Genomic DNA, 72,089 nt, shown 5'->3' with positions numbered 1-72,089 from the left:
CTGGGTGAGCTAAACGATCGTTGCAGAATAGAGCTAAACATCATGCAATATTTATTAAATGATCGCATAGTTTGTTAGACGATCTGACCCAAGGTAAACGATCTTGTAGTTTCCTTAGGCGACAGACCGAGCTAAACAATCGCATAGTTTTTTGCTAGACGATTGTATAGCTTTATCTAAACGATTTGGGCATCGACCTATACGACCTATACGTAGGTCTTCGCCATCTCCCACTTGTTCAGTCGTGTACGCGATCATTGTTTCTTCCTTCGTCTGCCTCATACCAAGTTCGAACAGAGCTCACCTTTGGATTCTCACACCGAGAATACAAGGTAGCCTTGTTGGTGGTGTTAGACTCAACTCGACACTGTCGAGGTTTTTGGAGGTTATTCTTGGTGCTGTAGAGGCCGTTCGTGTTGCGGAGAGGTTATGATCGAGGAGATCGTTGAGGACGAGCACGATGTGTCGGTGCTGTGTCTCTCTCTCCTAGCTCCCAGATCAGATAAGTTCCCAAAAAGGTAGGCATGTTGAGTTGGCAATCTGGCCACTTTCACCCATACTAATTAAAGGATCGCCCTCAAAGGTAGGAGTTCCCAAAACACTCAGGATTGAGGTCGTGTCACCTATGGTCGTTTAGATGAGATGTAAGTCTCTAGTATCAACGGCGTTATATACATAGTCTAATCATCTTGTGGTCTAGGTCTTATACAAACTCTTTGTATAGGACACCCCCATTCCACGTCTCCACGTGAATGGTCAGGATCTACCATCTGTGGTAGTTTACAACACTTGCAAACCTCTACAAAGCGGGCCGTATCCGTAGTGTCACCAGGATCAGGTATCCCACCTTAATCCTTATACTACAGACCTACTAAGGTTATCACTTAAGGCATGATCCACTTGTACATCACATATACATGCTTAAGTTTACATAAGATAACCAAGGAGCTTTGTTTATTGGATATGAATAAATGCCAGAATTGAATAACACTTATTTTATTCATTGAACAATGTTTATCTTTACAAAACAACGAGACTCCGGGAGAATTAGGACACCAATCCCAACAATCTCCCACTTGTCCTAATGACTCGGGAGACTAATGTACAATATACAATAAACTAGGGCATACCCCAATATCATCTCCCACTTGCCTTAAACAAGATGTCGCATGTCCCGCAGACCCAGACTTTCCAGGTGACCCTCGAACACTTTAGCCGAGAGGATCTTTGTAAAAGGATGAACAACGTTGTATTCTGTAAGGGTCAGATCCTTAGCTCCATACACAAGCACGTAAACCCTTGTTCTCCAAAGATACTGGAGGATCGTCTTGACCGCCGTCCAGTGATCAAATCCTAGATTGGACTGATACCAATTGACGATCCCTACTGCATAGCAAATGTCGGGTCGAGTACACAACATTGCATACATTAAGCTTCCTATAGCAGAAGCATAGGGAATCCGTCTCATTTTCTCAACTTCTTGAGGTGTCTTAGGATATTGATCCTTAGACAGAACGATTCCATTCCTGAAGGGTAACAAAACCCCTCTTGGAATCCTGCATCCTGTACTTGATCAACATTTGATCAATATATGATGCCTGAGACAGGGTTAACCATTTGTTCTTCCGATCCCAAGTAATCTGGATCCCGAGAACATACTATGCCTCACCCAAATCTTTCATTTGGAACTGGGCAGCTAGCCAACTCTTAATGTCAGTCAGATACCCTACATCATTCCCAATGAGTAGGATATCATCCACATACAGTATCAGGAAAGCTACTAAGCTGTTGATGATCTTCTTATAAACACAAGGCTCATCAACGTTCTGGTCAAAGCCAAACGACTTGACACCAGTGTCAAATATGATGTTCCAAGATCTAGATGCTTGTTTCAGCCCATAAATGGACCTATTAAGCTTGCAAACTTTTTGCTTTTGATCTGGAACTATGAACCCCTCTGGTTGAGTCATATAGATGGTCTCCTCAAGATTACCACTAAGAAAGGCAATTTTGATATCCATTTGTCATATTTCATAATCATAAAATTGGCTATGGACAGGGAGAATCCCGATAGACTTCAGCATTGACAACAAGTGAGAAAGTTTCCTCATAGCTAACTCCCTCAACCTGGGTATAACCTTTTGCCACGAGTCTAGCCTTAAAGGTTTGCACCTTTCCATCTATACCTCTTTTTCGCTTAAAGATCCACTTACACCCAATAGGTCTATACCCCATCAAGTGGATCAACAAGCTCCCAGACGTTATGAAGTACATAGACTCCATTTCCTGGTTCATGGCCTTAACCCATTCATCTTTGTCAACATCCTCCCATTGTTTCTTAAAAGATAACGAATCCTCGACTCCATCATTCGTAATGATGTTTTGGGCTTCAGTAAAACCATTTAACAGATCCGGTAGGCCCATAACCCACAGGTCCTAGGATCAAAACCTAGCTTTGATACCAATTGAAGGAAATCAGAACTGAGATTTCCATAAGCAGCGGAACAAGATTATTCCAAATTACAATCATGAATTAACACAACATTTAACAGTCAACTTCAAACAAGCGGTTATATACATTCAAATGCAGAAATTACAGCATGAATAACTAAATGCAGTAAAGGAAAACTATACACATATTTGCAGATGCGTCTCCACGCTCCGTTGCCGAACGAACGCTCGAACAACAGGAACCTCGAATGCTCGATCTACATGACCACAACACCCGCATGAACACAGTACGAACACTTTACGCTCGTCCTCAACGATCTCCTCGGTCAAGAACTCTTCTGCAACACAAACGGCCTCTAGAAAACCTTGATGATGTCGAGTTGAGTCTGACACCACCAACAAGGCGACCTTAGTATTCTCAGTGTGAGAATCCAGAGGGTGGGCTCTATTCGGACTTGGTATGAGGCAGACGAAGGAGGAAACAACGATCGCGTACATGACTGGGTAAGTGGGAGATGGCGGAGACCTATTATATAATTTGATGCCCAATCATTTAGATAAAGCTAAGTGATCGTCTAGTTAAAACTATGCGATCGTTTAGTCTATCGCTTAGCTCGGTCTGTCGTCTATAGACTCTACATGATCATTTACCTTGGGCCAGCGATCATCTAGCAAAACTATGCGATCGTCTAGTAAATATTGCACGATCATTTAGCTCGCCCAGCCGTCGTTTAGTAAATTCGAATTTACTTGAAAACTTTGTGAGTTTCTTTTTCGTGGAGAGAAAACTCAAAGAAAACTTTTTAGCGTTTTTAAAACCTTTTTTCAAAATAGGAAAACCAATTTTCCTTTTATACTCACGGTTACCATGATCCAATAACCACCCACTACTTTGGTTATTTAAAAGAAAAAGAATTAATTATCCAATAATAATATTATTATAAACATAAATGATAACCAACTTATCATATATTTCATCTCATGAAACATATAAACCATAGTTCTTTTTCTATTCCATGGTATTTAATGTAAATCTCATTTACATCAATCCTCCATTAGATGTATCCGATACATCATACCGATTATACCATATATAATCAAAATACCTCTTGTCAATTTGAACATTTCAAATCAACACCAAGAACCGATCCTCAACTGAAATCATTGAACTATCAAGGGGACCTCATGGACCTGTAGCTCGAAGCTCTAACAGTATGTGAATAACTGACTAAACTTTTTAGTCACGAGATCCACCCTTCGTTAACTACCAGGCACTCCACTAAAGACCGACAGTTGAACTCTCCTTACCACATATATATTATGTGTCCATCTTAATCAATCAGCAGTGCGACAACCCTTCACAGATTGCTCATAAGTACAGCTGGGCCAATAACTGTTATGCCCCTGTAGTTACATCTGTCTCCTTAAGTACCACTGATTCTTATAATGAACATAAGTTATAGTTCTACTATGACTGAGTCTTCTCTTCCAAAGAGAAGTTGTGGCCACTATGTTCGAGCCCCAGAATTAGCCTTTAAGGGAGCAATCTCTCTATTTATCCCTACTTCGGGAAATGAGTGAATTCTATGTTGTGGATTGAGTTTCCAGCTCCCAAATCAGATAAGTCCCCAAAAAGGTAGGCATGCTGAGTTGGCAATCTGGCCACTCTCACCCATACTAATCAAAGGACTACCCTCAAAGGTAGGAGTTTCCAAACACTCAGGATTGAGGTCGTGTCATCTATGGTCATTTAGGTGAGATGTAAGTCTCTAGTATCAACGGTGTTATATATAGAGTCTAGTCATCTCGTGGTCCAGGTCTTATACAAACTCTTTGTATAGGACACCCTCGCTTCACGTCTCCACATGAATGGTCAGGATCTATCATCTGTAGTAGTTTACAACACTTTCATACCTCTACAAAGCGGGCCGTATCCGTAGTATCACCAAGATTAGGTATCCCACCTTAATTCTTATACTACAAACCTATTTAGGTTATCACTTAAGGCATAATCTACTTGTATATCACATATACATGCTTAAGTTCACATAAGATAACCAAGGAGCTTTGTTTATTGGATATGAGTAAATGTCAGAATTAAATAACACTTATTTTATTCATTGAACAATGTGTATCTTTACAAAACAATGAGATTCCAAGAGAATTAGGATACCAATCCCAACAGTTTCTTTGAAAATTTTGGTTTCTGAATTAACTAGAGGTTTGAAGAATGCTTGGCCTCAAATTGGACAACTTGCTTCTTCTGAGTTAAGTGTTAAATATGTTGTGTTGTTTCGCATTGGGATTGCCAATTAGTGCCCTTCTTCTCACCACTTTGGTCTTTCGATTGCTCTGACTACTTTGTTATATCAAATTGGAAAATGTGCTGTTTTTACTATGGGGCTTTTGTCATCGGTCAACTTCGACGGTACATTGGTTTTTAGGCTTTGTGTTTACCTATTCCCTATCCATGCCAAATTTGTGGAATTCTGTTGTCTCAGAAGCCTAATTTACTCTCAGTGAGTAGTTTATTGGTGCCATTCTAGGTCTGCTAAATTTTAACTATAAGCTATTTTAAGGCCATCACATTCCAGATATTGCTCAGCCTTCTCCCAAGCTCAAAGTGTTGAGTTTGTCAAGTTCTCCTTTGGCCTCCATCTTATGCACTCTCTGGCTGAGGAGCTTAAGATGCTTAATGTTGTCATTGATCGTGCCTCAGACTGGAAGCATGAGCTTACTACATTGATGGCTTTGATGAGACAGATTGTTAATGATCCAGATCAGGCTGGGCTTTCTTCTTGATATTTTCTTTAAGCCAAAAGCGGAGTTTTGTTGTTATTGTTGATTGTTTTCTTCTTGTTACTCTATTAAGTGGTTGGTTGGATGAAAACAGCTGTGAACGTTGGTTTGGTGTTTGGGTTGTTGTTGTTTCTGCTTAATGTTTGTCTTGTTGATGGGTTGTTTTGTTATTTGGTTGGTAACTGCTTCATTTAGGTTTCAATCTTGTTCTTATGAACATTTATTTTCTTTTATGGATGCTCTATTTATGCCTTTTATACCTTCCCTTGTGAATGATTGTGTTAATTATGTCCTGTCTTAAAAAATATATATATCTCAGACAAATGGGGAGTTTGTTATAAATAATGATATTGGCTAAATATATTTGTTTAAGATTTCTGGCATTATCTTTTTAGGCTTTCTAGAGTTGTCTATGCTTTTGTCTCTATGGATCTTGTTCAAAGATTGCTTTTCCTGTTGCCAAATCTCTAGAATATTTCCTTCCTTATTTATCATATTATGCATAATATTTTATTTAGAATTTTTCGTTTTTGGTGAACTGATGATTTTATGTGGAAATATTTTTCATATTTTCGTTGTGCTTTTTAAGCTAAAGAAGTTCTTCTGTTAGAGTTGCTGCTTCGATTATTGTGTGAGCTTTACGGACTTTTTACAAGATCTACATTGTTTCTCAAGAAGAAGTTCTTTGTGCTATTTGTGGCATTGTGTTCATTGCTTGTTCTTATTACAATTCATGAAGGTTGATTTGTCTTAGAGGGAACCGAAAACTTTGTTAATCGATAAGGATTTCTCTTACCTTAAGAGGAGCCTAAGACCTTATTCTTTGAGAAGAGAGTTCTCAAGACTTAGGGGAAACCTAAATTCTCATTTGAAGGAAGTTCACAAGTAGAAGGAAAGATATCATCAAGTGTGAAGGGAGTCTCACACTCTTAGAGGGAGCCTAAGTGTTTCAACACTAATATACACACACTTAAAGGGAGCCTAAGTTCAAGAGAGAGGGAGTCTCACATCTAGGGGAGAGCCTATGTGTTCAAAAAAGCTGGGTTGTACGAGTGTCATTGTAATCATTTTTATTTTATAGATAAGTACACCGTTGTAATCGGTTGACTTTTACATATTAGTAGATTATCTTTCACGGGCACTCTACCCCCCAAACGTAGGTGGTTTATCACCGAACTAGGTAACCAATATTGGTGTGTTTATCTTGGTTTTACTTCTTTTTGTTTTACTGTTGTCTCTGAATGTTTTAGGACGTTGTGTGAGACAATCATATAGATTGCGAATAACCACTTTCCAAAATTTCAAATGATGAAGGTAAAGTTACTTCCTTACATTGAAAAAAAAAACATTTTTAATAATATTTTGATTACTCAATGGAAGTTCTCTTAGTCCGTTTGATTCTTTTTTTTTTTCTTTTATAGTTGATGTTGTTTTACATATTCTTATATTGCGTATAGATTTGATCATGCGAAAGTTTTTCTACAATGTCCTAAATGTTTACAAGAAATGGGAAAAGAAAATGAGTACTCTACTTCTACTTCAAAGGTTTGCGTCAACGTGACCTGAACTCCTTTTACAATTTCCCCGTCTTTATTGATGCATGGTAGAAAGTCCTCCATGTGATGGAACAAAACAAGTGCTCGACGGACTAAAAATTGCAAAGGTTAGTCCACCAATTTCTCACATATTGTTTGTTGTTGACAAAATGTTATTTTTTGATGCAATAAAAAGGGAATTTCAAAATGATAGTGTTACTTATTTTTATTGATGAGCTAAGTGGAAATTTTCTATACATCAATCGATTGCTTTGGTCGTAATACAGTGAATAATGGAGAGGGGTGATAATGTGATTTTCCAAGTACAAGATTCATAACCTAATGACCCTGACATTCCCCTAAGATTTGATCATGCTACTTAATTGTATTGAATTGCGTATAAAGGCGACAACTATCCTCGTAGACTGACAAATGTCATTTCGGCATACTCTGTTTCATTCACATACTTCTTCAGAAAAATCTTAGGAGGTCATTCAACATATAATTTGCTCAAAGTCAAACACATTTTAAAACTTAAAAAGTTCTGATGATAAAGCCATAAGAAATGAATTTGTATATTGTTTGTATAGGTAGTGTAATGATAAATTCTTTCAAGAATTTTCTCAGTAATGTACCCTTTCATCTACTCAATGCCACATGTCCCTCAGCTTATAATTTGGTTTATCTTTGAGACACATCCTGTTTAGGGAGTCCACTTTGATACACACTCATAAGGTATCAATTAATCCCAGTATTTGAATAAGAATTCAGAATCTGAATTCAACACCTAAAAACTTTGATATTTCATTGCATGCATTGGAATCTGGACATGTTACTTACTCATCTTTTAAATTGTCCTATGAGATATTATTTATTTAGTTAGACGTGTTACTTGCCATGAAAAAAACTTTGGACCCTTTCTTGCTACAAGACTGTTCTATTTGCTTACATAAGAGATCAAAGTATAGAAATACCTTTCAAGCATGGTACGAGGGTTCTTTTCCACATGCGATCATGCCCAATATGGTAATCATGTGAGGTTGTAGTTAAGTCATTTCTACCAATTCAATGCACAATTTGGGATTCAGACTGGTAAGATATATCTCAACAACAAAGAAATGCTTTTTGGAATGCTATGAAATTGTACAAAGTAAATTTAACTAAGTAAACAACGATAGAAGAATAATACATTTCATTATGATCGCTATAATGAAATAAAGCCACATCCTTATTATTTTTCTTGTTCTCTTCGAGTGAAACCATAAAACATAACTTTGATTATTATATCTATCAAATTGTTTTTTATTTGTTATATTTAGAGTTTGTAAACTAAAATAATTCATGGAACAAAGGATTACAAAGATGTTCATCATTCTATATTTACCAACTCGAACATAACTAAATGGTTGAGATTAGAGATGGGCGAGGCGGGGCCAGGGATGCCATTCCCCATCCCCGTGAAATTCTCTGCGGGAATTCGCGGGGATCGGGTTCCCCGGGAATTTTTACCCGTTACCTATTTTTTAAAATTTAAATCACTAATGTGAGCAAATTTTAATTAAATAATTAACTTGATCACTAAATTGTTTATTATGGTAGTTTTATATGACAATTTGAATTTAAAAATAAATTACTCAAATTTTGGCCTAAAAAGACTAATTAATTTTTTTAGCAGAAAGAAATAAATATAAATCAAATTATTCACATATATAATCTAAATTTAAACATTCAATTTAAACATATTCATTATCTTTCCCAATAAATAATCAAATTTGAAATTTAAATGTAATATTTATATAATAATAATAATACCATAACATTAGATAACTATACTAAATAGATATGTAAAAACTAATCGGGGCGGGGTCGGGGTCGAGGGTAGGAACGGGGAATGCATTCCCCGTCCCCGTCCCCGTTTAGCTCACGGGGATTTTTTTCCCCACTCCCTCCTTAATTAGGGAATCCCTGCCCCGTTCGGGATGAGGCCCCGTCCCCGTGGGGAAATTGGATATCTCTAGTTGAGATACTATTCATCTTAAATGTCAAATCTAAAAATACTTTTGCATAATTTTTTTTGGGGCTAAAATATTCACGCGCCAATTGAGAGCTATGTTCACTTTTGGCTATAAAGATAACTTTTAAATATAAAAATAAGAAGTGAAAAAAATCATTTTTTCTTTTCAACTGAAAAAATATATTTTTAATGACAAAATTGCTGATAATATTTATAAATAGCCAAATATCACAGTCTATATGTGATAGACTACTATTTGTATCTATTATGATACAAATGGACACAAATAATAGTCTATTATAAATAGACAGTAAAATTTTATTATTTCTCGTTCATTTCTCTATATTTAAAAAAAGTTTCATTATGTATTTAAAAGAAAGAAAATCCTATATATAAAATATATAGTTATGTTATACAATACTATACATAGGGAAAAGGATAAAAGCGTTGGTCGGTCTTTATTATATTATTTGGGGGGTTAAAAATTTATGGTTTCTATACTGAAGAAAACAAAAAATTTCAGAATTCCGAATTCTGCCTCTCACATGTTCCTCTCACTTTCCTGCCGTCGGATTATACTTCGGTAGATCACTGACCGTTGATCGAGGGTTTTATCCACAACTACCGCCGTCGCCGCCGGCGGAGACGATTTAAGTGGAGTCGCCGAACAAGGAACAATTTGTGATCCTCTGAACTCTGGAGAGAATTCACTCATTTGGATCTGGGAGTCACGTTCATCGGATCTTCGTTACGTTGATTGTTGTCTGCAACAACCCTACTCTTCCCGTCGAAAACGACCGCGTCAGGTCCCTCCATCTTCTACTTCGTTATTTACTCTGGAACTTGCATTTTCTTGTTCTTGGTGTCTGATTTTCGTTTGTAGTTTCGGACATTTAGTACATTCTCGGTGAAGAAGCAGGTTCTACGGACATGGTAGATTCTTTGTTTTGGTTTTCATGTGATTGGAGCTTTGTCTGGTTGCGAAGAAATAGTGGGAGTAGAGCTAAAGAAATGAACGTACGCAATTCTGGTCCTTTTTCTTTTTCTTTTTCTTTTTCTTCTTTTTGATTTGAACGTGGAGGAAAAAAAAGATTCTTTAGCTTGAGCTGAAAAATTCTTTTTCTCTGTTTTTTTTATCTTTTGGGAACAAAATGAAGTGGGTTTTAGAGACAAACGAACTTACAGTTATCCACTATGGCGGGTAGAGAGGTGCAGAGAAAATCGTTAGGTTTGGAACTATTTTGGTTGCTTCCCTATATGGAACATGCTAAGTCTTTTAGTCATCTAGACTCGAAGTGATATCAGAGCATGTCGTCACTTCTCATTAACATGCACTAGAACAATTGATGAGTTGATAATATTGAGCCCGAGGTTCAAGCAATATTTAAGATTCATCCCATATGATTTTAAAATATCAATGCTGCCATAATGGGTCGAATCATAACCAGTGCATTGTTCAGCATTGGATTTTTTTTGTTCCCTTCAGGAAAGATTTATTGAAATGTGTATATATCTGTTTTGTGCTCTGAGGTTTTTGGATTGGATGAATTATTTTGCTAAGCAATTGAAGAACTAAATCTTTTCATCTTTTTGGCTACAATAAATAATTTCAGCCAATTTTGAATTGATATTCACATGTTGTCATATAATTTGCAGGGTTCTTTAGTTGTGTAGCCAGCATATTATAAATATAGAAAAAGCCATGGCATCTAAAGGTCCCAGGTCTAAACTTGACCATGAGACAAGAGCTAAGCGCCAAAAGGTATTATACCTCTTTGAGGAAAGAGCATTGAGATTACTTATGGAAGCTGCTTGGTTTGCATCTTTTCCCTTCAATCCATCCATCTAACTACCTTTTTCACACACTCGCATGGATATTCATGCTTACACACGATGGATGGTGGGCGGCTAGGTTTTGAAGCGGAGTTCTCCAAGACTCTTAAGCAATTCTTGCAGTTTCTTTGTCTACTTCTGATGTTATGATGTTTCTATGGTATTTCAGGCACTTGAAGCTTCAAGAGAACCTAACCGACCTAAAACACATTGGGATCATGTCTTAGAAGAGATGGTTTGGCTATCGAAGGTGAATGGCTAAGTCGTCAATCTAAAATTTAGCTCCTTTCTGGTTTGAATAATTTTAACTACATGCATTTCACTCCATCACTTTTGAATTTTTTATATAAGGATGGCTAGTGATTCAAAGTTTGAATTTTTGGATAAATTTTCTATTCTTCCATTCATACAAGTAAGTTGATTATTTGCAGGATTTTGAGTCTGAGCGGAAATGGAAATTAGCTCAGGCGAAAAGGGTTGCTCTAAGAGCTAGCAAAGGCATGATAGACCAAGCCACAAGGGAAGAAAGGAAGTTGAAGGTTCCGAATAACCTCTAATAGAAAGCATGGAAATCTTTTTGTTGGTTTTCAAACAAAATAACAATGGCCTGGGAATGAACAAAAAAAATCTAGGAGTTTCTTGGTGTATCTCTTGATTTATTTTTTAAAAGCTGTTTTCTATTACTTTTAAAATTGAATAATTGTTCATAAAATTATTTGTTAGTCTTGTCCTTGGCGACAGATATCCATCATGCTAAACAATTTTTCTTTATTAAGAATAATCTGTTTTTTAATTTCTAAACACAGAAAATTATATTTGAACACTACTTTCAAACAGTCCCTAGTGTTAATGTTATTCTTGGGATCATAATCCTTAATGTACGGTTTTCTATTTTGCACAGGAAGAGGAGCAACGGTTAAGAAAACTTGCTCTCAATATTTCAAAGGATGTAAAGAAGTTCTGGATGAAAATAGAAAAGCTGGCAAGTTCATTGATATAATGCTATTTTCTCATATCCCATGTTTTCCTTTGGATGAGATGATAAATTTTTTTTATTTTCTTCAGAATTGGAAATGATCAATTTTTTTATTTCAGGTGCTTTACAAGCATCAAATGGAGCTTGACGAGAAAAAGAAAAAGGCACTTGACAAACATCTCGAGTTTCTTTTAGGGCAAACTGAAAGGTGCCTGATTTGATTTGACTGCTAGGCTTGGGCTTTGATGTTGGGAGAGGGGATGATTTTGGATGCATTATGTACACAATCTTTTTAATCCTTAACCTCGTGCATTGCAACATAATGAGGTGAAATATGATCTTGCAACTTTAGGTACTCAACGATGCTGGCAGAAAATCTTGTGGAAACTTATAAACCATCTCAGGTGAATTCTACACATGAGCCACACAATGTTCACTCCCAAGAGATTGATGAAAGTGAAGCTGTTGAACCTACAGAGTTAAATGTTGGTATGCTGAAAATTGTGATATTCTATGTTTGAGATTACCTCATAACAATGGTATAGTTTTTAAGTTGAAATAATTGAGAATATATTTCACAGAACATGAGTCAGATTCTGTGGACTTTGATGAAGAATTCGATGTACGATCAGAAGATGAATCAGTAAGTCCATTTTCCCTTTCTCCATGGTATTAATATTTAATATTAACTTTGTTGTATCAGAGATTTGTTGTCAGATGCACTATTTTCAATTGTCACATGATTTTTGGTATGAAGAGTGTTTTTCATAAAGATATCAGAGCTATGATCAAGGAGTTCCTCCTCAATCCGCCTTTTGGAGAAAAAGAACGATTTCTTTGGCTTGATTCAAAATCCATATAAAGTTTCTTGCTCAACAATTGGGTGGGGCATAATTTTCCCCCCTAGTTCTTAAAATTTTGGACCTAACACCACTAGATTCATCCCTGGCAACAACATAATTTCTTTTTATTTAACTCCTACATTTGAGTGTTTTGCATGCCTTAATTTCAATTTGTTTGGATAATATTTCTTGATATTCATTGTACGTTATAGTATTCTGGCTTGGAGATCTGTTGGAGGTTTCATTAGTAATCTCTGATGTCAATAGTGTTTGACACCTGTTGCACACACAAGTGAAGAAAAATACCTCAAAACTTATTCAATTGTCTCAAATGATACAAAGCAGCCCTTTATATAGGGTGGCAGCCGGTTACAATACACTAAAGGTGATTAGTTTAGTAGGTAACTGGTTATACAATCAAACTTAAAAGGAAAATACAGCTAAACTTAAATAACTAACAAAAGATTATGTTCCTACATCAACACCTTTTGCTTTACATACTATGAGCTCTTTTATTTTTTGCTACTTTCAATCTCAATTTTCTTCAAGTAATATGTTTTCTCACAAATGTTTTAGGAAGATAATGAGCAGACAATAGATGAAGATGAAGCTCTAATAACTGAAGAAGAAAGGCAAGAAGAATTGGAAGCTTTGCAAAATGAAGTGGATCTTCCTCTTGAAGAGCTTCTAAAAAGATATAGAGGAGAGAAAGGTGCATGGCCAACCATTATCTTCTTCTTCTCTTTTAATCATACATTTGACAGGCCAGGTTGGTTTCTGATTAGTGGGTTAATAAGTTTGGGGCTGATTTAGTTTGGGGCTGATTTGTTTTTGCAGATTCCTGGGCAGGTAATTTATTATTATTATTTTATAACAAAAAAAGAATCACATTAATATAATTATAATGAAAAAGGAATACATGTTGAAAAAAGGGAAAAAAAAAGGTTGGGAGATTCCTCTGCTTCCCATTTCTTTTTGTTGGAAATAAGGGGCTTTGTTGATAGTTTATAGCCCCAAGGGCATTTTAGTATTTTATTTTACCCTAGGTTTATTTCCTTTTTTATTTTAGGGCTTGCTAGAGCCTATAAATATGACTTCCATTGTAACTTTAATTGTCTGTTAAAAATAATAAAAGAGACTCTCTATCGTGGTTTTTTCTCCCTATTTTAGGGTTTTCCACGTAAACCTAGTGTTCTCTATTTTTTATCTTTTAACACTTTTTATAGACCCCCTGTGTATTTAATGCCATTGTTTCTTTCATTGAGAACAATTATGGGCTATATCAAGTCTCATACACTCTCTTATGCCTTCTTACCTCTTTAGTAATCAAGGTCATAAAGGCTTTATAAATGGATATCCTTGGTTGTTTGTTTATTGAGAATTCTTTATCTATGTGTGTAGTCATTATTTCTTAATGCACTGTCATTCTTAATATACCCTCCTTATATGTATGTTAGTAAGTGGTAGACATTGTAGAGCTGGCCAACTTATAGAGTCTAGTTTGTGCAAATTATTAGCTTAAGAAAATGTCTAATTGATTCAGATGATTTAGAAGTTAGCCCTGAAGCAAGTACTGGAGGAGCGGAAGAGACAGAATTAGAAGATCATGGTAAGGACAAGATGCCACTAATTTCATCCATGTTAATTTGTGGAATATGTTAGACTGAATTGTTGAGATATATGCTCCAGGAAAAGGGAATGAGTGTTCTATGTCACATAAGGTTCATGAAATTGGCTCACTTAGTTTCGCCGGTCGTCGTTGTGTAAGTTGTATGTGTATCTGATTTGCGTTCAAAGCTCAGAGTAATTTAAATCCTTCACGCTAATATGTATTCTATCATTTCAGAATGAAAGCAATGGGGAATCATCAAGTGTAAAAGACCATACAAAAAGAGAGACTCGTGAAACAAAAAATTTGTCTATGCTACCCATGGAGTTTCCCAAGGACGATGCATTTTATGATTTCAGTGAAGAACATGTAAGACAATTGTTTTGTTTTGTTTTTTGTTTCGTTCTGTTTTTCGTTCTGTTTTTACTTTTTCGTTCTGTTTTTACTTTTTCTTTTCCTTTTTAGAAAATAAAAGTAGATTCTTTCTTGTTGTGCATATGCATTCGTTATTTAAATGATGGGTTCAATCTCTGAAAATCTTTTTTTTTAGTAGATTGTATTGGATCATTTGGTTGGATTTGTCTTCTTGTATGCCGTTTATATACTTTTGTGTTCTCGATGAAAGCTCTCTTTCAAAAAGAATAAGAAGGTTAATGCTCATGTTGTTATTATGATATGGTTGCTATAACTATTTGTCTGGAGCTTGCAAAACTTCAGCATGCAGCTACTGTATTGTAGGTCTAATACGTGCAAATTCCAGGCTTCAATTGTAGCAGGTTTTAGTTTTTGGTCCAATGAGGGTTCTTTTTTAATATTACTTATCTACTGACTGTATATGCAAATTCTTAGTAATTTTAGCACCTGGAGTCTTGTTATTAGTTCTACAACTAAAGAAGCAAACTAAAAAACTGATGGGAATGCTAGTAGGGTTCCTCGAAGTGATTTCAAAGCTAAGAAACCTTGGATAATTATTTTCTGTACATTATTTCCTTTCTTTTTCTGCTGCTCCATGTTTGATATAAAAATTCAACTTCTCAACGGTTGGAATTAGTTTCTAGAAGCTCTTTAACAGCGATCATAGTGACCATTTAAGATCAAAATTTATTGTTCCTTGATGCTTAGATTGTGGATTGGCAGAAGGTATAGTTTTAAACTTGATAAAACCATTTACTTCTTGCACGCCCAACTAGGGGGAAGGAGCTTAATCCTTTTGATGTCTGGTCACTCACTAGATTACATGTTTCTCTGTGGGCTACAGTTACAAAGCTTTCCTGTAATTATGCTCATAGCTATATCTTACTTGATTTAGAGGTCTTGTATAGCTGGAGCCCCTTTCTCTAGTTAGACTTATTTTTTTGTATATCCTTGTATTCTTTTATTTTGCTCAATGAAAATTATTATTATTAATAAGAAAAAAAAAAGAGGCCTTACTAGGCTGCCCTTTTTTGGGCATAACCGTGTATTCTTTCATTTTTACTCGACGAAAGTTTGGTATATATTGGTTATTTTATCCTTTCCAGAAAAAAAAAAAAAAAAGAAGAAGATAGTTTGGTTAGTTGTTATTAAAAAAAAGAAGAAGAAGAAAGAAAGACTGCACTACCTATTAATTTTATGTGAATATGTTCTCTTTCCATGGGTATACTAATTTGTGAATGGGTTAGTATTGGTGTTGATGGGCTCATGGAAACTTGGTTTGTTTACTTATTTTTGCACCATTGTCTCTATGTAGGAAGATGGTGACTATGATTTTGCTGGTGGAGAAGAAAAGGTATGAATCGTTTGATATATGGATTCAAACTACTTGATATAACAGCGTCAAAGTTTACCTTTTGCCATGCTATCTTCAATTTTGTTTCTTCATTTAAGAAAGATGCCTCTCTTGCATGGCTAATAAATGCACATAAATTTGTTGAATCTTGTAACCTGACCTTACGTTTGTTGAAGGAGTAATTTGGTGTCTCATAAGAGTTTTGCGTGAAGTTCTTTCTAATTTTATTCACCCTTCAATCAAATGATTTAATTTATGTAGGAAGGGTTGACGACCATTTGGTTGGTTATAAACCAATATTTAGTCTCGTTTGCAAAGAGGGATCAAATTTGGCAATTTGGAAAATAAGAATTTAGAACCTTATCCTTTTAGAGTAATGGTTATGGTGATTTTTTCTACAGAGATTTCCTTTGTAGCATTAGGTGAACGTGAGTAGGTGGGCATTGTCGTTATTAAGAGTGAAAAAAATTGAACTAATCAACGAATCATATTGAACTAAACCAACCTGCACTTAGTAGGCTTTGTTCAGTTAAGCATATTGGTTTGGTTCTAACTGAACTTAGCCATCTTCAACCTACTATACGGTATTTAGGATTGAGTTATTTGGGGAGATATGACAGGTGGTTGGTCCAAGGGTTACATCAGATCACTCGCCTATCATTCTTTCCTCGGGTTTTCAGAAGTGGGGGCGTAGTCCTCCTGGTGGAACTCTCCCGTTCGGGGGAAGTGGGAAGGGTTCAGATTTGGAAGTAGGTTGAAGGTGTTAAAAAAGGGGAACTAAAGGTTTGGAACAGAGAAGTGTTTGGAGACAATAGGGTGAAGAAAAGAGAACTGTTGGCTAGAATAAAAGAGGTTGACGAGTTGGAGATGGATGGTCTATTGGAGGAAGCCTTGAAGGTAGAAAGAGAGTCCTGCAAATGTCAATTTGCCGAGGTGTTTAGAAAGGAGTCCAGTTCTTGGAGGCAAAAGATGAAAGTGGCTTGGGCTTAAAATGGCGATTGTAACACTGCTTTCTTCCACATGATAGCTAGTGGTAGGAAGAGTAGGAATATTATCGGTAGGAATGTTATCGGTTCCTTGGTTAAGGATTTTGGTGAGACTATCAGGGAGGACTTAGATGTCGAGGAGGAGGTTATATCTTTCTTTGCGAGTATCTATGGGTCGGAGGTTACTCCTAAACCGTTCATTGGGGATTGATTGGAATTCAATCTCTCCTAGGAAAAGGGAGGGGTTGACAGTTCCCTTCTCTATGGAAGAAATCAAGTAGGGTGTTTTTACTAGCGATAGATCTAAAGACCCTAGGGCCCGATGGATTTTCTTTAGCTTTCTATCAAGAAAACTAGGATCTGGTCAAAGCGGATCTGTTCAAGGTCTTGAATTCTTTTTCAGTCACATTTGTCTCATTCCTAAATGGGATAACGTGGCTAGGGTAAAGGGTTTTAGACCGATCAACTTATTTACAAGTGTGTATAAGATTATTGCAAAAGTGTTGGCTAATTACTTGAGAAGGGTGCTTCCGTTGACAATCTCTGAAACGCAAGGTGCTTTTATAGTTGAGAGGCAGATTTTGGATCAAGTTTTGTGGCTAACAAAGCTATAGAGGAGTATAGGCAAAAAAAGAAAGAGGGAGTGTTATTTAAGATTGACTTCGAGAAAGCCTAACATGTAGATTGAGACTTCCTAGACAAAGTGTTGGAAAAGAAGGGCTTCGATTATAAATGGAGAATGTGGATGTGGGGTTGCCTGGGAAATGTGACTTTCTCTTTTCTTATAAATGCTAGTCCTAGAGGTAAAGTGGTGGCCAATCTCTGAAACGCAAGGTGCTTTTATAGTTGAGAGGCAGATTTGGATCAAGTTTTGTGGCTAACAAAGCTATAGAGGAGTATAGGCAAAAAAAGAAAGAGGGAGTGTTATTTAAGATTGACTTCGAGAAAGCCTACGATCATGTGGATTGAGACTTCCAAAGTGTTGGAAAAGAAGGGCTTCGATTATAAATGGAGAATGTGGATGTGGGGCTGCCTGGGAAATGTGACTTTCTCTTTTCTTATAAATGCTAGTCCTAGAGGTAAAGTGGTGGCCACGAGAGGCCTTAGGCAAGGAGACCCTCTATCTCATTTCCTTTTCTTGCTTGTGGTGGATGTTATGAGTAGTTTGGTGAGGAAGTGTGTTGAGGTGGGGGAGGAAAGAGTGATTCTTTCGCACCTACAATTTGCAGATGACACGCTTTGGGTTTGAAAATCAATAGGGAGAAGTGTAGCATTATGGGGATCAATTGTGAGGAGGAGAAACTTAAGAGATGGTCAGAGTTGGTAAGGTGTGAGGTTGGGATGCTTCCCTCTTCCTATCTTGGCCTTCCTCTTAGGAGTAATCCCAGGGCAATTGTTCTTTCGGATCTGGTGGTGGATAAGGTTAGGAAGAGATTAGTGTCTTGGAAAAAAGGGTACTTTTCTAAGAAGAAATATTTCATTGAATAAATGAAATTAAAGGAAGATAGAGGGTCTATTAACCCTTGGCAACCAAAATTGGGGTCCTACACCTTTCAGATTTGAAAATATGTGGTTAAATCACAAAGACTTCCTCCCTTCTGTTGACTCATGGTGGAACAGCCACCCATTAATTGGGCATCCTGGCCATGGCTTTAACCAAAAGCTAAAGAATCTTAAGTTGGCGATCAAAGCATGGAATATATCCACTTTTGGCATCATTGAAAGACAGAAAGCTTCTCTACTAAAGGAATTGGCCTCCATTGACTAGAAATCAGAAACTGGTCCCATAACATGTGATCTTGCTGATAGAAGACTTTGGATTAGAAATCAGTTCCTCTCCCTTAACGCAAATGAGGAATTAAAGTGGAGGCGAAAGTGCAAAACAAATTGGCTGATCAATGGAGATGAAAACACATCCTTTTATCATAAACTTGCTGCCACAAAAAAGAGGAAAAACTGTATCACAAACATACTCAATGGCCAGAACTTATGTTTGGTTAAGGACACCGATATAGAGGCTGAATTCATCTCTTTTTACAGAAATCTCTTCACCAGAAAACCAGGTAATCGAATTATTGCTTATCCTTTGGAATGGGATCCTATCAGCCAGGAACAAGCAAATTTCTTGGAGGCCCCCTTTACAGAACTTGAGATCTGGACAGCAATCAAGGCTCTAGGCACTAACAGAACTCTGGGGCCCGATGGTTACACATCAGAATTCTTTAAAAAATCGTGGAACACTCTAAAAACTGATTTAATTAGAGTGTTCCAAGATTTTTTTGAGAATGGAATCATCAATGCCAACGTGAATGAAACTTATATTTGCCTTATCCCTAAGAAAGTTGATGCCAAGAAGGTGGGAGATTATCGACCTATCAGCCTCACTATGGGCCTATACAAGATTATTGCTCAGGTTTCTATTAAATCGCCTAAAAAAAGCCTTCTATCTACTATCATGATCCACCAATCAGCCTTTGTGGAAGGTAGGCAAATTCTAGATGCATTGATTGCTAACGAAATCATCGAAGAATGGCATGCAAAGGAAATAAAAGGGGTGGCCATCAAGCTCGACATTGAGAAAGCTTTTGACAAGGTGGATTGGGATTTCCTTGATGAATTGTTAATTGCAAATGGTTTTACAATGGATCAAAGGTTGCATATCTACCACAAACTTCTCCATCATTATAAATGGCAAACCTAGGGGGAAATTCAAAGCAACTAGGGGCCTTAGACTAGGTGACCCATTATCCCCCTTTTTGTTCATTATCATCATGGATAGTCTTAGCAAAATCCTGACTTTGGTGGATACAAAAGGTTTTATTAGCAGACACACTATCCCAAACTTGCGTCACAACATCAATCACCTCCTTTTTGCTGATGACACTCTACCTTTCTCCATCAGCAATGAGAGGATTATCCAAAACCCCTTCAATTTAATCATTCTTTTTGAATATGCTTCTGGTTTCAACATCAATAGGCAAAAATTTGAATTTCTGGGCATCAATTGCGAGGATGATTGAGTGGTCTCTATTGCCAATAAATTTGATTGTAAGATTGGGATATGGCCTACCACATATTTAGGTCTGCCCCTTTATGGAAAACCAACAACAGTTACCTTTTGGCAGCCAATTTTAGACAAAATTGACAAGAGACTTCATTCTTGGCAACACAATTTCCTTTCAAAAGGAGGCAGACTGACCCTTCTGAAAGCAACCCTATCTAATCTACCTGTCTACTACTTATCCCTCTACCGTGCCCCTGTGAAAATCATTGATGCCATTGACAAATGTTTTAGAAACTTTCTTTGGTCGGGTCACAAGGATAGCAAATTATCTCATTTATTAAAATGGGACAAACTGAAGAAATCACTGGATGAAGGGGGATTGGGGATCACTGATATTAAACAACAAAACAAAGCGCTCCTTGGCAAATGGATCTGGCGTTTTCATATGGAAAAAGAGACCCTTTGGAGGATGCTTATCAAAGCCAAATATATATCACACCATTTTGATCTCAAGGCTGCAGAACACAAAAGAATATCAACCTAAAGCCCTTGGAAATACATCCTACAACAAACGGACCTCATCTATGGAAATATACAGTGTGAGATTGGCGATGGTTCCTCCACTGCATTTTGGACAGACTATTGGCTTGCTGGTTCAGCCCTCAATCAGACCTTTCCTAGGCATTCTATGTAAGTCCATCCTTTCTCATTTCCCTAATTATATGTCAATTTTCTTGATGCCGGAAAAGGTAGCCCTAATTGTGGAACGGCTATTAAGGAATTTCTTTTGGGAAGGACATAAAGGGGGCAAACTAAATCACTTAGTCAAATGGGATTATGTCTCTAGATCTCAAACGGATGGTGGCCTTGGTCTTGGTGGCCTAAAAATAAAAAATTTAGCCCTGTTAGTTAAATGGGGATGGAGATTTTTGTTTGAAGAAAATGCGCTATGGAACCAAGTTGTGAAAAGTGTACATGGAAGAAGCTTGTTTGGGTGGCACACCAATGTCAAATTGCAGTCTCATAGTCCTTGGATTAGCATTTCAAACACTTGGTTAAAAGTCGATTCTTTGGCTTCTTACAAATTAGGAAACGGAAGAAGAATAGCATTTTGGCACAACCCTTGGGCGGATATTATTACCCCTAAAGGATCTCTTTCCAAGACTTTATAGAATATCCCTGAATCCTAATGGTGCTGTATTCGAATTTTGGGACTCCTCAATAGCTTCTTGGTCCATCAATTTCAGAAGGTTGTTAAAAGAGGAAGAGTGTGAAGATTTTCAAACTCTCATTGGCATTGTTTCAGCAAAAACAATTACACAAATTGCTGATAAACGAAGTCGGGAGCTAGAAAATAATGGAATTTTCACGGTCAGATCCCTTGTAAATCATCTCTCCAAAGCTTCCCCTATTGTCAAAAGTTTGGAAACTGCACTATGGAAAACTAAAAGTCCCAGGAGGATTAATATCACAATTTGGATAAGGCTTAATGGTCTTCTCAATTGTGCAGCTGTAATGCAATTGAAGCTTCCCACTCACAGCCTTTCTCCACAGGTTTGTCCCCTTTCCTTGGCAGATTCGGAGGACCTACTGCATTTGTTCTTCAATTGCAGCTATGTTGAAAACTGTTGGCATCTCTTATTTGAATGTTTCAATATTAGTTGGAGTTCTGGTAATATATTCAAGGATAATGTAGAGCAGCTGCTTATTGGTCCCACGTTTAAAGAAAAACCAAGGTTGATTTGGACCAATGCAGTGAAAGCTTTGCTAGCAGAACTGTGGTTTGAAAGAAATCAATGTGTATTACATGATAAAGCTTCACCTTGGATGATCCGCTTCGAGATTGCTCGGCTCGACGCTTCTTCATGGTGCTCCCTTGCCAAAGCTTTCGAAAACTTCTCCATCCAAGACATTAGTCTCAATTGGAAGGCCTTCATCTTCTCTCCTCTATAGTATATTATGTTAGAATTGTCTTTTAATGCAGGTACTTTGTTGTAGTCGTCTAGTTTTAGTTTATGAGCTTTGTACTGTTTCGTTTCTGATCTTATATTGCTTGTATCAGATCCTATTTATTCCTGAAACCTAGTTTTTGGATTGTCTTGATTGTATTGGAAATGATGAGAGTGCTAAGGAGGTGTCAACCTAGTTGAGATGTCCTTGTGCACTTGTTGATCCTTAGGCTTTAGTTTTGTCTCTTCATTGTATTGTTACTCTTAGTTTGTATTGTCTCATTTCATTATCTTAATGAAGAGGCTCGTTTCCATTTTTTATTTTTATTTTTAAAAAAAAGTTCTTACTTGAAGACTTGTGGGACTTCATTAGACTCTTCGCCTCCATCAGTTGTTTGTTTTGTTTTGTCTTGTCTTGGCTTTTCTATAACATTGGAAGCGTAGTATGATGTAGTCTTGGGTCTAATATCTCATAAACTTGGAAAAGGAAGATCTTTTGAAATTTCAAGATGTTTAGGTACAGGTGATGCAGACCAAGTGGTTGTATGTGTTATCATTCTTGATTGATGTAAAATTCTAATTTTCCATTGAAATTTTTGTTTCACTCGATCTGTATCTAGGATGATGAAACGACTTTATCGGAGGAGGAGAAACTGGACAAAGTGGATTCAAACAATGCCAAGGATGAGGTAATGAGCAACTTATGTCTTCTCGAGACATTTGAGAGTTTTTCATTCTAACGAGATGTCGTTATGGTTGCAATTCCTTTTGCTTTTCATATCTTCTGTATCTATTTCTTTTTCTTTTCCCTTTATGTGTGTGCGTGTGTGTGCAGATTTTAATGCTGCAAAATGAGAGTGAAATACCTATAGAAGAACTACTTGCAAGGTATGGAAAGGTAGGTTTTGGAACTTAATTTGTTTCTAAATTATTTCTTACTTGTGTCTCTCTCTTTTTTTTTTCTTCCTCTTTTTCTTCCCTGGTAGGAGCAATAAACATGTGTCTGTTGTAATCTCAATCTTATTTGCAGGATCACTATAATGATTACGATTCAGATTATGAAGCTGAAGATACCTCCGCTTGTTCAGACGATTTTATGGATTCTCCATCTCATGAAGAAATTGAGCCAATGGGCCTTGATGTCTGTGTGCATGAAAATATTGACCCCGGTAAATCTCATTCATCTGGAAGTTCACCTCCAGAGAGGAAAGGATCCTTGGAAAATTCTGAAGAAAGGGAGAGTGGGGATGGAATTTTAGATGCTGCAGCAAGATCTGCTCAACCACCTGGGAACACGCTCTCCACAACTAAAGTGCGTACAAAATCCCCTTGCCTTATGGATTCTCCATCTCATGAAGGAATTGAGCCAATGCAGCTTGATTTCTGTGTGGACGATAATATTGACCCCAGTAAATCTCACTCTGCAAGCTCACCTCCAGAGAGGAAAGGACCCTTAGATAATTCTGAAGAAAGAGAGAGCGAGGACATAATTTTCGATGCTGCAGCTGCAGCAAGATCTGCCCAACCAACTGGGAACACATTCTCCACAACTAAAGTGCGTACAAAATTCCCTTTCCTTCTTAAGCATTCCTTACGCGAATATCAACATATTGGCTTGGATTGGCTTGTGACTATGTATGAGAAAAGACTGAATGGGATTCTTGCTGATGAGATGGGGCTTGGGAAGACAATCATGACCATTGCTTTGCTTGCTCATCTTGCTTGTGAAAAGGGAATATGGGGTCCCCATCTTATTGTGGTCCCAACAAGTGTCATGCTTAATTGGGAGACTGAATTTCTAAAGTGGTGTCCTGCTTTCAAAATTTTAACTTACTTTGGAAGTGCGAAAGAGCGCAAGGTTAAGAGGCAAGGGTGGATGAAGCCAAACTCATTTCATATATGTATAACGACTTACAGGTTGGTTATCCAAGATTCTAAAGTTTTCAAACGCAAAAAGTGGAAGTATCTAATACTAGATGAAGCTCATCTAATTAAAAATTGGAAGTCACAAAGATGGCAAACTCTCCTGAACTTCAATTCCAAAAGACGAATTTTATTAACTGGTACCCCCCTCCAAAATGATCTGATGGAGCTCTGGTCCTTGATGCACTTTTTGATGCCCCACATTTTTCAGTCTCATCAAGAATTCAAGGATTGGTTTTGCAATCCAATTTCTGGAATGGTAGAGGGGCAAGAAAAAGTGAATAAGGAAGTTCTTGATCGTCTGCACAATGTTCTGCGCCCCTTTATACTCCGTCGGCTGAAAAGAGATGTAGAGAAGCAGCTGCCAAAGAAACATGAGCATGTCATAAACTGTAGATTGTCAAGAAGGCAGCGTCAATTATATGAAGACTATATTGCTAGTTCAGAAACACAAGCTACTCTTGCCAGTGGCAATTTCTTTAGTATGATTAATGTTATTATGCAACTTAGAAAAGTTTGTAATCATCCTGATTTGTTTGAGGGTCGTCCGATCATCAGTTCTTTTGATATGGTGGGTATAGTCATGCAGTTGAGTTCATCTGTATGTTCTGCGTTATCACCTGGCCTGTTTTCTAGAGTTGACCTTAAGGGTTTAGGATTTTTATTCACTCATCTAGACTTTAGCATGACTTCATGGGAGAGAGATGAAGTGAGAGCTATTGCTACTCCATCAAGTTTAATTAAGGGTTCTACCAATGTGAATAAATCTGAGGAAATTGGATCTGGATTTAGATATCGGAAGAGATTGCATGGATCAAGTATTTTTGCAGACATTCAAAATGCAATCATGGAGGAAAGAGTAAGGCAGGCAATGGAGAGAGCAGAAGCTATAGCCTGGTGGAATTCCTTGAGATGTGACAAAAAGCCAATTTATTCCACGTCCCTTAGGGATTTAGTGACAATTAGGCATCCTGTTTATGACATATGCCATGAGAAGTCGAATCCCTCATCCTATTGTTATTCCTCAAAAATTGCCGACATTGTCCTTTCACCAGTGGAACGTTTCCAGATGATGATGGGCCTAGTTGAAAGTTTCACCTTTGCAATTCCAGCAGCAAGGGCCCCATTTCCCCTGTGCTGGTCCAGTAAAAGCCATTCTGACGTGTTTCTGCATCCATCTTATGAGCAAAACTGCTCCCGATTCCTGTTTCCCCTTTTAACTCCAATCAGGTCTGCAATTATTCGGAGGCAAGTGTATTTCCCAGACAGAAGGCTAATACAATTTGACTGTGGCAAATTGCAGGAACTTGCTATTCTACTCAGGAAACTAAAATCTGAAGGTCACCGAGCATTAATATTCACTCAAATGACAAAGATGCTTGATATTTTGGAGGCTTTCATCAATCTGTATGGTTACACTTACATGCGTCTGGATGGATCCACTCAGCCTGAAGAGAGACAGACATTAATGCAACGATTTAACACCAATCCTAAAATTTTTCTTTTCATTTTATCAACTCGAAGTGGGGGTGTGGGTATCAATCTTGTTGGTGCAGATACTGTTATTTTTTACGACAGTGATTGGAACCCTGCTATGGATCAACAAGCTCAAGATCGCTGTCACCGCATAGGACAGACGCGTGAAGTTCATATATATCGTTTGATTAGTGAAAGCACCATCGAAGAGAATATTTTAAGGAAGGCAAATCAGAAGCGTGCTCTTGACAATCTTGTTATTCAAAGTGGTAGTTACAACACTGAATTCTTCCAGAAGCTTGATCCTATGGAGTTGTTCTCCGGTCACAGGTCTCTTGCCATTAAAAATATGCAAAAGGAAAAAAATCATTGCACCGATACAAATGAGGTTTCTGTATCTAATGCAGATGTGGAGGCTGCTTTAAAGATTGTAGAAGATGAAGCTGATTATATGGCTTTGAAGAAAGTTGAAGAAGAAGAAGCTGTGGATAATCAGGAATTTACCGAAGAAGTGATTGGAAGGATGGAAGATGATGAGTTTATGAATGACGATGAAATGAAGCTTGATGAAGGTGGGGATCAAACCAGCGGCATGATTATGTCAAACAGAGATAATGAGACAATGATACATGGAGCTGATGATCTCAATGAAGAGAGAGCTGTAATTGTAGCTAGCAAAGAAGACGATGTTGACATGCTGGCAGATGTCAAGCAAATGGCGGCTGCAGCTGCTGCAACTGGACAAACCATTTCGTCCATTGATGACCAACTGCGACCAATTGATCGGTATGCAATACGTTTTCTGGAACTGTGGGACCCTATACATGACAAAGCGGCTGTGGAGTCTGATGTTCAGTTTGAGGAGACAGAATGGGAACTGGATCGTCTTGAGAAGTATAAAGAGGAGATGGAAGCTGAGATTGATGAAGACGAGGAACCTCTTTTATATGAAAGTATGTACATTGTTGCCATGTTGTCTTGTGATGATAATAGTAATTTTGCTGTATTTTCTCTCTTAAATAATTTTTTCTGGTCACCATGTTTTGAACGTTAAGCATCATCATCATGTGAATGGTCAGTTATGGGGGAGGATGTTGGCCTCCATTTGAACCAAGAAAGTTTGGAGGATATAATTGTAATTCAGTTAATTGCAAAATTCTTCTTTTCACCGTTATAAAGATTTTTTTTAATAGAATAATTTATATGCATTTTACATATAGACTCAGTAGAAAATATGAGATACCAATCCATCCTTCTTTTGTTAAAACTGTTGTATATTTGAATACGTCTTTGTACATTTTAAAATTTTGGCCTTTATATCTCATGTAATACTCATATATGATTACTTTTGGTTTCTTTTAAAAATGATTAATGCTGTATCTCCATGAATTTCTGTGTTCAACAGGTTGGGATGCTGAATTTGCAACTGAAGCATATAGACAGCAAGTTGAGGCCTTGGCACAACATCAGGTTCGAAGCAAATATTCTGCCCGTTGAAATGATGTCCCTATCTTTTTGCATAATTTCATCATGAGAATCAATTTAATTTTTCTCAACCAAAAGAAAAAAAGTAGTGTTTCATCTCATATACTTAGTACCTTTATTTTTAACTTTTATTACACAGTTGATGGAGGATTTGGAATTTGAAGCTAAGCGGAAAGAAGCAGAGGAGGCTGAAAATTGTGATCTTACAAGGTGAAACAATTTTTTGAATGTTAAATTACTACCAAATCCAGAAGCATTTAAGTTGATTAGTTATGCTAAATTTAATTTTATATCAATATTTTACCATATACACTCATTGTTTTTCCATGCGGATAAAAATATGACTATGGAACAACAGAATCTTACAGGGAGATATGGTCACAAGGACCAGAGTTTGGGGATCAATAGCCTTGACGATGTGGATTTTGTATCACATGGTTTGTGCTTTTTATTTTTTAAATTTAGAGTTCTTAATCAGTTCAACTCCTGTTTTCCTTGCAGGAATACAACACATAGTGAACTAAAACCGAAGGCTAAAAAGAAATCAAAGAAAGCCAAGTTCAAATCTCTGAAAAAGGCCTCTCTTTCTTCTGAGCTGAAAGCAGTGAAAAAAGAAGCATCGGTGGACTTCTTGTCTTCAGATGATGAAGATATATGTAGTGAAGATGTTCTTGAACCTTTATCAGCTCAGTCAAACTTACAGAAAAAACGTAAAAGGGCTGAAGTTAGTCTGGACAGCGAGTCAGGAAAGTCTCTGAAGAAAAAATCTAAGAAGTTGAAGAAAAATATTGTAGATAATTTCCCACTAGATCAACATCCCAATGTGTCAGGTGTGCAATATGATGAAGCTACAGAAGTAAAACCACGGGAGAATGGTGTTGATCTTGAATATAAATTAGTTAGCCGTAGTAGAATGGGAGGGAAAATATCTATTACTTCCATGCCAGTTAAGCGAGTTCTGATGATAAAACCAGAGAAACTAAAAAAGGGGAATATTTGGTCAAGGGATTGTGTTCCTTCCCCTGACTTTTGGTTGCCACAAGAGGATGCAATACTGTGTGCGATGGTACACGAATATGGTACACATTGGAGCATGATTAGTTCAACCTTGTACAGTATGACTGCTGGTGGGTTTTATAGAGGGAGATACCGTCATCCTGTTCATTGTTGTGAGAGGTATAGGGAACTCATACAAAGGTATGTTATATCTGCTCCAGATAATCCAAATAGTGAGAAGATCACAAATGCTAGCTCTGGAAAAGCTCTTCTCAAAGTCACGGAGGTTAGCTAATGATTTGATGGATGCTTTGAATTAATATGCAAAATTTTGATAGTTATGGTTGTGCCTGCAATTATTTGTTCTCTTCTTTGGGTTCATCAAGTTTGAGTATGTAGCCGACTTATTCTTGCAGTTCTTTAGGATTAGTATTTTGTGTTACTCTTGCGTGTCATATTTCTTAAGAATATTTGTGTGCGCTCTGAGCTTTTTGATATTTGTGATAAAAGAATTCTCAGTGATCAGTATCTTTTATTTCAGGAAAATATTCGAGTACTGTTAGATTTAGCTGCTGAGCAGCCTGACCGAGAGTACCTACTTCAGAAGCACTTCACTGCCCTGCTCTCATCTGTGTGGAAGGCTAGAATACGTGGAAATCGTTTAGATTCTTCACTTTCTTGGAATGGTTTCTATTCTGGTGCAAGGTATTTTACAACTGGTAACCACATTACTCGGTATTTTGGGAGGGAAACAACAGGTAAGTTGAAATTTGGCAACACAGGACACAACTTCAAGTTACTAGCTGCTGCACTTAATGATGCTTGTTCTACGGGGACGGATGATAAAAAGTCCCAATCCTATCATGGGGAACGTGCATCAGTCACTACAGAGCAGTTGGAGTTAACACTTGAGTTTCAGGGAGAGGATGATCTTAACGTGCCATTTCCATCTTCGGTTGACTTAATAGTATCTGATTCAGTTTACTTGCCCTTGGTCAACCTGGATACATGTGAATCTTCTGGTGCCCGAAAGCGAACAAAAGTTGCAGAAACACGTTTCAGGTATGATCCTCTCTCTTTCCAAGTCTTTCAGCATATATTGTGAAGTTATGACATGTATATGCCTGATTCCTCCTTTGGGGTGTTGTATTGCAATGATGTCAGAGATTGGTTAATACACTTGTACTTTGAAGATTGTCTCTTCTACCACATGTAGAATTACTAATTAATTAGGACTATAAGATCTGATGTCACCCCCATTTCTATGTTTTTTTAAAGTTCACTCCAATCCATCTTTCTGGCTAACTAGGAATTAGGATCACTTCAGGTATCCAGTTACGCTCATAACTTGATCTTCAACTGGAAAGGTCCAGTCTTGTACTGGATTATTCACATATTTTCCTTTTTTTTGTAAACAAAAAATTTGATAGTACGTCAAGTATATTTTTTAGGTGGCATATCTTGGGTTCATTTTTCTCTCCACCTTGGACCTGATTTTTCTTTTCAAGTCTGTTATGGACTGCACCCTATAAAGACTTGAAAAGAATCAAGAGATGACATGGGATGGATTATTCCTAGAAGCGTCAATGAAATCTCATATTAAAACAATGTCAAAAGCAAGCTTATGAATAGGCTTGAAATCCCTGACAAAGAATTTGTGTTCTCAATTTCTCAGGGATGCTGCCAGAGCTTGTAAGGATGATTTCCACGGATGGGCATCATCTGTATTCCCAATAAACGATCTCAAGTCTCGCTCTGTTTCAAAATCACAGTCGCTTGGAAAGCATAAGCTGGGAGTCACCGACTCTTCTAAATCTGCAAAATCCAAGCATAGGAAAACAGGACCGGACCATGGAGAAAGTTCCCACCACTTGATTGCTGACCATCAGATGCGATCACTTGTCCAGGAGGATATCCATAACTTATATTCCCTCAGCTCACCAATTCTTACAGATTATTCATTTCCATATGACATGGATGAGTATCCATTCCCACAAGAACCAGGGAGTCTAGAGATGATCCCCGATAATTATATCCCAGGATTGATTTCAGGTCTCGACATAAACCCTGACTTTACGGATATTGGCTAGGCTTCTCCGTTTATCGACCCCAGCCATTCATTTGAACTAAAGCTATCATGATTACCAGAGAATCCAGATCGTCAAGGCTACTCCCCAGTTAGCCAAAATATTTTGATCAAGCTCCATCCTTCAAATTTCTATATTGCCAACATGAATCTGATCTACTTCTTTCTGGGGATTTCAGAGGGTTTTGGCCAATAATGACTCCGTTCGCCAACAGTTGGGTGCACAGTCTTCTTGTTGGAGAATTGAAGCAGGGGGGTCTTGAGGATGGAAAAACCAAAAGTGATTCGAGATTCTGTGTCCTTATTGGGAGAACTGTTGTAGTTATATTTGAGGATTTTAGTCTCTCTATTGCATGTTTTCCCACATAGGAGTAGGGCTGGAAAATTATAATATTGAAATTTCAAAAAGAAAATGATGTTACCCAATTTTTGTCTTTCATCTCATTCGCCTTTCAATTTTTAAATCGTTGAAATCGAATATCTAAAAAACTAACAACATTCAAACAGTTTTCTTGCATTTTGAAATCGAACATGTTTCGATGAATTTTTAAGCATTTTACTTATTTAACAGTTATTTCTGATGGATAATGATATTGCAAATAAGTTGTTTCATTTTATTTGATTTGAAAATACCCAATAAAAATCGTATCTACGATTTTTCAAAAGAGAGAGACTTTTTTTTTTTTTTACAGCAAGAGAAATATACATGAATATGGGGTGAAATTTCTTTGAATCCCCGCTTATCATAATGAGTGAATGTGGAGATGGGGGTATTCGGGGCAATGAGTTAGTTATTATAGTCCTAGATTATTATAGTTTAGTTTGGGTTATAATAGCATAAGTGGTTGAAGTGTAAACTATTTTAGTTTGAGAAGAAAATAGTAAACAATGTAGTAAATAATATGAATGTAAAATAATAAAATTGTACTAAATAATAAATACTGTAACAAATGATGAAATTTTTACGGTAGTCAGAGGTGGTTATTATATTTTGATGATAATTTTTGTCCCAAATGCCCCCTTAAAGTTTACTCTTTGGATTATATTCATATTGGTCTATAAATTATGTTTTACTTGTTTCTAAGAGTTCGTTTGGATTCACTTGAAAAAAATATTTTTTAAAAAAAATTATTTTTATTTACACATTTTTTATTAAAATATATTTAAAAGCTATTTTGAGTGGTAGTCAAACACTCTAATTTCTTTCAAAATGACTTACTTTTTAAATTAAACACTTGAAAATGTATTTCAAGTACACCTAAATTCGGTTTCGCATCTGATGCCACGAGATGTTTAATCATGGTTTCAAAGGAATGTTTAAAAGTGCAACTTTGTTTTTAAAAATACATCAAAATATGTTTAAATGAGTTTAGTTCAACGATAATTGATATGGTCTTTTTTTTAGAGGTCAAGGATCGAGTTATTGTACTGCAAAAATAATACTTGAGTATGTATTTTATGCAAATGTATATATGTACATGATTTAATTCGGTAATTGAGATATATCTCCATCTTCTCAAAAGTTGTAAGTTGGAATTTTTACAACACAATAATGAAATATTTCTGAAAATGTTATTTGTGATTTTTACTAATTCATGTCTATTGATAGTAATCTTAATATTGATCGACTATGGTCATAAAAATCATAATTGCCGAATATCTTGATTCAATGTATTAATTATAGATTTAATGTTAAATTACAAATTTGGTCTATATGATGTGAAAAAGCTAGAATGTATTCCTTATGATTTATAATTAGGATTTAGTTCTTATCATTTGGTAAAAGTTTCATAAATAATTCTTATATTTAGAATGATTATTTATGAGAATTTTATCAAACCGTAGGAACTATTTACGAGGTTTTATCATATCACAATAACCAAATTTATAATTTAACCCAAATTTAAATATATTCTCATATTTACGTTATCTTATATTTCAATTTCTATATTTGTAATATTTCATCTAAACTATACTAGGCACCCGAATAAATCAAATTTAGATTAAGAAAAAATAGGGTAATTGTCATAAATAGCTTTTTCTAAGTTTCACTTTTCAAAACTAGCACGTTTTTTGAAAACTCGTTAAACTAATTTTTCTCAGTTTATTTTGATCGAGCTCGACTATCGAGATTTACATAAAAATTTAACTTTTTCTATCTTATCGATTGTTTTGGGCTTTCTTGATGAAATTCATGCAATATTAATATTGAGATTTTGCTGATTTTTTCAAGTATTATATAATCTTCTTATATCTTTGCAATTTTTTTTTTTAAATTTGATTATTTTTACCAAATTTTATATCAAAACTTTATCCTAATTTTTGTTTCCACAATTATATGAATATTCAAATTTTCAAATGAATTTACCAATTATGATTTTTCATACTAAGTGTACTATGATTTTTAAAGATTGTAAAGATCAAATTTTGCACCCAAAAAAAAAAAAAAGAGAACAAAATATAAAGAATCTTTGTGTTAATCTACCTGAGATTTCACAGAGAAAGCCCAAATATATAGAATGTAAATGTTAATTGAGATAATACCGAGATTCTTTATAGAGGTTTCTACACATAAGGTCTAAAGAAAACCCTATATTTCAAAAATGTCTTCAAATTTGAATTTTTTCAAAGTTGACTTTTAAGGTTAATTTTGGACAATTATACCATTTTTCATCTATTATATCCAATTTTTATATATTTTTTCTTATTTTCGACCTACTTTAATGTTGGGTAGAGAAAATACATTTATTATAGAGAGAGAAAATGCATTTAATATAGTTTTTCTCATTTATCAATTAGGAGAGAAAATACATTTATTGTAATTTTTTTCTATTTTCAATTTGGAAAAAAATGTATTTAATGGTTTTTTTTTCTATTTACGTTGGTTTTCACGTATCAATGTATTGGCTTTTTTGAGTTATTTTAAATATACCTTAGAAATTTTTTTACAGATTCATGTTTATTTTAAATATATCTTAAATATTTTGTTATGTATTTAAAAATATTCTAACCAATATGAAATATACTATAATTTATAAATTAGAGATTGACTCAATATTTGACATAAATCACAATATAAACCAATATATGAAATATACAACAATATATAAATCTTTATAAATTTCATTTACACCACAGTATATATATCACAATACATGAAGTCTAAATAAAAAAAAAAAATACTTTTGTTTATATCAAATAAAAGAATACATATACTACAATACATATCAAACTTCCAATATAAGCGAAAAAGAAAAGTACGTATATATCAAAATATATATATATAATTGGAAAAAATAAAACTAAAAGTTGAATCGGGTCTACCATTCGTTTGCTCTGAGTCCGCTGTCATCGTTCATTTACTCTGAGTTCCTCGTTGCCGTTCATTTGCTCTGAGTCCGCCGTCGCCATTCATTTACTCAGAATCCGCCATTGCGTTCATTTGCTCTAAATCCGTCATCGTCATTTGTTCGCTCTGAGTTTGCCATCGCCTTCCTACCATCTCGTGCTCGCCCCGTCACCGGATCGTCCCACACCATCCGTCTCCCACCTGTAACTCACACTGCCGGAAGGAAAAAAAAGAGAGGAGGAAGAAATGGCCTTGAAGCATGGGGGAGAGAGAATATGCATGTGCATGACGGAGAGAGAATAATATATATATAACATAGGTGAGAGCTTAATTGTAAATAGTCACTGATATTAGTGAAAATAGGGAGATCAATAGTTTTTTTTTTTTTTTTTTTGTATAAAATGAAATGTTCAAGACTTTAACGTAATATGAGTCTTTTTATGTAGAAATCCCTTCTTTATATCTCCAAAATCTTACAAAATTTGGCAAAATTTAATCTTTGGACTGAAAGATTTGGAAAATTATGTAAATTTTGATATAAAATTTGGAAATATTACATGATATTCGAAAAATTGATAAAATCTAGTTGTTAACTAAGATTTCACGGAGAAAACCTAAAGCAATCTATAAGCTAGAAAAAGTTAAATTTTTATGTAAATCTCGGTGGTGTTGGGTTGTATGTTCTAAAACTTGCCGTTTGTAAAGTTAAACATTTTCTATTATCAATAAAGATGTTATTCAACATTTCTTCAATAAAGTTGTTATTGAATTTTATAAAATTGCATTCGTAAAAATTAAACCCCATAAACTTAGATCCATGGCTATTATATGAATACTTGAATTTTATGTGGAGACATAAAGATGGATCAAGTTTGAGTAAATAGCCAAAATGATCTATAGTATATGAATAAGGTTATGTGCCTTATTCTGGTAACACTATCGGATGTGACCCACTCTGTAGTTGTTACAATTTGTTGTAAGGTGCTACAAACGAAGTGATCTTGATTCGTTCATGCATTGATATGAGGAGTGGGGGCATCCTATGCAATGAGTTTGCATAAGATCGGACCAAGAAATAAGTCACTCTTACTTTATAACGTTGTTTACTGTTTAAGACTGACTATTTCGCTTAGATGGCCTAGGTAACTTGATCTTAATCCTGAGCTAACTATGAACTTCTTTTTATTCGGGGTTATCCTTAGATTTGCATGGGTGAGGATTGACTCAACAACACCGGCTCAATAAGTCTCCATTTCAAGGGTAAGACCGGGTAGATAGTTGGGGACATAGGATGCAAGATGGAATTCACGCCTACTTGATTTAGGGATAGGAGGAAAGTTGTTCTCTTAAGTCTTGAATCCAAGTCTTGAACAAATGGCCCCACTCTCTAATTGGCTCGAGAGGGATCCAGTTTAGTGATTGGATCACAAACCAATTATTCATTAGAGGATCAATGGAACTTAAGGAGCAAGGTATAATTTCAAGGGTATAACAGCATTTTGACCCAACCATTATTACGAACAACCTATGAAGGGTCGACTTACTGATTATGGATTAATCAAGTGGACACAAATATATCTACAGTGAGGAGAGTGCAACTATCGAGCTATAGTGGTGTGACTCGATAGTTAACGAATATTGATTAATTCGGTCTAAAGAGTTTTAACCAATTAATTTGAAATCGTTAGAGTTCATGATCTGTAGGTCCATAAAGTTCCTCTACTAACTCGTAAAACATGAACACCTCGGATTAGTAAATTGAGTGATTTTGAAACGATTTCAATTTGAAGTGTTCAAATTGAATTTAGGATTTCAATTTGAAGTGTTTGAATTGTAAATTAGGGTTTGAATTTGAATTGTTCAATTTAAAATTAGGGTTTGTATAATTATATTTGATATAATTAACGTTTAATTTATTGAAATTAAACGAAATTTGAGAGTTTATAATATTTAAATATCGATTTAAATATTAATTACATGATTAAGATTTATGTATAAATTATGTGTTAAATTAATTTAATATTTGATATTAAATTATTATTTAATTAATTAAAATCAAATTAATTTTCATTCAAAATTCAAAAATTGATTTTTTGCATTTATGAATTTAATTAATTTTGAATTAATTAAAATAAAAATTAATTTTTTAGTGGAGATTTCCCATTTTTGGAAATCTTGAAGTGTTGTCTTTTTAATGCAACATCTAGACCACTTCAAAAGTAAAATTGATGTCTTTCAGCATGTGATCTGAGGGATTGCATGTATGAGATGGATAAAACACCTCAATTTTGATTTAAAGTTCAGTGTTTTTTCTTTTTCTTTTGTTTTGTTTTTTTTTTTTTTTTTTTTTGCTGAAAATTGAGAATTTGCTATAGAAATTTTGTCCTGTCTCAAACCCTCACAAGTTTCCTTCACAATTTCATTTAATTTTGAGTTCCACAACTCAAATTCAAGGCTAAGAATAGTAGAGAATGTCTCTTGGTGGTTCACGAGGTGTTAAAGCTGAGAATTTAGGAGGAACATCTCGGATTTGGTAGAATTCAACAAAGGTATGTTGTTTTTGAAACCCTCTTCTAGAAAATATGGTTTTGCATGCTTTTAGAACTCAAATTAAAAGTAATTAGAGTGTTTATTGATTTTCTATTGCTTCCGTTGCATGATTCTTCATCCTATCAATTGATATCAGAGCATGATTTAAGCACTCAATTAACGTTAATTTGAGTTTGGTGGGTGAATTTCTATGATTACATGTTTGGGGACTGATATGGTGCTTTAATCAATTTTGGCTTTAGATTTCTCTTTGATTCCTAAGTTAAATTTGTAATTGGCTCTTGGTTGATGGGCTTATATGTGTGCTCTAGAGTCTATAATTTATTTGGAGTCATTAGAGTTGAAATTAGGTTATAATTTTAAGTTTGAAGCGAGCAAGATCAACAGCAAATTTTGGAGAAAAAGACTGCCCTGCATATATGCAGCTGGAGGCATCACAACGCTGGGATGAGCGTTGCAACGCTGCTCATTCCAGCCCAGCAATGCACGCGTTAGAGCCAGTTCGCACGGGAGGTCCGATTCGACCGATTTTCAACCATTCCGGTCTGGTTCAGGATCGTTCAGCATCTTCTGAAGGTTTGGAGGTCCGGTTTGGGCAGATCGAGTTCGATTTAGGGTGGTTCGTGTGGTCCAGAACAGGTTTGAAGCTTCTTTTGACCTATTTTATAATAATTTAGTTATTATTGCTTACTTAGGATGCCAGAGTTGAACCATATCAGTGTTTATTTAAATATTTATGCATGTGATGTATGTTATATTTAAATGAAAACATGTTTGTGCATATTGTATGCCATGTAGATTTAAAATCCCACCATAAGAAACATGTTATACGCATTGGATATATGTTATAAAGAGTTATAATATATAGTATGCATGTTTAGGGTTTCTTTTGTTTAATATAAGTGTTATATTAAATATTGAGTGCCTTTGTTGAATGTTATGGATGCAAAGCATGTCTAATTTTATAAGTTGTTATAAAATAGAACTAGACAATAAAATTCATAACAAAGATAAGTTGCATGCTTACGTAGGTTAAACACTTGTTTTAATAGTTAAAATATGTCGTTATCTTATAAATCATAGTTACAAACTCAATTGGTATATAATTTTGTTTAAGACTGGAGGTTTTTAAGTTGATGGCCTATGGAACACCTCCTACCTGAGGATTATGGCCAAATAATGAGCGTTATTAATCGGTTTTATAAGCGTACGTGAGTGGTATGAGGTAATAAAATGATATATCATCTAGACATCGTAGGTTGAAATCCATTTATAAGCGTTATACTTGGATAAACCACATAGGCTTAGGGTTGTTTAATTAGCCGAAATAAATTTGAGTATAAATATACCCAACAAAAAGTAGAACACTTCAGTGGAAGTTTAATAACCCGCAACTTCCACCTTGACAGGGCGATGCACTAACCGTAATCGATCAATCTGCCTTTCCATCGAACATTTATTTTGGATTTCAATAATTTTCGAAATGTTTTTGACATATTTCATTTTAATAATAAATCCTACGACTTTTGGTGAGCAAGGAATGTCCGTCTTTTTGCTAAATAGGATGTATTGAACTCATAATTCATTAGATACTTTTTATGAATGTCAACTAAGTATCATAATAAACTACTCTCGATTGTTCAATCATTTGATAACAAAAGTTATTCTTTGATAAATGATCACTATGAGTTAGACTCAATAGAATTTTATTAATCCTTTTTTTTTTTGTCGTTAAGGTGGAGAACTGAATCAAGAATTCTCTTTCTTTATCATCAATTGAATCACTTTTTCGAGAAATACGAGACATCTAAGTCATACAAGTAAAGAGATATATTCATTGATACGAAAAAGAAAAAAGGTGAACAGTGATTTGATTGATGATAATAACATATATAATATATTGTTAGAACGTTTCAATGAGAATTTAATAACGTATATGATATATTGTTAGAACGCTTCAGTGGGAGATTAATTGTCACACCCCGCTCCAGATTACCCTCATAACCTGGATGGAATGGTGACTGCAGCAATTACCAACCCTTTTGCTGGCACTTACTGCCTATCTAACCTGTTAAATTTTGCTCAAACCTTGAATACATACATATTAACTCAGAACTTAACACATTTTCATTACAGGGTTTCGCAGCATTGTTTATACATAGATATTACAACTTAGTGAGCCCCATCTAGAATACTAGTCACTAGACAGACACATGTGTACTGACTAATACAGGTCTTCAAATACGCTTCTTTCAACCTGTTCCTTTGAGTGGCAGAGCAGCAGCAGAAAAGTCTTTTGGGAACTGACTGTTACCTGAAAGGAAAACATTTGAAAACATGAGCTAGAAGCCTAGTGAGTGACTTAATAAAACATAAATCTCATGCTTAAACTGAAAGTTCGAAAACATAATACTAGAACTAAAATATACCAAGCAACCGTGTACATAAAACCTTTAAAACTATTGTATCTGAAACTTGAATCTTAGCTGAGAAAGAACATTCATCGCTCCAATTCCCAGTGCCAAGCCATGGTCAAATGAGACCTCTACTTCGATCTCTTCACACTGAACTATGGCTAGGAGAGATCCCTACGTCGATTTCTTTAAATATACCAATGGGCATCTCAAGCAACTTCCTCTAAACATTAACATTGATAGCTACTCTTAAACACCATTAAACATCATTATTCCCTAGTTGAGAACGAGCATACATCACTCTAGCTCCCAACGTCTGTTATCGACCACGAGACCCATGCTTCGGCCTCTCTTTGCTGGTTTATGGCCTAAGAGACCCATACTTCGGCCTCTCCTTCAGAACTACCTACGTGCACGTGGAGGTTTCTATGTACCGTTAACACCTTAGGTACATTTATTCAGATGCCTTTCTTACCTTAAGTATTCCTTTTCATTGTGTTTAGGAATACCAATGCATGTACTTTGGCAATCTTAGGTATTTAAACATAGTACATAAAGCTTCACTCAACCTTAGTTTTAACTTTAACGCATGCTTCATACTTTGTAAGATAAGTTGGCTTAAATCGTGTTGAACTAGCTTGTAAAAACCATTAGCATGCGTTAGACATGGAATACATACTTGGAAAACTCGTACATTAGTAACATCATGCATTGATCATGCTTCAAATTATAGACATAAGTTGCTTGGAATCACATAAAATTTAGCATGAGAATAACCTTGCTCAATCCCTCGACGCTGTATTACTTACGTGCACGTGCTCGTAACTGAGTACCGTCAGGATACTTTCTCATTGTCCTTCAGTATCTTTAGATACTTATCTAGGATACTTTCTCATTGTTCTTCAGTATCTTTAGATACTTATCTAGGATACTTTCTCATTGTCCTTCAGTATCCGTCGTATAACTAGTTATAAACATTTAGCTGAAAACTAAGGCTTAGTGCTCAAATCATCATACTAGTTCATCCATCATACTAGTTCAAATGGAGTTACTAAAATATGCTGAAAGTATTTGGACAAGATAATATATTTAAATCATGTCAATTTCCATGGAAAACATGCTTTACTTAGCATGAGAAATAGCTTCAAAGAAATCATAGTTTCTAAATCATTAAAACATTAAATCATCATATAGTCACTCACAGCTTGTCGGGATTCTTAACAGTTTATACACCTCTCCTAGCTCTTCTTGGCCTGAAAGGACATAATTCCCGGTTAAACTACTTAGAATTCTTAACAAAATATCTCAAATAGTTCATTTCCTAATGGAACTTTCATCAACAAAGACATCATTACTAGCGAGATAACCATCATGAGTGAATTCATCCTCATGAGCGAGATCAAGTTTTTCCTAGCAAAACTTTCATCCTAACGATACTCACCTCCTCTAACAAGCTTTGCTTCCTCACCAGCGAGATTCAGCCCACATTTCTAGCGAGATTTTCTTCTTGAGTGAGATCCTCATCATAGCGATATTATCATCCTGAGCGAGATTCTCATCCTTCTCATCTCACTCTTGCTCTCCATGGTGAGCTGTTTGCTTGTTCTTCCCAAGCAGTTGTCTGCTTCTGCACAGATTTTCTGTTTCAATTTCAAGAATTCATAACTCAAAATCTTGAACTCTTTTCAAGAAACTTCCTTCTACAAACTTGTTTAAAATTGAGTTTTTCTTACCTTAAAATTTCAGCCGAAAATTTCTTGTGATTTGGCCTGGAGCTTCCAATATTCACCTCAGGCTCTGATTAATCTGAGATTCTACCTCTTCTAAAAATTCTTCACTTTTTGTTCTTCTTCTGTTACAATATTTCTTCGGCAAGACAACCTCGAAAACTAGATTCTCCCAGCTTTCAAATGGCACTGATTTCACTAAATTTGCTCATGTAGATTTCCAAAACCAAGCTTTTGAAATTCCTCTTCCTTTTAATCTTCCTGCCGCCTCCCGAGTTCAAGGATTAACCGCCAAGTCACCCCATATTTAGTGCCTCCAGCCAAAATCAATAAGTGAGCTTCCCTATTTAATATGTTTTTCTTTTTCTTTCTCCACAAATCCTATAAATAGCATGGATGTTCACTTATTAGATATTTAATATATCATTCCTTTGGCTAAACATACTTGTCTAGGAAATTTAGAATTCGGGGTTTACATTAATAACATATACGATATGTTGTTTTTAGCTCTCACGTCCCTAAGAGTTCACATCGAGATTCATGCTTCGCTTTGTGTCGATTATACCTCGATTGTTCCATTCGGAAAGTATTTGCATGAATCAAGATCTAGGTGAGGAGGAAGTTATTCACAGTAAAATGAAATATACAATGTTTTGATTTTAATTCTCACGTCTCTAAAGAGTTCACACCGTGAGGTTTATGCGACACTTCGTGTCACCCTAGGAGTGACCTCCATTTGGAAATTGTTCGTATGAGTCAATATCAAGGTGAATAAGGGGAAATTGTTCATTGTAAAATCAAATATGTGATATATTGATTTTAGGTGGTCGATCTCTAGCGAGATGGACCGAGAAAAATTATTTTTTGTAAATCTCGATGGTCGATCTCAGACAAGTATAGTATATGGAAGCGTTAGTGACCAATAATGAGAAATTTGAATATTTTTTATTTTTAATAATATGTTGAGTGGGGATTGAACCTCTGATCTTGAGGTTATTAATACATATTTGATGTCAATTCAACAATGTCCTTTTTGACAGAAATTCGAATGTTTAGTCTTAACCTGATTTTATGTATGTTTGGATATACTATGAAATACTTAAAATCATTTTTATCAGATTTAAAATCACTCTGAAACAAACTTTTAATTATTCAAAATTAATTATATATTTAATTTTACACTTTTAAAGAATATTTTTGGTTGAATTAAAATTGATTTTGAATGATTAAAAATATTTTATAAGTAATTTTGAAAATGAAAAAAAAAAGTAATTTTAATCAGAATCCCTTCTAAAAATGTCATTTATCTGAATCCGAATTCATCCACTAATGGTATTGAAATTTTTTACATTAATTGAAATATGAGTTATACAAAGAACAACAATCTTTAGTTTTACCTATGTCTAAAGCAAATATAAAATAGGGAGGCAAGCAATGAGAATTACAAAAAGTTAAAAGAAAAAAAAAAAAAAAATTAGAGATGTTCATGGTCCTAAGTGGTAGTAGGGATAACTTTCCTATCCCTGTCTCCGCTCTTCATTACATTTTCATCTTTACAAATTTTTCTATTTAATATTATAACGATGTTTTGTAAAAGAAAAAAAATATATAAGTCAATTAACTTAAATAATTATTATTGAAATTTTTTAATTAAATAAATAATTCTTTATTAAAAAATTCCATCGAAAACATTAGTTTCACATATAAATTAGGATTTAATGTAAAAATTACTCAAATGTATTTATAGAACGAAGTAATTACCTATCAAATTATTCTTATGTATATATAATCCAAATTTAATGTTCAATTTAAATATATACATTATCTTCACCACTAAACAATAAAATTTGATATTTATAATATTTTTATAATAATAATAGTAACATAAACAATTAATTAAAAAAGAAGCAAGTGAGGAGAAGACGAAGAAGGGGCAAGAGTGCGGAATATATTGAGGCGAGAAATAGAATTTATTTTTTTTAAAAAATGATGTAATGAAAATATAAGGAAGAAAACATAATTCTAATTTCCTCCACAAAACATGTTAGGATATAGTCATATTTTCTGAAAACAAACATGGAAATTAGGGGTGTTCAAAAAATCTGATGATCCGAAAAAATCGATCAACCCAATCCAGCCTATACGGTTTGGGTTGGGTTATCAACTCATTTGGGTTGGGTTGGGTTGGGTTCAAATAAATGAAAATTTTATGGGTTGGGTTGGTTCATGTGTTCACCTAATATAACCCAAACCAACTCGAACCAACCCGAATCCATTATTAACTTTAAAATATATTTTTCTATTATCGATAACACAACTATTTATACATATATTGATTTTAATTTTATTTAATTCCAATTTTTTTTGAATAATTTATTTTTCAGCTATTCTTAAAAGTAGTTTCTTTGCACTTTAGAAAGAAAAATTTCACTATATAAATTAAAATTGAATTGTTAATCTTAATTCAATATATGAAAATAATTAAATTAAAATTTTTTCATATTTATGTTTTGCTTTTTTTAGAATAGAATTTTAAATAAATGACTCGATAAACCCGAACCAACCCAACCTAAATATTTCATGATTTGGTTGGGTTGGATTGGGTTCATCTTTTAATAAGGATTATTTGGGTTGAAGAAATTTATAATCCGAACAATTGGGTTGGGTTTAAAAAGTCTTTCGACTTAATCCAACCCAACCCAATTCATGAATATATACATAAAATATAGTTATGTAAAATCCTTATTTTTCACTTTTATATAATTCCCATTAAAATATACATGTACACATAAAAATTTCTTTAAATAAAATTATTGAGGGTAAAAGTAGAAAATTACAATAAATCTACAATTAAATAATAATAAGAAATCGAGTGACATAAATTTCAATATCAACTTTGCTGTCTAATGAGCTTTCAGCTTCTCACTGACTTTATATTTGCAAAACCCATCCCTCTCTGTTAGGGTTGGAGTTAGGGTTTTCGACCCCTTGTATCTTTTTCTTGTATTTTTCTCTTTGTAGCCTTTCGGTTTTTAATCTTATATTCTTTGGACTTTCTTTTCGAGTTCGTTGGTTTGTTGTGGATCTCGATCTGTGTCTGTTACTAATGGATACGCGCAAGAGAGGAAGGTCAGAAATTGGATTAAATGCTAATGGCGGCTTGAAGAAGTCCAAGCAAGGTCTGTTCCTCCTTTCCTTGCCCCTTTACTTCTTAATTCAACTACGTTTTTAAGTTCTTTTTTCTTTTTTGGGCTCTACCGTATTATGTTGTATTGTTTATGTGGAAATTTTTGGAGATGGCAGTCTGTTGAACTGTAGGTTCGAAGTTGAGTGCTAAGAAATTGATGGTGGACAGTTCAATTTCGCTTATTTTGTTATTTTTGGTGGTGGGGTTTTTTTTTTTTTTTTTTTTTGGGGGGGGGGGGGGGGGGGGGTGGTGGGGTTGAGTTTGATGGAACTATGCTTGTGAACTCCTTAAGTGGGAAAGATTCAGAAAAGCTAAAAGGGGTATAAACTGTCTAGTGATGCCAGCTGAAGAATGGAACCTTCGTGAAAGGTCAAAGATAATGTTCTAACAAATAGGATAATTTGTTAAAGAAACTAATGAGAATTGATCGGTCATAATATTAGCATTTACTATGGAGTACTTGTTTTTGAACAATGAAAAACTTTTAGATGCATAAATTTTTGGTTTGTCCATAAATTTGTTAACTGCGGGAGGTTTTATAACTGTGGAGGCCACCCACCTAATAGAGGTCAACTTAATATGTCTATATGGAGACATCAAAATCCCATACGGGCATATTAAATCTTAAGAAGTTATTTGTTGATTAACAGTTCATAAACTTTCAGACATTTTAGGGCAATTACATTAAACTCTAGGAGAAGTGACTGAGAAAACAATAATAAATTTTTTGTAACAGAAATGGAGAATTTATCAACTGGTGTACCAAGCAAATCGAAGCCATGCACCAAATTTTACAGGTTCAAATCTTCACTTATCTAAATAAATACTTAGAAACTTATCTTATCCTTTTCTGAATCTTTATAATTTATTGTAAGAATCTAATTTTCATTCGAGAAGACCCAGTTCTATAATCTTGCTCATGAAACAGACAAATTGCATACATGTAAAATCTATTTTCCTGTCCAACTATATGACACATTATCTCTTTAAGTATCAAAGACTTAACCATTGTCTAGAGTATGACTCTATGGAGACCAACAGTGATACTTATTCCTATGAAGAGGATAATTGAACTGTGAAGGGATGATATTTTCTCCAGCTTATGCTGGATTAGTACAATTTTTCTTCAACATCTTTTTGGTAAGTCTATGTCTTGTCAATTGATGTCACAAACTTGGTTAGCAGGATTTTGCTCGTGATGTTTTATGTTGAGAGTGTTCTGGCTAGTGCTTTGAGAGTGGTGTTAATTACTAAAACATTTTCTTTAGTGCCACTGTACAGAGGATGTCGTTTAACTGTACCTTCTGAAAGTGCTTTAAGATGTTTTTGTTTGTGTGTGAATCTTCTCAAATTTATTGGAAGCAGTTTTTTCAAACTGTGTGAGACATAGAATGGATATTCTTCTCTCTTATCTAAATTATTCTTGATGAACCCTTCTTCTGATATTTCAGAATATCTGTTTGCAAATTCTGTTATGCTGCTCATAAGGTTGAAAATTAGTAGCTTCATTACGGCCTTACTTGAAAAGGATCTGTTGAATAGGTTGTATAATTGTCCTTTGGGTTCTAAAAATTAGCAGCTTCATTGAATTAAGCTGCTGCAATTTCAGAATCTCCATATATGACTTTCCTTCCTGTTCATGTTATCTTCCCCTAATGAATGGAGGAATAATAAAATGTTAATACTTCTTTTCTGTTGCTTATGATTTTTAATATCATTTGTGTTTCTTTCTTTAGCGTCTTGGATTTAGTGTGGTCTGTGGATGGACTTACAGAACTTGCTATCTTGTTTTGACCGAGTATGATTATTATAAATCTGAAGCTCAACTTTGGAAGTGTGCTTAGTAGACTTCTGATTTGCATTATTTTGTGCAATTGATGTCAAAAGCTATCAATTTGTAAAGCATGAAATCGGTTCTGACATCTTAAATGTATAGGGAACATCTGTGACTGATACCTTATATATGTTGAAAACATCAATGTTTTCAATGTAAATGCCGTCCATTCTAATAGTCTCTCATTATGGTGGCAGCACTACTGGCTGCCCATTTGGTGAAGGATGCCACTTCCTGCATTATGTTCCTGGTGGTTACAACGCTGTTGCACAAATGATGAACCTACCACCTGCTCCTCCAGCACCCAGAAGTATGGGAGCACCACCTCCAATGTCCAATGGTTCAGCCACGCAGGTTGTTAAAAGTCGTATGTGCAACAAGTATAACTCTGCTGAAGGCTGCAAATTTGGTGACAAGTGCCATTTTGCTCACGGAGATTGGGAACTTGGAAAGCCCACAGCTCCATCTCATGATGATCCTCGGGCCATGGGACATATTCCAAACCGTTTATCCAGTAGGATGGATGCAACCCCACCAGGCCCCGCGGCTAGCTTTGGTGCCTCTGCCACTGCAAAGATTAGCGTAGACGCTTCCCTGGCTGGAGCCATTATAGGGAAGGGTGGTGTTAATTCCAAGCAGATTTGTCGTCGAACAGGAGCCAAACTTTCCATTAGGGACCATGAATCAGATCCCAACCTCAGAAATATTGAACTTGAGGGGTCATTTGATCAGATCAAGGAAGCAAGCGCAATGGTGAGGGAGCTCATTGTGACAGTTTCGATGGCAGGGCCTCCAAAATCAGCTACCGGGGCAACAGGCGGTACGGCTGCTCCTGCAGGTAGCAATTTTAAGACGAAGCTTTGTGATAATTTTGCGAAAGGGTCGTGCACCTTTGGAGAGAGATGCCACTTTGCACACGGTGCTGCCGAATTGCGCAAATGTGGTGGATGAAAAAAATCCATTTTTCTATTTTTTTTTTTTTTTTCTCCCTTCAAGTTTAGAATTCTAGTGTAAGCCTTTGGTTTAATCATTTGTATTAGATAAAGCTCTCTATCTTGAATTATCCATCAACAGGGCAATGCAACTCAGTAGAAATTGACAATTTTTATGGTTTAGAGCTGTGAAACACATATATACTTCATGTGAGGCAAAGAATCCGTATCAGATATATGTGGGATATCGATATTTTCAGATATTTTTTAGATATGTATTTAATAAGTGATTTGACGTATTTATTTTTATACTCATCTTTTTTTAAAAGATGAATAATTCATCTAATCTTTTTTAATTAAAATTAGACAATTTATTTCAAAAGTTCACTACTTAAATCCAAAACTAGAAGGAAAAAAAAAAATCAAATGTTAGAATCATCTAATTTTTATTTTCATATTTGAATTCTCACAAAATCCACTAACATATAATCAACTTGAATATCTTCAACAATTCAATGAAGAAGTTTATCTTCTTATTTCTTCCTCTAATCTTCTTCTTCTCTAATCAATAACTTTTCTATTGCATTTTATTGGCTATTTTACTTCAACATGTTGCTTTTTGTATTATTTTTTTTCAGTGTATTTTGTACTAACATTAATTTATATATTAAATTTATGATTTTTTAAGAAAAAGAAAATATATCTTAAATTACCATATTGTCGTTTTTTATCGTAATAGTATCTCGTATCTATATCCATATTTGTACTTTATAAGTTTAGAGTAGTTAAATTACAATTACAATTGTAGACTTCATCCATTATGAGAGTATCATACTTTTGTTGTTCAGAGTATAAATTTGTCATCTAAATACTCCTGATCTATTAATACCTTACTTTCATGCTTTTATTTTGCCATTTGGTTTAGTCATTAATTTTCTTTGTGCAAAACCATTACTAAAATGGGAGATCATTATTGGCAACTCACAAAGAGCCTTGATCTTTGATAGGTTCATGTGAATATTTGCCTTTACTGTACTTTTATCATTATTATCATTTATTATATAACAAACTTAGCAAAGAATAACGGTAATTGTCCATGTGAATACTTGTCTCATTGTACTTCTCTCTCTCTCTCTCTCTCTCTCTCTCTAGCTGAAACCACTAATTTTGATGTCTAAACCATACCTAAATTTGAATAATTCGACTCACAATAATATTAATAAATTTTCAAAAAGAGACACTTCAATGTCGACTAAAATAATAAAAAAAGATTTAAGATAATTAAGGACAACTTTGAAAATTTTAAATCTAGTTTAAGCGTTAGAAGTTGATTAGTACTTCAATTTTTGCATCTAGAAAATGTTTTATTTGAACTAACTATTAAGTCAAATGATTATTCAATGCGGAAAATACAAAATTTCCACATTTTAAATAGCTACCACCACTAAACAATAGTGCAAAATTGTACTCGATATCACATTCCTTTATAATGAAATTGAAATAAAAAAAACAAAAAACTATTTTTGATAAAGACGCTTTCTTTTCAAGTTCGTGAAAATAAATATGAAGCACAAAATAATGGATATATTTTATGTAATTTTATTTTATTAATCTCCATACTTTTTAGTTGAGAAATTTAAATTTCATCATAAAGTTTGAAGATTTTCATTTTTTTAATAAAATTATGATAGAAGATTATCAAGTCAAATTAAAAACAAGAACTAAAATTTAACCATAATTTTATTTGATAAAATACACATACACAGAGAACCCATAATCAACAACGATATTAATTATTAAAATAAAGAAGAAAACCAAAGCAAAGCCACATTCATATAGCTAGTGACCACATCAGACGAAGGGCCACGCGCCTTATCTTCCCACGGTCGGGTCATAGGTGTGGGTTCCGGTTCCCGTTCCGGTTCCGGTTCCCAACCCGACACGGGTTCCGGGTCCTGTACCGGTCTGCCTGTCTGCTGCGTGTTCTGCACGCGCCTGCTGCTTGTCCAGCTCAGCCTCCTGAATCCTCTCTTCTTTCCTTTCTCTCGCCATGTCTTTCTCAATTGGATCGTGGGCCCGCATTTTGTCCACCTGGCATTTGTACACGTGGAAATGTAATTATATGCTATGTTTTTATTATCAAATTCTTGTCGATTCATAAATATATTAAATGACGAATTAAAAGCTAGTGCTACTCGGTAGGTGGTTTAGTTTACACTACACCACCGACCTCCTTCCCTTTTTCGTCCCGTCTTTTTTATTAAATAATTATGAATTTACCGAAATAGGTTCCTTAAGACAGAATTACTTCTACCAAGAAAAAGAAATGGGAGATCAAATCTAACCTGCAATGTCATTTTCTTGTTCCATGTCTAATTTAAAAAGATAATATCAATGTTTTTATTAGAGTTTAAAAAAAAGTCTCTTTCGATAATTACCTTTAAAGTAAAATATTTTGATGTTTTTATTAGAGTTTAAAAAAAGTCTCCTTCGATAATTACCTTTAAAGTAAAATATTAAAAAAATCCAATTTGATAAACCTTTAGATTTTTATCGAGTTTCGGTAAAAAAAAAAGTGTTATAAACGTAATTTTATAGAAAAATTTGACGATAGAAATAGTATCTTTATAATTTTTAAGCATATAAATAAAAGACATTTAAAGTAAAAATAGTATCTATAAGATATAAAAAACATAGTTTATAAATAATAAAATAATTATCAAACAAAATAATTACCAAACAAAACCTACAATATAACACCTTCCCTGTCCATGCCTAATTTAAAAAGATAATATTCATGTTTTTTTTTTAAAAAAAAAGGCACAACTATTACTTCCCTTTTTCGGATTGTTAAGTCCATAAATAAAATAATTTTATCCCAATTAAAAAATAATAATAATTTCTCTAGACTTCTAAATACTATAGTTTCAAAACCAAGTAACTCTTTTTTGTGAAGTAAAAATTTCAACCGTCTAAGTTCCAACAAATAAAAGAGAAGTATGTCAAGATTATAGACAATATTTAAAAAAAAAATCATTTAAAAGACGAAATTAACTAATTTAAAATAAATTTAACCAGCTATAATATGTTAATTATAAAATTAAAATTATTATAACTATAAACAATAGGTTAAATACAGTTATATATAAAATTTATAATATCTGAACTTAAACTTGCAAATTATAATATCTCAAATTAAACTTGCAATTTTTTTCTAATTAATAAATAGAAGAAAAAAGAAAAAAAAATGATTAACCTTTTCTTGAGCAGACGCTTTGGCTTTTTCCATGCCAGCTTTGGCAGAGGCCCCCACGTTGGCGGCCGATTCTTTCGCAGCCTCCGCCGCGTTTCTTCCCGATTGCATTTTTCCTTTTTATTTTTTATATATTTTTTTCCTTCAAAATTATTTCGTGTAATAGAAAACGCCGCTTATAGAAACGGGATTAACGGCGACTCTTTAAATAGCCATCAGGACGATTATATTTAGCGGACACGTGTCGATATTGCAACGCCACGTGGCGAGAGATGGAGAGTCCTGCTTCGTCATCCTATTTTATTATGACGTGGCGAATTTGAGAGACGTGTGGCAATACGGAGCAGGAAAATCTTCACGCGCTTCTACACGTAATAATGTCGCCATTTTAAAAGCCTTGTCTACGTCGAAAAATTATGAAATTAAGGTATTTGATACCACTCCTATAAATTAAGTAATTAAGGTTTATTTAGTAAATAATTCCAATTCTGTTAATGTTTTCAAATTTACTGGGAGTTCACTTAACTAAAAAGAAAAATATTATTGAGTTCAATCATGTATTTGACAGATAACTTAACTTTCTTTTTTGAAAATTGTTTTCACATTTTTTCTGTTATATTCAGATTTTAAATTTTAAATTTTGAAATAAGGAATTATATTAAATAAAGATAAAATATCTAAAAATATAAGATTATAAATTAAATTCATTTTTGTATATAAATTATATAATAATACATCATAATAATTATATTTTTTTTAACATAAATCATATTCATAATTAAATTAATAATATTTTATTGTCAACTAAATATTAGTGGCTCTCTACAACTAATTTTATGATTTATAAATATAATATTAAACTCATTACAATATTTTACCTTACCAAACATATATTTGAAAACATGAAATATAATTTTATTTTCATTGAATCTCTTTTTTTCAAATTCATGTTTACATATTTTGTCATGTCAATTTGAATTTATAGATGCCGCTTCCATTAATTGGTTGTTATTAGAGATGTCCGCGTGGGGGATGACTTCCCCATCTCTGTCTCCACTACCCCATTTCATTCCCATCCCTGCGAAATTTTTCACAGAGATCCGGGTGAGGATAATTTTATAACTTGACATTCATCTATAACATGCATCATACATTTCATAATTAAATATAATAACTTATATTAAAACTCATGAAATTCTAAGTATGTAAATTATATTATGACACTTATAACATACAACATACATTTCATATATTAATATAACAACTAATATTAATACTCATGAAATTCTAAGCATGTAAATTATATTATAACACTTATAACATACTTTTTAATGCATACAACATGTTATCCTATGATGGGGTTTTAAATCTACATGACATATTTTATGCACAATCAAGATTAATATAATTAATACATACATTCATAATGCATAATTAATAAAACACTAAAGTTGACCGATTTTGGCATATTTGGCAAACAAACAACTCTTATTACAATAAGAATTCAAAAACAGCTCCGAACTACTCTCGAACATTTCGAACTGACCCGAACCAGCTTAAAAAATCTTTAACCAAACCTCTAAGCATGCAAATTATATTATAACACTTATAACATACTTTTTAATGCATACAACATGTTATCCTATGATGGGGTTTTAAATCTACATGACATATTTTATGCACAATCAAGATTAATATAATTAATACATACATTCATAATGCATAATTAATAAAACACTAAAGTTGACCGATTTTGGCATATTTGGCAAACAAACAACTCTTATTACAATAAGAATTCAAAAACAGCTCCGAACTACTCTCGAACATTTCGAACTGACCCGAACCAGCTTAAAAAATCTTTAACCAAACCTCCAAAGCTTGAAAACGGGCTGAACCGATTGGAAAAACCGAATCGGTCCAAATCGGTCTGCACACTTCAAAAAACTGTTTCAAAACAACTTGCATCTTGCTCTAATTTCTTCAAATTATAGTCTAATATCAACTCTAATGACTCGAGAAAGTTACAGACTCTTCTTCACACATTAAAACCCATAAACAACTGGACAATTATAATAATTACTGTTAGGGTAGGTGCCCTAAATCTCGTAGGGTCCTATAGTTTGTATTTGTAATGTACAAACATCTTATTTATTTAATAAAATATATGATGTTTTATTTTAATTTGAGTTGCATTAACCACAAGCCAATAAGCTAACATCCAAGGTTATCTTGTAACTTAAACATGTATGTAGAGACATATGGGTGGATCATGTTTAAGTGATAACCTAAATGATCTGTAGTAGATTGATAAGGCTAAATACCTTATCCTGGTGATAGTACGAGTATGAACTGCTTTGTAGATGTTACAATTGTTGTAAAGTGCTAGAAACGATCTGATCCTGATCATTCATGTGAGGACATATGAGCAGGGATATTCTATACAAAGGAGTTTGTATAAGACTGGACCACGAAATGTTTAGTCACATTATAAAATGTCCTTCATAATAGAGACTTACATTTCACCAAGATGACCATAGGTAACATGACCTGAATCTTGAATGAGTTGTGAACTTTTGCCTATGAAGGCGATCCTTTGATTTTTATGGGTAAGAGTGGCCAGATTGTTGACTCAATAAACCTATCATTTTGAGGATTCGTCTGATTAGGGAGTTAGAAACACAGCTACACAAGAAAGAATTCACTCATTCCCTAACGTCGGGGTTGATGGAACGAACACATGCACAGTAGAAGAAAACGCGGATCTAAAGTACTATAAATAGGTTAATCACAAAGGATAAGCAAGCAAAAGATAAAATAAAAGGGGAAGAAGAAATACAATATTTGTAGACTTTGAATCTTCTTCAAATTAGCTTTAATCTCTCAGGATTAGTTCGTAGACCACCACGAGAGTCTTCCCGACTATTCTCCAACCTTAGAACGGGATGGTGGAATCTGGTAAGTGACTAATTTGGAGGGGAAAAGGTTTTGTCTTTGAGAGAAAATTGTTATGAGATTATCACATAATCTCATCAATTTCCACTACGGCCAAGAGTTCTAAACAATCATAAACTCTTCCATTTCAAGACCATTACATGCAAAACATGCAACTTTGAGCTTGATGAGAATTTAACACTAAAAAATCTACTAACTTAAAGTGAGATTTAGTGGGGCAAATGTCTTCAAATGAAGACAACACTTAGCAATGCAAAAGTTGACATTTCCCATTCACAATTTGTTGGATCTTTCCACTAACTTGGTCAATGGTCAAAGTTTGACTCTCAAAATCCAAAGTTAACAAATTTGACTTTTTGATTTTCAAAGTCAAAAGTCAATAATTTGACTTTCATTGCATTTTTTACATAGTCAATAATTTGACTTTTAATGCAATTTTGACCAATTTCATTTAATTTCAAAATTAATTATAATAATCAATTTTAAAAGTAAATTAATATTAAATAATTTAATTAATTTAAGTTAATATTAAATCCAACAATAATCCCAATGAATATGAATCCCTATTCATAATCTTGATATTTAAATCTTATTTAAATATCTCCTATTTTCTTTCTCTTTATGTTTAGTTTACAATTAAACATTAGATTAAATATATTGTATATATTTACCACTTTGCTCCAAAAATCGAATTTGAACACTTTAAATTCATTTGTCATGTTGTTCTAAAGTTTAGTCCGATATGAGCTAATAGGGGGACCTCATGGACCTACAGATCATAGGCTCCAACGATCTGCGATTAACTGGCTAAACTCTTTAACCTAATTAACCACCATTCATTAACTACCGGTCACTCCACTAAAGCCCAACAGTTGCACTCCCTTCACTGTAGATATATTATGTCCACTCGATATAACCATGATTAATAAGTTAACTTTTCATAGGTTGTTCATAATAACAGTTGGGTCAAAAGTTGTTTTACCCCCGAGATTACATCTTGCTCCTTAAGTCCTACTGATCCTCTAATGAACAATTGGTTTGTGATCCAATCACTAAACCGAGTCCCTTTCGGGCCAATGAGAGGGTGAGGCCCCTTGTTCAAGATCCAGAGTCAGCACTTAAGGGAACAGCCTCTCTACTATCCCTAAAAGCGGGTAGGAGTGAATTCCGTCTTGCACCCTTTGTCCCTAGCTATCTACCCATTCTTACCCTTGAAATGGGAGGTTTATTGAGCTAGCACTGTTGAGCCAACCTTCACCCATGCAAATCTAAGGATAATCCCGAATAAACAGGAGTTCATAGTTTGCTTAGGATCAAGGTCAAGTTACCTAGGTCATCGCTTTGAAATAGTCAGTTTTAAACAGTAAACAACGTTATAAAGTAAGAGTAACTTATTTGTTGGTCCGATCTTATGCAAACTCATTGCATAGGATGCCCCCACTCCTCATGTCAATACATGAATGAATTAGGATCACTTTGTTTGTAGCACTTTAAAATAAATTGTAACAATTACAGAGTGAGTCGCATCCAATAGTGTTACCAGAATAAGGTACCCAACCTTATTCGTATACTATAGACCATTTTGGCTATTTACTCAACTTGATCCACTCTTATGTCTCCACATAAAGTTCATGTATTCATATAATAGCCATGGATCTTTAGTTTATTGGATTTCGACTTTACAAGTGCAATTAACATATTCAATAACAGTTTTATTTAATAAACGTCAATAACATCTTTATTGATAATAGAATATGTTTAACATTACAAACTGCAAGTTTTAGGATATACAACCTAACAGGGATAAGTAGATAAATTGCTCCCTTAAGGGTTGATTCCGAGGTTTGAACAATGTAGTGCCACACCCTCTCCTGGCCCGAGAAGGTTTTAGTCATAGTTATGAAGGAACTCTTATTCAAGAGTACCTACGAGCATAAGCGAATCTTTCTAATTTATTGTGACAGAATTACCGCATATACATTAAAAACATACTAATATGCATTCATCATGCTAAAAAGATCAAGAAATCATACCAGATGAGGATTTCTCCTTCACAACGAGTCTAAAACCCAACCGTCTACCTCGAACAATCACCACTCGGACAGAAGGAAACGGAGAAGACAACACCACCCAGAGCCCTCAGTATTATTGGAGTGAGAATCCAAAGTGTGGGCTTTGTTCGAATTTGGTAGAGGGAAGGATGAAGAGAGACCATACACAACGATCAAGCAAGTGGGAGATGCGGTCGTCTATCACATAGACAAGATGCTTGATCGTTTAGGTGAAGTATATGATCGTGTAGGAAAAGTAAACAATCGTCTAAACGATCGTGTAAGAAAAGGTAAACGATTGTCTAAGCGATTGTGTAGGAAAAGGGTGAGCGATCGTCTAAACGATCGCGTAGAAAAAAAACTAAGCGATCGTCTATACGATCATTTAGTAAATACCGGAAGCTAAACCATTGCTTAGGAAAAAGGTAAATGATCGTTTAGATAATAACGCGCGACGGTGTAATCGGTATGCGATCGCTTAGCAATATCGTATATGTAAGCGATCGTGCAGTCACTATCATATAGGCGCTGATTTTCTAAACACTGACACTATCTTTTCACAATGTCTGCACACTCCGAGATCAACATACCGTCTGCTATTTATAATGCACTCATCCGTTATTTAGAACAGAAAAGGCGCCTTCCCATTTCCTTTATAACCGTTCAATAAATATGATCTTATCATATTCATAATATTTAAATTAATATCATATAATAATTATAATATTATCCTCTACTAGATATAAATCATATTTATATCCAATTTCCTCCAAATTAATGTATCTCATATATAAAGATAATTATATCATATTTAATTAACTCATTCAATTAAATCATATAAAATCGAACTCCATCTTGTCAATTTGAACATTTCAAATTGACCCAAAAACTGACTCTCAACTTGTATCCAAGCTACCAAGGGGATCTTATGAACTTATGGCTTGAAGCTCCAACGGTATGTAAATAGCTGACTAAACTCTTTAGTCACGATATCCACCATCCGTTAACTGCCAGGCACTTCACTAAAGATCGACAGTTGAACTCTTCTTGCCATAGATATATTTCTATGTCCATTGGATATAACCAATCATCAGTACGATGACCCTTCACAGATACTCGTAATTACAGCAGGCCAATTTATCGTTTTGCCCCTATAATTACATCTTCCTTCTTAAGTACCATTGATCCCTTTAATGAACAATACAACATAGTCCTACTATGTGTAAACACCTCTCGGGCCATGAGAAGGTGCGTGGCGCCACATCGTTCAGGCCCCAGGATCAACCCTTAAGAGAGCAATCTATCTTCTTACCCCTACTTTAGGGAAGAAGTGAACTTCATCTTATGAAGCTGAATTCTCAATTCCCAAATCAGACGAATTCCCAAAATAGTAGGTTTGAGTCGGCATTCTGGCCACTCGCATCCATGCAAATCAAAGGACCGCCCTCAATGGCAGGAGTTCCCAACTCACTCAGGATTGAAGTCATGTTACTTATGGTTATCCTAGTGAAGTGAAGTCTCAGTCATGAACGGTGTTATATAACGAAACGTTAACACTTCGTGGTGAGGTCTTATATAAACTCTTTGTATAGGACGCCCCCGCTCGCATGTCCACTACATGAATGATCAGGATCAGACCATTTGTGGCAAGTCACAACACTTGTGACCATTTCACAAAGCGGGCTGCATTCGTAGCATTACCAGGATAAGGTTTCCCTCCTATATCCATATACTACAGACCATTTTGGTTATCACTCAGACATGATTCACTTGTATGTCATCACATGCATGCTTAAGTTACATACAGATAACTAGAGATATTAAGTTTATTGGTTTGTGGTAAAATAAAAAACATCTAAATGTGCAAAGTCAAATAGTGAAGTAAATATCATTTATATTATATCACAAGTGTTCGTACAAAGTTGTGTACAAACTATAGAACACGAGACTTTAGGGCACAAACCTCAACAATCTCCCACTTGTCCTAAAGTGAAGTGGGAAGTACAAGTAAACAGACACAAAACAATAAACTAGGGCATAAAAACCCAGTGCATACAAAATCTCCCACTTGTCCTAGTCCAACCGCGGGCGGTCCCGTAGACCCATCCTCTGAAAGTGACCCTCAAACACTGTAGTCGTGAGAGCCTTTGTAAACGAATCAGCAACGTTTTGCTTCGAGGCGATCTTCGTGACGATCACGTCTCCTCGATGCACTATCATGTGGATCGACTTTAACATGGCAACAAGTGAGAAAATCTCCTCATAGTCGACTCCCTCCACCTGAGTATAACCCTTTGCCACAAGTCAAGCCTCGAAGGTTTGCACTTTCCCATCAGCACCCCTTTTGCGCTTGTAGATCCATTGACAACTTATAGGTCTTACCCCATCGGCTGATCTACAAGATCCCATACCGAGTTGAAGTACATCGACTGCATCTCATGATTCATGGCTTTGACCCATTCATCCCGGTCAACATCGTCCATTTCCTTTTAATAGGACAACGAATCCTCAACGTCGCCATCTGTCACCATAGCTAAGATTTCTGTGAAACCCAAATAGCGATCAGGCAGGTTCGTAACCCTTCTACTGCATCGAGGTTCCTTCAACTCTTGAGGTGGAACCGACATACCAGATGAACTATCATCAACAATTCTAGTTGATGAAGCAGGTCCTTCAACAACTCTTGTTGAAGTTTCAGTAGTTTCTTTGGAAAACTCACTTAACACGACTTTACTACGTGAACTGTGCTCTCTGATATGATCCTCCTCTAGGAAAGTAGCATTCGTGGAAACAAACACCTTGTTTTTGGACGGATCATACAAGTAACCTCCTCATGTACATTTGGAGTAGCCTACAAAGAGGCACAATCTTGATAGTGATTCCAACTTCTTGGGATTTGCCTCAAGCACATGTGCTGGGCAATCCCATATGCGCAAGTGACGAAAAGTAGCTTTACACCCATTCCACAACTCCAGAGGTGTTCTTGCAATACTTTTAGAAGGAACACAGTTGAGAATGTATACCTCAGTTTCTACTGCGAAACCCCAAAGCGAGTCCGGTAAGAAAACATAACTCATCATTGAACGAACCATGTCCAATAAGGTTCTGTATCTTCTTTCTGTTACACCATTTTGCTGAGGTGTACCCAGTGCCGAGAGTTCGAAAATGATTCCATGTTCTAATAAATAGTCCTGAAACTCAGAATCCAAAAACTCTCCACCTTGATCTGATCGAAGTGTTCTTATTCGTCTATCCAAAGCATTCTCAACTCCGGCCTTAAATAATTTGAACTTTTCAAAAGATTCAGACTTTTGTTGCATCAGATAGACATACCCATATCTCGAGTAATCATCAGTAAAACTGATAAAGTACTCATAGCCTCCTCGAGCTCGCACATTCATAGGACCACAAAGATCAGAATGTACTAATTCAAGAGGTTCTTTGGCTCGATAACCTTTTCCAATAAAAGGACGTTTAGTCATCTTAACTTCAAGGAAAGATTCGCACACTGGTAAAGAATTTTCCTCTAACTCGCTTAAAAGGCCATTCTTCACCAATCTCTCAACCCTACTGAGATTGATGTGCCCTAATCGAAGGTGCCAAAGTTGGGTATTTTCTTTTGGAAAAACTCATTGGCGTTTAGATTGAATTACGACAGATTTAAACATCTCTATGTTATGGAGGGAACTTAAGGCTAAAGGTCTTAGCACATACAAGTTATTTTCCAATTTAGCTGTAAAAATTTCAACACCATCCTTACAGATAAATGCTTTATTCAATTTAAAAGAAATAGTGTAATTGTAATATAACATACACTTTACAGAAATAAGGTTCCTTTTTAGTTCAGGAACTACAAAGACATCTTTTAATATAAGAAACTTATTCTGTAAAGTAAACTGGATGTCTCCCACTGCCACAACTAAGACGATGTGCCCGGTGCCTACTAGCAACGTCATCTCACTAGCCTCAAATTGCCGCTAGGATCTAATCCCCTGAAAAGAAGAACATACATGATTAGTGGTGCCCAAATCTAATATCCAAGCAGAATCATCATTCTCTACTAAACAAGTTTCTAATACAAGCAAATCATATTTACCTTTGTTTACCTTGGCATTAGCCTTGGCAGCCTTCTTTTTCTTCAGATAACGAGGAAAATTCCTCTTCTAGTGTTCGTCCTGATTACAGTGGAAACATTTTCCTTTTTCAACCGGCGGTGGACTCTTCTTCTGGGCGACAGGTGGCGGGTTAGCAGGCACATTCCCTTTCCCTTTACCACCCTTCTTCTTCTTCCCCTTTCCAGAGTTAGAAGTTGAAGGTGCAAACTTTGTTCCTGAGGTTGAAACTCAATAGAACTTTTTAGAGGACAAGACAACATTTTCCTTACCTCCCCTTTTCCTCTTACTTTTCAGCAAAGATTGGCAAGTCTGGAACTCGTTGAGGAGAGTGGTAAAGAAGTATTTCACTTTTTTAAGAATCATATTGCTAACAAAACGGAGGAAGCTCTCCGGCAATGAATGCAGGATAATGCTAACCTAACTGCCCCCATCGATTTTAGACCCATTCATCTCCGCCACGTTAAAGTGGACCATCATAATCAGCACATGTTCATAAACAGAGGTGCCTTCCTCAATTTTGGAGCTGAAGATGTGTTTCAGAGCCTCATGCTTGAGCTGTCCAGATGGTTATCCGAACATTCCCCGCAGGGACTCCATGATCTCACGAGCTGAGACCATGGACTCGTGTTTCTTGGCCAACATATCACTAAGACTGGCCAGAATATAGGCTCGGGCCTTCTCGTTTTCCTGTGTCCAATGCTCGTACACCGCCCGAACATTTCGAGTAGTGTTCTGAGGTTGAATAGGAGGACATTCCTTCGTAAGGATACACTTCAAATCCTTGATGATGAGTATCGTCGTGAGCATATGTTTCCAACTTGAATAGTTTTGGCCATTCAGTTTTTCGACGCTAAGCAAATTGATAGTGGTTGATGCCATTAAAAATCGTTACTGAAAAAAACGAATAACCTTTTATAAGACTTTGCAAAAACCACATTTTTAATTAACCAATTAATTTTTAGCAAAACAGATCCCAAGTACCCTAAGTGAAAAGACTTCTATTTTGCAATGATGCCTCAGTGAGGCAGGATAAACGTCACCGGTGGGGTGAACGGATGTCCCTTCACTGGGATGAGAACTTCTCAACCATTAGGCAGAACCAACTCTTGGAACTAAACCTAATAGCCACCATTTGTTTGGTCTAGAATAGTTAACCCTTAACAATCTTGTGTAAGTGTAACCCCTCGTTTTCGGCCCCAGAGTCCCGCCCTAATACGCTCACCGTAGGGAAAAGACAGATTAGGACAAGAGACTAAGTAACCTTATCCTCTTATAGGAGATCAAAGAAAGAAACGTGCAAAACAACCATCCTATAGGGGGACACACCCAGGGTGCCACGAGGTGATGCGCAGAAACTTTATTCAATCCATTGAAGGAGACCGAGGAATATGTTGTCGCACTTCCCACTCCCACTTACTATGAACACTCTCTCCATCCACCTTGATATTGACCTACTCAAACACTATCCATTAGGGGACCACGCCAAAGGTTCCTCGAGGCCGATGGTAGATCTTACGGTGTAGACTATGAGGGAGAAACGCGAGAGGTGAAAATGAAGCATCAAATGCCCCAAGAACCTCCCACTGAATGTTCTACATAGGGGTTTATTAACCTAGACAATCTGGCTACTGATGGTGATCTAAGTGATTTATAAAGTTTGCTAAAATATAACTTTTGTTTTTGAAATTAAAAAAAAAAACAAATCCAAGTAGTCACATTAAACTCTTTAATGGACTGGCTTTAATTTGCATGCATGCATCAAATCTATCTAAATTATCTTTCCTAGTAGGTTCCCAGGTAGGGGTGTTCCGTTGTCGTCATCTTAAATACCCCAGCCTAGACAGAACCTGCCTTCGACAAAAGGCTTATTATAGATAGAATTGCTACATATTAATCTTTTACTAATTATTTTAGTTCTAATTTCATTTTATAACCATTTATAAAATAAACAACTAAAACACTCATCCCACATAACGAAGTATTTATAACGCTTATAAATATAAACATTGAAAAAAAAAAATAAAGCATACATAAATATAACCCTTATATTATATGATGCATGAGCATGCACTTCAGTAAGTTAAAACATGCTTCTCTAAATTATAACAATTACAATAAAGAGATGATGCATGACCAATGCATAACCTAAGGTGGGATTTACTATATGTGCATACCATGTGACATATTAAGAAAAAAACATACATTGCACATAATAAATAAAGGATTAATGGACCGGGATGATCCTTTACAAAAATCGGAATGAAATAACCCTATCTATTACATTTTTCATCGAGCAAACCGGTTCACAGGCCGGGTCTTGAACTGCCAGGAGGACTCCATCGTGTGGTAAATGCCGTAGGTAGACAATCGTCTAACGTGTACTAGATGATAGAAGCATAATTAAACGATCGCGTAGACGACAACGAGGTTGCGAAGCCTGATCGTATATGTGATCGCTTAACGCGGCGACAGGTAAACGAGTTATCTTGCGTTACTAAGCGATCGTTTAGTCAATTACTAAGTGATGAAGCTTGCTGACCAAAACAATCGTCTATGCGATCACTTAACGCGGCGACAGGTAAACAATTTACCTTGCGTGACTAAGCGATCGTTTAGTTAGTTACTAAGTGATGAAGCTTGTTGACCTAAACGATCGTCTATGCAATCACTTAACATGGCGACAGGTAAACGATTTACCTTGCGTTATTAAGCAATCGTTTAGTCAGTTACTAAATGATGAAGCTTGCTGACCAAAACGATCGTCTAGTGTATGCGCGCGTTAAGTGATACGCGAACATCCCATCGTATACACGACCTGATACTCAGTGATCGCATAATACGTCGTTATGACACTATTGGGACGTGCGCATCAACCCTTGATTGCTTACCCGATTGTCTACACAATGCGATCAACCTTTGATCGCATACCCATCGTCTAACCGATGCGAACAACAACGATCGCATACCCCATCGTCTGCACGATGCGATCAACCTTTGCTCGCATACCTGATCATCTACACAATGCGGTCAACCCTTGATCGCATACCCCATCGTCTAACTAATGCGAACAACAGCGATCGCGTACCCCATCGTCTGCACGATGCGATCAACCCTTACTCAGATACCCGATCATCTACACAATGTGATCAGCAGCGATCGCGTACCCCATCGTTTGCACGATGCGATCAACAACGATCGCATTCCCCAACGTCTGTACGATGCGATCAACATTTGATCGTCTTCTTCCTTGAAGAACCGCAACGCTTGCACTGACTTTCTTCATGAATGACTCAAAACTCAAACAGACTTTGAATTACGACTCGATAACGATTATTAATGCCCAAGAAAACCCAGGGGCCTTTACAAACAATTGTAAATGTAAAAGAATTAAATCAAACCGAGGCTTACATCCACGAAAACATCCATAAATCCGCACATCCATAGTGATTTAATGATTAAACAGTGTAGAAATGCACCCACCAAGAAAGTATTTTCAATTCTTTTGCAGCAATGAATTAGAATATCAGAAAACCGAGTGCTCTGATACCAATTGAAGGAACTCTTATTCAAGAGTACCTACGAGCGGAAGCAGATCTTTCCAATTCATTGTGATAGAATTACCGCATATATATTCAAAACATACTAATATGCATTCATCATGCTAAAGAGATCAAGAAATCATACCAGATGAGAATTTCTCCTTCACAACGAGTCTGAAACCCAACCGTCTACCTCAAACAATTACCACTCAGACAAAAGGAAACAGATAAGACAACACCACTCATAGCCCTCAGTATTCTTGGAGTGAGAATCCAAAGTGTGGGCTTTATTCGAATTTGGTAGAGGGAAGGAAGAAGAAAGACCATACACAATGATCAAGCAAGTGGGAGATGCGGTCGTCTATTGCATAGACAAGATGCTTGATTGTTTAGGTGAAGTATACGATCGTGTAGGAAAAGTAAATGATCATCTAAACGATCGTATAAGAAAAGGTAAACGATCATCTAAACGATCGTGTAGGAAAAGGGTGAGCGATCGTCCAAACGATTGCGTAGGAAAAAACTAAGAGATCTTCTATACGATCGTTTAGTAAATATCGGGAATTAAACGATCGCTTAGGAAAAAGGTAAACGATTGTTTAGATAATAGCGCGCGACGGTGTAATCGATATGCGATTGCTTAGAAATATCGTATATATAAGCGATCGTGCAGTCACTATCGTATAGGCACTGATTTTCTAAACGATGACACTATTTTTTCACAATGTCCGCGCACTCCAAGATCAACACACCGTCTGCTATTTATAACGCATTCATCCGTTATTTAGAACAGAAGAGGCACTTTCCCATTTCCTTTATAACCATCCAATGAATGTGATCTTATCATATTCATAACATTTAAATTAATATCATATATTAATTATAATATTTTCCTCTACTAGATATAAATCATATTTATATCCAATTTCCTCCAAATTAATGTATCTCATATATAAAGTTAATTATATCATATTTAATTAACTTGTTCAATTATATCATATAAAATCGAACTTCCTCTTATCAATTTGAACATTTCAAATTGACCCAAAAACTGACTCTCAACTTGTATCCAAGCTACCAAGGGGACCTTATGAACCTATGACTCGAAGCTTCAACGGTACGTGAATAGCTGACTAAACTCGTTAGTAATGATATCCACCAACTGTCAGGCACTCCACTAAAGACCGACAGTTGAACTCTTCTTGCCATAGATATATTTCTATATCCATTGGATATAACCAATCATTAGTACGATGACCCTTCACAGATGCTCGTAATTACAGCAGGCCAATTCACCGTTTTGCCCCTGTAATTACATCTTTCTCCTTAAGTACCACTGATCCCTCTAATGAACAATACAACATAGTTGTACTATGTGTGAACACCTCTCGAGCCATGAGAAGGTGCGTGGCGCTACATCGTTCAAGCCCCGGGATCAACCCTTAAGAGAGCAATCTATCTACTTACCCCTACTTTGGGGAATGAGTGAACTTCATTTTGTAAAGCTAAGTTCTCAGCTCCGAAATCAGACGAATCCCCAAAATGGTAGGTTTGAGTCGGCGTTCTGGCCACTCGCACCCATGAAAATCAAAGGACCGCCCTTAATGGCAGTTTTTCCTAACTCACTCAGGATTGAGGTCATGTTACCTATGGTCATCCTAGTGAAATGAAGTCTCAGTCATGAACAGTGTTACATAACGAGACGTTGACACTTCGTGGTCAGGTCTTATACAAACTCTTTGTATAGGACGCCCCCACTCGCATGTCCACTACACGAATGATCAGGATCAGACCATCTGTGACAAGTCACAACACTTGTGACCATTCCACAAAGCGGGCCGCATCCGTAGCATTACTAGGATAAGGTTTCCCTTCTATATCCATATACTACATACCATTTTGGTTATCACTCAAGACATGATCCACTTGTATGTCATCACATACATGTTTAAGTTACATACAGATATTCAGGGATATTAAGTTTATTGGTTTGTGGTAAAATAAAAAATATCTAAATGTGCAAAGTCAAGTAGTGAAGTAAATATAATTTATATTATATCACAAGTGTTCATACAAAGTTGTGTATAAACTACAGGACACGAGACTTTAGGGCACAAACCCTAACAAGTTGGACTATGATTTATTGTTCATTAGAAGGATCAGTAGTACTTAAGGAGTTAGATGTAACTACAAGAGCAAAATGGTAATTTTGGTCTAGTTGTACTTACGAGCAATTTGTGAAGGGTCATCGTACTGTTGATTAGTTATATCCAATGGATACAGAAATATATCTGTAGTGCGAAAAGTGCAGCTGTCGATTTTTAGTGGAGCGCCCGACAATTACCAGATGGTGGATAATTTAATTAAAGGAGTTTAATTAATTACTCACGTTAGAGCTTCAAGTTATAGGTCCATGAGGTCCCATTTGTAGCTCAACGAGAATTAGTGAGAATCAATTTTTGGATTAATTTGAATTGTTCAAATTAATTGAGGGAATTAATTATATATGATATAATTAATTTAATTTAATTTAATTTTAATTATATATTATTATATGAATTGGATTCATATAATTAAATTTAATATAAATGGGATTTATATTAAAAGCCATTGGTAAGAGAGTATTGAAATTATAGATTATATTGTATTTAATACAATATAGAAACTATAAGTTATATGTTATATTTGATATAACATATAGTTTATATATATATAATATTTTAAATTCTTTATTAAATAATAATAAATTTAATTTAATTTATAAAACTATTTTTTAGGACAAGTTGTAACTCCCTCCCCTTCTTTTGCTCTCTTAGACGTGTGAGTGGGTGGTGGTTCCTATTCTATGCAGTGTGTGAAAACAAAGAAAGTAACATAAATTTTTTCTCTCGAGATAGAGAAACGTTCTAGAAAAAATCCCATCATTTTCCTCCTCCTCTCTTTTCCATCAAACTTCCTTAATTAAAATAATCAAAGCCCACAAACTCCTAGGTTCTCACCCAGAGAATACAGAGGAATTTTTGTGGTGGTGTTCGTTTGTTCGAGGGAATCAATTGAAGAACTGTTCTTCAAAGGTAAAGGTTTTCTTGAACCCAAATTTATTCTTGTGTTTTTAATTTCGAGCATGTTGTAATTCTGAATTAAATGCATGATTTTGTTCTTCTACTATAAAATTTTTATTCTGTAAATTTTTTAGATTTAGGTTTGATCCCCACTTTCGCTCAAGGACCTCCAACAGGGTTCCTTCAATTACAACCAAATTAGAGCTTAAAAAAAAATGCCAAAATCGTAATATATCCACTTTAGCCACCACACTTTCATCTCATGAAATAAACCCACCAAGCTAAAATTAATGCAAATTAAGTACTTAAACATGCTCTGATACCAATTGTAAGAATAAACCACGTGCATGCAGAAACAATTTGGATCCTAAGCACTCTAAATTTCATTAATTTTAAAGATAAAACATGCATGCAAATAACTTTGAAATTAGGTTTGAGTTACAACCTTTGTAGCTCCAAATTGACCATCAATTTTGCTCCAATCTTCTCACGAACCAACTGTGAACCACCACGAAGGTCTTCTCCACTATTCTCCGGCCTCAAAATAGATTGTGATATCCAGTGAGTGACTAAATTAGAGATCAATTCAGAGTAGAAATAGAGAGAGAATTGAAGACTTAAATTCTAAAACTCTTTTAGAATCTCTAAGTTGTCAAGAAAAAATTGTTTTTCAACTAACTTAAACCAAAATAACTAAGAAGATTAATCTTTATCAAAACATCCTATTTATAAAGCAATTACATGTAATTCATGCAAAATTGAGTTAACCAAATTTTGACACTTCAAAATGCACTCAATTTAGTGGGATAAGTGGCATTTGTAGAATCTAACACTTTGCCAAATGAATTCACTAAAAGTTGGATTTTTCCACTAAAAATCATTCTTGGATCTTTCCACTAAGTGAAATTAACATTTTGACTTTTGACTATTTTAAAATCAACATTTGACTTTAGTCAAATTTTAATTTAATTCAAAATTAATTCAGAACTAATTTTGGAATTTCCCACTCAGTGAAGTCAACTTTTGACCTTTGACCTTCAAAGCTTGGTGAAGTCAACATTTGACTTTGACCAACTTTGATTTATTCCATTTAATTCAAAATTAATTCAAATAATTAATTTTAAATCAAATTTAAATTATTTAATTCATTAAAAAATTTAATTAATTTAATTTAATATTCAATTATTAAATCCAACACTAATCTCGATGAATCCTTATTCATAGTTTTGATATTTAAATCTTATTTAAATATCTTCAACTCTCTCTTTATCATTCAATTTCCAATTGAATGATATGTCATTAAATATATCACATATATTTAACGCTTATTCCCTAATTCGAATATGAACACTTCAAACTCACTTGTCACATTGTACTGAGGTTTAATCCGATATGAGCTGGCATGAGAACCTAATGGACCTATAGATCGTGAGCTTCAACGACCCAAGATTAATTGGCTAAACTCTTTTAACCGAATTAACCAACATTCGTTAACTACTGGGACACTCAATTAAAGCTCATACTACATGAAAACACCCATTTCCCGACACTTTAAATTGTCAGAAAATGGTAAAAAATGCATCGGAAGATCCACTCCCGACGACAAACTTGTCGTCGAGAGTTTGGTCGGGATATGTCTGTCGAGAGTACAACTCTCGATGCGGAAACACAGATCGTTGGGAGTTTGAACAAACTCCCAACGCTTGTCGTTGAGAGATAGTCATTTTTTTAATTTGATTTGAATAACCTAAAATATATAATATTATTAAGCAACTAAAAAATATTCACCTAAGAAATAAAACAAACAAAAAATCGATGGTATTCTTTATTACACAAAATAGAGAAAAGTTGACAAAATGGTTTACAAAAGAAATATGTCTTCACAAATACATAGAAGAAAGAACTCTCAACAACGTCTCCAACACAACATCTCCAACACGTGATCTCCAACACAACATCTCCAACAATATTTCCAACATCATCTCTAAACAACATCTTACAAGAAAACAAAAACCATAAGGTGAATCCTACAAATCCTATAAAACAAAGAAAATCAACCACTTTTAAGACATGTTCTCAACCTAAAACCTTCACAAATACACAAAGACCATAAGTTAAACTCCAAAAGAGTAACTAATCTTAACCCCATCTCAAACAACATTCAAAATTCATAAACTTTCACGATCAAACAAAAGCCAAGCTCAGCTTAACTTAGACTCGTTAATGGATTTTATGGGTTAATTATCTTATTTTGTAGGTACCGAGCAACCAAGAGGTAGAATTGACTATTTGATGAGAAACAGGATTAACTTGAAGCAATTTGGAGGTAATTTGAGCATCCGGGCTTCCAAGGAGAGGAAATGATCAAATTGCCCCTATTTGGAGTGTCGCAACGCTCATACATGTATAAGTCCAATGCTCGCACAACACTGAGAGGCAAAACCTGAAGATACAGTGCAGCGTCGCAACTATACCCTTAGCGTTGTAAGATTGCGAAGATTAACGGAACACTAAGCATTCGCGTGTGCGGGCCTATCGCAAGTGAGTGTTGTAGCAGCATTGCAACGCCACATATGAAATTGAGCACAATTTTGCAAAGAAATAGCCCACTTGTTTCTCGAGAAGAGATGGGAAACATGCTCAATCTCATTTGATTGAATAGTTGACCCAGCTCCTTGTTGTTTGAAGAAGCCCTCCACTTCAATTGGTATTTTTTCACGAAAAGCAAAACAGAAGTATACAAATCAGTCTTTCACTAAGATTTCGAATAGCTGTCCCGAATTCAAGTTGATTATGGAATGGAAGAAGGGAGGAGATTCTCGAACGAGGAAAAGAATCCAATGACTTTGAAAGAATTGAACGAGGAGCCGTAATGAGGTGAAAATCTCACGTACGGTTCTGTCGAGTGGCAGTAAGGGTGACTTATCTGTCAACTTTTTCCACTATCACCCCCAAAAAACCAACTCTGCCTTACGTAAAGGTCCTAACAATTCCTAATTTCAATTAGAGGATCTTTTTTACTTGATTCTTTTATGACATGATAATCTTTTCCATTGTTGAATAGATCCATTTGCAAACAATTCGATGCTGACAAAATTATCAAAGATTGGCGTTCTTTATTTCTATTCAACAACAACGTACGAATAGTTCCTTGATTTTGACTAGGAGATTGTGGAACCCTTGTTTGGAATAAATAGAAAAAAAATGGATTGATATTGGTGCGATCTGACTCATTATTAAAGATCAATCCTGAACCTGACGGATCTTTCCTTTTTCTGATATACGAAGTATCGGATTTCACTAAGTCTATTCGTAGGAAATTTCATTGTAAACATTCTCAAATAGGCTTTTTTCTTTTTCAGGTTTATTTGTCTGTGTTGTACTTATAAGAACTTTCTTGATTATTTTTTACTTGTACTGGTAATTCATAAATATATGAATCTTTATTATCTTCATAATTAATAGATTTATATGATAAAAGATCATATCTATATTTTTTTTTTATATTATCTTTTTTATTCGGTAATGAGTAGTGTGTTTCAAAAGAATTTTGTTTTTTGTAATCAATTAATCGGTTTTTTCATATGAATAACATTGGTTAAAATCTTTATTTTTACGATCTTGCTTGAACTCTATTTCGCCATTTTTGGGGGAGTAATTTGCCCATCTAATCGGAATCTAAATCGGAGTGATAATGACCCCTTAACCAGTTTTTCCATTGATTTATCATTCCAGAATTTTGAAGATTCTTTTGTTTTAAGTCGGAATGTAATATTTTGTGTGCTCCAACAACTTCAAACAAATAATCCTGTATTTCATTCTTAAGAAAACGAGATGTTCCGTGATATTGAAAGACAGGTCTTAACTTAGATAAGTTGATAATTTGTGTTTGTGATAAGTTGTAAAATAAATATGCTTGCGACAAGTATGATAAGTCCCAAAGATCTTTCCATTTTTATTATTAATATTGGAAAGTGACTTTTTGATAGTTGAAATAAAGTGAATTAGACTTTGATTTGTTTTATCAATTCTTTCTTGATTTGCTTCATTATTGGAAATGGATTTAGTCAATTTTTTTTTTATTGAATCAATAAAAAGTTGCCCATTAACCCTCGATATTAAATCATACGTAAAAAGATATCTATGTATATGTTTTCAACGAAAAAATTTAGAAAATGATGCGATTTACGAATTAATCGTACATTTCTTTTTTTTAATATCTTGAAAATATTTTTCTGAGATTCAAATATTTTATCATCATAACTTATCCGCTACAATGCAATTATTGTATATAAATGAACCACTCTCTCATCTACAACAGGTGTAATCCAAACCACTAAATGTATTCGGACCTGTTTTTTACATATCTCTGGTTAACAAGAACCAGTCAACGAAAAAGCAGAATAAATCGAGTGGCAGTTAGGGTGACTTATCTGTCAACTTTTCCACTATCACCCCCAAAAACCAAACTCTGCCTTACGTAAAGTTGCCAGAGTACGCTTAACCTCGGGATTTGAAATCACTGCTTATATACCTGGTATTGGCCATAATTTACAGAACATTCTGTAGTCTTAGTAAGAGGGGAAGGGTTAAGGATTTACCCGGTGTGAGATATCACATTGTTCGAGGAACCCTAGATGCTGTCGGAGTAAAGGATCGTCAACAAGGGCGTTCTAGTGTGTTGTAGATTCTTATCCAAGACTTGTATCATTTGATGATGCCATGTGAATCGCTAGAAACATGTGAAGTGTATGGCTAACCCAATAACGAAAGTTTCGTAAGGGAACTGGAGCAGGCTACCATGAGACAAACAAAAGATCTTCTTTCTAAAGAGATTCGATTCGGAACTATTATATGTCCAAGGTCCAATATTGAAATAATTTCAATCTATCATGATTCATTAGAATCATGATAAGTTGTTTCCTTGAATTCAAAAATATTCCTATTTTCCATTATTCCAATCAATTATAAAGATTCGAAATCAACAAAAAAAAATAAAAGTAAGTGGACCTAACCGTTGAATCATGACTATATCCCTATTCTGATATTCAAATTCGATAAGGATTAAATTAGAACAGTGGATCTTTTTTATTTCATTTTCATATTTATTTGGACTCCACACCAGGAATCTGTCGATATTTCGATTAATCCTCTTGTTTGTAGACGTTCTATAGGAAAAAATGGATATTCTCCTTTCTCCACAGAGAAACGTTTATTCCAAGTCACAACATATGAGCCGTTTAAAAATATCTTTCTGTTTCTGGGGCTTTTCTATTTGATTGTATTGAAATAAATAAATTACTAAAATCCGAAAAGTCACAAAATTGTACCTACATTAATTCACACCCCTTAAGATTTATTTAGGAATTGATTATACATTTTTTTTCCTGGTCAGATCAATAAGGTCATGAAAAACATTTAGATTTATTTATCTCTTTTTTTACTACATATAATGGATTTGCCTGGACCGATACATGATTTTCTTGTAGTCTTGGTTGGGGATCAGGTCTTATATTAGGAAGTTATGGGAGTACTATTATTTAACAACTCGATTTATTCTGCTTTTTCGTTGGGACTGGTTCTTGTTAACCCGAAATGACTTGGGTTACAGGTGTGGTTCCCGCCATAAGATACTCCATATTACGCTGAGTGGGGTTCGACAATAGGTTTGAGTAATCTTAGTCAGATTATGGGATAACACTTTTTTTATTATGGATCTACTACCAGAAACTCAATGCGTAATCTTAGCATTCAATGTGTATTCCTGAATAATCTCATTTTTCAATTATTCAACCATTTCATTTTACCAAGTTCAATGTTAGTCAGATTAGTCAACATTTCTATGTTTCGATGCAACAACAAGATGTTATTTGTAACAAGTAGTTTTGTTGGTTGGTTAATTGGTCACATTTTATTCATGAAACGGGTTGTGGCTACCGAAATGGTCATCGTCACCTGTTAAGGATTCGGCATTCGGCGTATCGGGAGCTAAGAAAACTCCCTTCCACCTGGAGCTCTTCGCAGTCTCCCTGTAGGATAAGGCTTCTTTGTTTGGTGCTGATGGTAACAGCCCGAGCCCGAGTAAGAACTATGCATATCTATCGATTATAGTAAAAATGTCTATCACTAATATTTTGTTTTTATGTATATTAGTTATATACTATGGGAGTAAAAAGGAAAAAATAACGTAAACATGTCAAAATAGGCGCGTACAAAGAAAGGGAAAAGACCATATTTGCAACTTATTTTTATATGGAGCAAATTTGCAAACAAATGAATCTTTGCAATGCATTATAATTTTCTATTAGATATTCTCTCACAAAAATATTGAATCAGATTTCAATTTCACAAACATCTTTGTGAAAATATGTGATATTTATGGAATAAATTATTTTTAAAAAGTATTTAAAATACGTAAATTAACATATAATAATTACAATTAGAGATACAGGAATTCCTCTTGAACAGAATGGAGAATCCTCGATTAGACGGAAAATTTTATCTATATACTTTTAACAAAAATTGTGGTATAAAAAGTTTGTTATTTTCTAATTTTCATTTCAACATTTTCGTATTTTAATACATTTCTAAATTGTTTAACATTTACGGCTTTCTACCTTAAGCCATAAATGTTGTAATATTTAAATGCAAAGCTTGACTATGATATTGTAATATTTAAATTTTTAACTTTTAGAAATTATAGGATTAAATTATATTTTTACGCATATAATAGCATTATTTTTATAATGAGTTTTTATACTATTTTCCTTGAATGAAAAATTTATTAGAAATAACTCATTTAATATATATAATTTTATTTTGTTGAGAATCAACAAAATTGCTAGAAATGAATATATTAAAAAAAACAAACGAAAAAATTTTCCCGCGTGGAATCTTCACTCCGATTTCCGCGAGAAATTTTGCAGGTACGAAAAATAAAATAGGGGACAGAGATGGAGATGAAGATGGAGAAGCCTTTTCCATTTCCGTCTCAACCCGTGGACATCTCTAATGGCAATTCTTCTTTAAAAATAAACTTAAATTTATTATTAATATAGTTTCTCCGTCTCCGTCCCACTCGTAGACATCTTTAATCGCAACTCATCTTTAAAAATAAACTTAAAGCTTATTATTAATATATATTACATTAAATGATATTTTGTTATGTCGTGGCGAATTTGAGAGACGTGTGGCAATGCGGAGCAGGGAAATCTCCACGCCCTCCTACACGTACCATGTTGCCATTTTAAAAGCCTCGTTTATATCGAAAAATTATGAAATGAGGAGACTTCTAATATGTTCCATATATTTTTCTTTTATTTTTATTTTTTAAAATTAACTTTATAAACATTATTTCTATCCTTAAATTTATTTATTTATTATAATATTTTT

General features: G+C 34.9%; 3 protein-coding genes across 7 annotated transcripts; 2 read left to right on the top strand and 1 right to left on the bottom strand.

Annotated features, from left to right (window-relative positions):
• The first annotated feature begins 9,256 nt into the window (after positions 1 to 9,256).
• LOC120090450 (protein PHOTOPERIOD-INDEPENDENT EARLY FLOWERING 1) lies at positions 9,257 to 30,171 on the top strand. Of its 5 annotated transcripts, none has more exons than XM_039048120.1 (22): positions 9,257 to 9,605; positions 9,719 to 9,816; positions 10,456 to 10,561; positions 10,802 to 10,882; positions 11,064 to 11,171; positions 11,534 to 11,614; positions 11,728 to 11,816; positions 11,961 to 12,097; positions 12,190 to 12,251; positions 13,027 to 13,162; positions 13,994 to 14,059; positions 14,140 to 14,213; positions 14,297 to 14,428; positions 15,789 to 15,827; positions 22,387 to 22,455; positions 22,602 to 22,664; positions 22,797 to 26,118; positions 26,571 to 26,635; positions 26,790 to 26,860; positions 27,152 to 27,932; positions 28,188 to 28,708; positions 29,322 to 30,171. In XM_039048120.1, exons 3-22 carry the CDS (start codon positions 10,502 to 10,504, stop codon positions 29,734 to 29,736), a joined length of 6,372 nt encoding a protein of 2,123 aa, XP_038904048.1. In that variant the 5' UTR covers positions 9,257 to 9,605; positions 9,719 to 9,816; positions 10,456 to 10,501; the 3' UTR covers positions 29,737 to 30,171. The 5 variants fall into 5 exon arrangements, with proteins under 5 accessions (XP_038904048.1, XP_038904045.1, XP_038904046.1 ...); XM_039048117.1 differs by having other exon boundaries at positions 9,697 to 9,816; XM_039048118.1 differs by having other exon boundaries at positions 9,683 to 9,816.
• Positions 30,172 to 42,666: 12,495 nt separating this feature from the next.
• LOC120092012 (zinc finger CCCH domain-containing protein 14-like) lies at positions 42,667 to 45,988 on the top strand. The gene is made up of 3 exons (XM_039050202.1): positions 42,667 to 42,951; positions 43,696 to 43,756; positions 44,991 to 45,988. Exons 1-3 carry the CDS (start codon positions 42,879 to 42,881, stop codon positions 45,742 to 45,744), a joined length of 888 nt encoding a protein of 295 aa, XP_038906130.1. The 5' UTR covers positions 42,667 to 42,878; the 3' UTR covers positions 45,745 to 45,988.
• A 1,445-nt stretch (positions 45,989 to 47,433) lies between these two features.
• LOC120091855 (11 kDa late embryogenesis abundant protein-like) lies at positions 47,434 to 49,146 on the bottom strand. The gene is made up of 2 exons (XM_039050004.1): positions 48,982 to 49,146; positions 47,434 to 47,816 (listed from the first exon to the last, which is right to left on the bottom strand). The coding sequence occupies exons 1-2, from the start codon at positions 49,087 to 49,089 to the stop codon at positions 47,598 to 47,600; spliced, it is 327 nt and encodes a 108-aa protein (XP_038905932.1). The 5' UTR covers positions 49,090 to 49,146; the 3' UTR covers positions 47,434 to 47,597.
• Between the last annotated feature and the right edge of the window lie 22,943 nt (positions 49,147 to 72,089).

Source organism: Benincasa hispida, chromosome 11, assembly GCF_009727055.1.
Source record: "Benincasa hispida cultivar B227 chromosome 11, ASM972705v1, whole genome shotgun sequence".
Classification (NCBI taxonomy): Eukaryota; Viridiplantae; Streptophyta; class Magnoliopsida; order Cucurbitales; family Cucurbitaceae; genus Benincasa; species Benincasa hispida.
The sequence above is the reverse complement of the archived record's forward strand: the minus strand, read 5'-3'. Positions and strand labels throughout refer to the sequence as shown.

What these genes read in the sequence shown, in the direction of transcription:
- LOC120090450 (XM_039048121.1), top strand. Translation starts at nt 10,502, where the DNA reads ATGGCATCTAAAGGTCCCAGGTCTAAACTTGACCATGAGACAAGAGCT. An exon ending in AGGCCTTGGCACAACATCAG is followed by an intron (nt 26,636 to 26,789) that starts GTTCGAAGCAAA and finishes TTTATTACACAG; the next exon opens with TTGATGGAGGATTTGGAATT. An exon ending in GTTGCAGAAACACGTTTCAG is followed by an intron (nt 28,709 to 29,321) that starts GTATGATCCTCT and finishes TCAATTTCTCAG; the next exon opens with GGATGCTGCCAGAGCTTGTA.
- LOC120092012 (XM_039050202.1), top strand. Translation starts at nt 42,879, where the DNA reads ATGGATACGCGCAAGAGAGGAAGGTCAGAAATTGGATTAAATGCTAAT. An exon ending in CTTGAAGAAGTCCAAGCAAG is followed by an intron (nt 42,952 to 43,695) that starts GTCTGTTCCTCC and finishes TTTTTGTAACAG; the next exon opens with AAATGGAGAATTTATCAACT. An exon ending in CCATGCACCAAATTTTACAG is followed by an intron (nt 43,757 to 44,990) that starts GTTCAAATCTTC and finishes TTATGGTGGCAG; the next exon opens with CACTACTGGCTGCCCATTTG.
- LOC120091855 (XM_039050004.1), bottom strand. Translation starts at nt 49,089, where the DNA reads ATGCAATCGGGAAGAAACGCGGCGGAGGCTGCGAAAGAATCGGCCGCC. An exon ending in AAGCGTCTGCTCAAGAAAAG is followed by an intron (nt 47,817 to 48,981) that starts GTTAATCATTTT and finishes TACAAATGCCAG; the next exon opens with GTGGACAAAATGCGGGCCCA.